The sequence below is a fragment of the Apodemus sylvaticus genome, chromosome 3, assembly GCF_947179515.1.
Source record: "Apodemus sylvaticus chromosome 3, mApoSyl1.1, whole genome shotgun sequence".
In the NCBI taxonomy this organism is placed as follows: Eukaryota; Metazoa; Chordata; class Mammalia; order Rodentia; family Muridae; genus Apodemus; species Apodemus sylvaticus.
In genome coordinates this window covers 164,933,701-165,003,887 of record NC_067474.1, presented here as the reverse complement: position 1 = coordinate 165,003,887, position 70,187 = coordinate 164,933,701, and the positions used below count along the sequence as shown (strand labels likewise).

At 48.8% G+C, this 70,187-nt stretch overlaps 2 protein-coding genes and 1 long non-coding RNA gene across 9 annotated transcripts in view; all 3 read left to right on the top strand.

The window, feature by feature from the left end:
* The first annotated feature begins 16,975 nt into the window (after positions 1 to 16,975).
* On the top strand, positions 16,976 to 19,688 carry LOC127681692 (uncharacterized). Of its 3 annotated transcripts, none has more exons than XR_007977149.1 (3): positions 16,976 to 17,167; positions 17,268 to 17,457; positions 17,997 to 19,688. It is a non-coding gene; the product is annotated as an uncharacterized LOC127681692 (long non-coding RNA). The 3 variants fall into 3 exon arrangements; XR_007977147.1 differs by having other exon boundaries at positions 17,268 to 18,109; positions 18,980 to 19,688; XR_007977148.1 differs by having other exon boundaries at positions 17,268 to 19,114; positions 19,345 to 19,688.
* Positions 19,689 to 35,618: 15,930 nt separating this feature from the next.
* On the top strand, positions 35,619 to 61,051 carry Slc25a33 (solute carrier family 25 member 33). The gene is made up of 7 exons (XM_052178221.1): positions 35,619 to 35,896; positions 48,843 to 49,022; positions 53,109 to 53,186; positions 54,176 to 54,276; positions 55,643 to 55,709; positions 58,605 to 58,885; positions 60,581 to 61,051. Exons 1-7 carry the CDS (start codon positions 35,841 to 35,843, stop codon positions 60,778 to 60,780), a joined length of 963 nt encoding a protein of 320 aa, XP_052034181.1. The 5' UTR covers positions 35,619 to 35,840; the 3' UTR covers positions 60,781 to 61,051.
* Positions 61,052 to 67,216: 6,165 nt separating this feature from the next.
* Tmem201 (transmembrane protein 201) overlaps positions 67,217 to 70,187 on the top strand; it is a 21,990-nt gene continuing 19,019 nt past the window's right edge. For 4 of the 5 annotated variants that reach the window (XM_052178218.1, XM_052178217.1, XM_052178215.1 and 1 more), the window contains exon 1: positions 67,217 to 67,427. In XM_052178218.1, coding sequence (XP_052034178.1) covers positions 67,315 to 67,427 — 113 coding nt within the window. In that variant the 5' untranslated portion in view covers positions 67,217 to 67,314. The remainder of the gene's footprint in view (positions 67,428 to 70,187) is intronic. The other variant, XM_052178216.1, reaches the window with a different exon arrangement.

Genomic DNA, 70,187 nt, shown 5'->3' with positions numbered 1-70,187 from the left:
GGGCGGGGACATGTGCATGCTACAGTGCACATGCGTCGATCAGAGGATCGCAAGAGTCGATCGGTTCTCTCTTTCCACCATGTGGGTCCTGGGAATCAAAATTCTGGTCACAGCCTGTCTTAGTCAGGGTTTCTATTCCTGCACAAAACATCAAGACCAAGAAGCAAGTTGGGGGGGGGAGGGTTTATTCAACTTACACTGCTGTTCATCACCAACGGAAGTCAGCACTGGAAGCTGATGCAGAGATTTGTTTCTTAATGGCTTGCTTCCCCTGCCTTGCTCAGCCTGCTCTCTTATAGAACCCAGGACTACCAGCCCAGGGATGGCACCACCCACAAGGGGCCCTCCCCCCTTGATCACTAATTAAGAAAATGCCCCACAGCTGGATCTCATGGAGGCCCTTCGGCAACTGAAGCTCCTTTCTCTGTGATAACTCCAGCCTGTGTCAAGTTGACACACAAAACCAGCCAGTACACAGTCTTAACTGCAAATGCCTTTACCCAACGAACCATGTCACTGACCCAGTAATATGCTTTTGTTGAGAGCTTTTGGTGCCGCTTCTAGGAATTTGGCATTTGTCACTGGGCTCGGACAAGGAAGTAGGCTCAGCTAAGGACATCAGAAACATCGACCGACGAGGGGCTTTGTTTATACTTTACTGGTTACCTTGTGTGATCCTTTTGCTTACTACTTAATCACTGTCCTGTGTGAGCTCCTTCTTTACTGCCTGGCTTGATTGCTTTGTCTTTGATCTAAGAACAGACCGTGTGGTCTGGATGTGCCTAGACTGATCTAAAAGCAGGCTGCAGAGACATAGAGCTGCTCCAGCCTCAGTGCGGATGGGGTCCTGTTATCATTTTGTCTAACTGTTTTCCTCCTTTTCCAATCCTCCCTCCCTGTTGACTAACTGAGCTGGCTTGGTCATGCTTTTAATTTCAAATCCCACTTGTCTGATACCCGCATTAGGAAGGTAACGACTTTACCTACAAATGCTTGCAGGGAGCCAAACCTGACTTCCGAGGAGGGCCGCATGAAAGGACCAGGGGAACTTCACGTCTTTGACCTTACTAGGAACGGACTGGGCGAGGCCTGTAACCGGCTGCAGCCGTGCCTCAGAGGAGTCAAGGTTGCCCTGGCTGCTGGGAACCTAACTCTTCCCCCTGGGCGGTAGTCCTTAGGCAGCTGCGGCTGAGGCATCCTGTGTTCTCTTTGCCAAGACGTCTGACCTGTAGCTCTGCTGACCTTGGCCGGTTATATATAAATAGCATATAAGATGCTGTACTTTCTCATCGGCCTATGCGGGGCCTCCTGGCCCAGCCACAGCTCTTGTCTTCTCGGCTTCTCACCCTCGCACTCAGCACCTCATCCGGGACCCTGACAGTCCAGGTCAAAGGTCTGTCCTGTAGCCTTTCTATGCTCACCATAGTCAGTTTTTGGTTTTTGGTTTTTTGTTTGTGGTTTTTGTTTTTGTTTTTTTTTGTTTGTTTGTTTGTTTGTTTGTTTGGTTTGGTTTGGTTTGGTTTTTGTTTTTTTTGAAACAGAGTTTCTCTGTGTAGCCCTGGCTGTCCTGGAACTTACTCTGTAGACCAGGCTGACCTTGAACTCAGAAATCCGCCTGCCTCTGCCTCCCAGAGTGCTGGGATCAAAGGTGTGTGCCACCACTGCCCGGCGGAAGTTTCTTTTTCATCACTTATTTGCTGAGCGTTTTACCGCAAATGTATTTTATATTCTGCCATATGAGGTTTTGGTTTAGGGGTTGGGGGAGGTATTTTTGTGTTTGTTTGTTCTTTGGTTTTTAATTTGTGGGGGGGTTGTTGGGGGGTTATTTTGTTTTGCTTTGTCTTTTTCTTTCTTCAGTCTCTTCAAACAGTGGCCTTTACTAATTGGCTTTCTAATACTGAGCCAGCCTTACATTCCTAGTAAACCTCCCTCTTAGTTGTGGTGCTGAGTCCTACGGCAGGATGTGGGTCCCTTTGCTGACACTCCTAGACTATAATGACTTTCTAGCCTTGGGCTGAGCCTGTGACTGGGAGGATTGCCTTCCTCTCTCCACAGTCCTGCCTGTTTTCATGATTTCATTAAAGCCTGCGCTGCAATCCCAGCCTCGCCTCTGCTCTGCTGTCCCTGGGCCTTGTCCCTGAGTTCTGCCAGCTTGAAGCAGGGCAGGTCTAATCTTCCTACTGAATCCTTATCCCTGACACCATGCATTCTGGGTGCATTCTGGGCTCCGTAGCAGAGCCCCCACCCTCTACCCACCCTCACCCCCTACCCACCCCCACTCCCACCCCCTACCCATCCCGACTCCCACCCCCTACCCACCCCCAAGGCCTTCTCAGAGCTTCTTTTTTGTTTTTGTTTTATGATACATTGTAGCTGCCTTCAGACTCGCCAGTAGAGGGCATCCAACGCAGATGGTTGTGAGCCACCTTGTGGTTGCCAGGAAGGGAACTCAGGACCTTTAGAAAATGTGGTATATTTACACAATGGAATACTACTCAGCAATTAGAAACAATGAATTCACAAAATTTTTAGGCAAATAGTTTGATCTGGAAAATATCATCCTAAGTGAGGTAACCCAGTCACAAAAGAATACACATGGAATGCAATCTCTGATAACTGGATATTAATTAGCTCAGAAGCCCTGAATACCCAAGGCACAAATCGCATAACAAATGACTCCCATGAAGAAGTATGGAGAGGGTCCTGATCCTGGAAAGGATTGATCTAGCACTGGAGGGGAATATAAGGACAGAGAAAAAAAGGAAGGAGGTGATTGGAGAATGGATGGAGAGAAGAAGGTTTATGGGACATATGGGGAGGGGGGATCCGGGAAAGGGGAAATCATTTGGAATGTAAACAAAGAATATAGAAAATAAAAATATTTAAAAAATAAAAGAAGAAGAAGAAGAGCAGTCGGTGACCTTGACCACTAAGCCATCTCTCCAGCTCTCTTACAGCTTCTCACCTCGCTCTAACTCTTAGCTCTATGACTTCTGCCACATCCCATAATGCAGCAAGCAGCCTCCACACTGCAGACAGTGCCTGGGAGACGGGGCGGCACAGAAGAGTAAACTAGATCCAGCCAGCCACTGTCCTCAGGACCCTGCAGTGTGGCAAAGAGCTGTGAATGAGTCGGGGGGGGGGGGGGGTGAGGGGGGGGGATGTGTGTGTGTGTGTCAGGGTCAGAACAGAGAGGAAGGAAAAAAAAAGAACAGAAGTCAATCCCAGCATCCCTTTGCAGCCATCGCATCCTATGAGGCCAGCCAGGATCCTGCTTGCAGCCTCGATGGAATCTCCCTGGCTCCCGCTCCGGCGCCATCCTGAGAGCTTTCCCGCGTTCCTTTCCTTTCCACTGTAAACAGGTCGATGGATCAGTCTTCGGTTTAAAAGCCCCCTGAGAGACCGTGGAACCGGCTCCGTCAATACAGTGCCTGCGGCCCAAGCATGAAGATTTGAGTTTGGACGACCTGTGTCCCTGTGAAAACACAGGGTGATCACATCTAGAGTCCCAGAACCGCTAGGGGTCTGGTACCCAGGGGTTTCTGGAACTCACTGGAGAACCAGCCTAACAAAGTTACTGAACTCCCATGAGAGAGTCTGTCTCTAAATATGAAGACTGATTGAGAAAAACATTTACACTTGACTTCCAGCTTACACACACACACACACACACACACACACACGCATGCACGCACACGCACACGCCCCTCTGGGGCCAAGGAAAGACAGCTGCACCAGGCCCAACCAGCTCAGAGCTGAGAAGTCAAAAGTCTAACACTTTTTGGATCCCCTCCCCACCACACACACACACACAAAGTTAATTCCTAGGCTGGAGAGAGACTCCGCAGTTATGGACACACTCCTGTTTACCTGTTTGGGTCCCACCACCCATTGGAATGACTCATGACCACCAGTAATGTCAGCTCCACGAATTCTGCCCTCTTCCGGCCTCTAAGGGTACCTGCACTTTTGCGTGCGTGTGTCCGTGCGTCCGTGCGTGCATGCGTGCGTGAGTGGGTGGGTGCCCACAAGTGCGTGCGTGCCCCCCACCCCATGCACTCAAAATTTAAAAAATAATACATATTTTAAAAAGTTTCAATTCTGCTATAAAGTCTGACTGGGTGGTCTTTATGAAAAATAGTTACTGTTTTCTTTGGTGGAGGAACTGGATCTAGAAATGGGAAAATCCTGGCACCATCTAGAGGTTGTGCTGGAAGGCGCTTTCTCTGAGGACCTCCTTCTAACCAGTAAATAAAGAACAAAGCTCCGTTCTGCCCCTGTCTAAAGAAGGACATAGGGTCAGATGCTTTAAGGGTCACCCCACCACCACTACCCTGAGCCCAGGCTCTCTACCCATGGTCAGTATATTTATCCCAAGAGAAAGGTGGGGGGAAGTCAGGCCTTGAACTCGGGCGGTAGGCAAATGGTGACCCATTGATTTGACCTGGGATTTGTTCCGGTGTGTATTCTCACTGCGGGGTGGGTGGTGTGGAGAGAAAAATCACAGCATGAGACAAACAAGTCCCTACCCACGCTCCAGGAAGCCAGAGCCATTAACAAGTAAACCTGTTGCCCAGAGCGCAGACTGCATCTGCACCCACCGCATCACCACCACCACCAGGGTTCCGTGCCTTCCCCGCCCCCAATGGGCTGGCGGCTCCCGGGCCAGCTTTTAGTCTGCAATGCTGGGAGCGGAGGGAAGCAGCCCCACGTGACTTTCCCGGGAGCCTGTTTGTTTATTCTGGTGAGACAGGCAGACCCAGCCTGGGAACTGTCACAAAGCTACAATTACTTGCCAGGAATCTCATGTCCCTCCGACCCCGAACTCCAGGACCTGCGTCTCTTCCGTTGTCGTTTGCTATTGTTGCTGTTGGCTTTTTGAGACGCGATCTCTCAGGCTAGCCTCTAACCGGCAGCAATCCTCCTGTCTCAGCCTCCCCAGCGCTGAGCTTGCAGTGGTGTGCTACTATACCCAGATACCAGATGTTTTTTGACAATCCGGCAGCTTCTCTCTGGGGTAGGAGGTTGGTTCTCTGCACCCACGTCAGGTAGCTCACAAGAACACTTGACTCTAGCTCCCGGGGCTCGTATGCCCTCTTCTGGGCTCCGTGAGTAACTGCATGCAGGTGGCATACACTCAGTGATTGACACGTAAATTACAATTAAAAGCAAACAAACCAACAATCCAGGTGCAGTGACACACTCCTTAATCACAGCCTCTATTGAGAGTCCCCAGGTCGGAAGGAGCATGTGAGAGAAGAAGAGACAGCCGCCTAGAGTGTAGGGAGGAGACGATCTTGCCACCTCCCAACATTACCACACAGAGGACCACCTTCCAGCCTTTGAGGGGCACGCTCATGTCAGGGACTAGTTAACAGGTGAGTTACTAAATCCAGTTCTTTCCAGGCCCACTGGTGACAGTGAGAAGAAGATACCAGGGACCATGCCATGTCTCCCTGTGGAGGCGGCACTCCCTCAGGGCTCTGTGGCACTTCCCTCAGACTGGCTCTGACGCTGCCAGCCTGGCTGCTTGGATGCTATTCCTAACTTTGTAGCTGCAGTAGTGTCTTCATCTGGCTGAGCCAGAGCCCTGCAGGTGGGTGGGGGGTCTGAGTGCTGTTGCTTGCAAAATTCTCTCTCTCTCTCTCTCTCTCTCTCTCTCTCTCTCTCTCTCTCTCTCTCTCTCCCTTTGTGTGTGTGTGTGTGTGTGTTAAGTGTCTTACTCTTACTCTCTGTCTTCTCCTTTGAACTTGGAACTTACCATTCATCTAGACAGCCTGGCCAGAGAGTCCTGGGATTGGCCTGTCTCTGGACCCCCTAACCCGCAACACCCTCCCCCCAACCCAATGCTAGGATTAGACACAGGGACCATCATGCTTGGCTTTTGCATAGTATTGGGCATCTAAGATCCTCATGCTTGCCCAGTGAAGATTCTACCCACTGAACCATTACCCTAACCTCTGCTTGGGTTGTTTATTTTAAACACACACATACACACACACACAAACAACACACACAGGGTTTTTCATTGGCCTGGAGCTTGCCAATCAGGCTAGGCATGGCTGGCCAGCAGTTCCAGTGACCCTATCTGTATCCCCATCACACTAGCTTTTAAACATGGGCTTGGGATGGAGCCCAAGTCCTCATGCTTGCAGTGAAGGCTAGCAGTTTACCAACTGGGCTCTCTTCCCAGCCCGTTGCTCCCTTCTTATTCCCATGCAGTCCCCTTCACCCCACAGTCTGAGACTTGAGGACACCCATGGCATGTCACTGAGGTTGGATGCACACCCCTGGGAAAGCTTTCAGTAGGCCCTGTACCGGCTGGCCGGAAGCACTCCACCCAAACTGCTTGTTCCTGAAAGGGACTCAGACTCTGACTGAAGTCCTGGGGGGATTTATGGAAACACCTCTCCTATGAATAACTCTAACCTAAATGAACATTTCCTGGTGCTGGGGTTTATAGCTCAGCAGTAGAGTTCATATCCAGCACGTACACCCTAGGTATGATCCCCAGCCTCCAAAATTAATTAATTAGTTAGTTAGTTAACTAATCAGAGGGTTTTCTTTGAGGTTGGGTTTTTGCTTAACAGTTTTATCGAGCTGTTATCCACGTGCCCTGCGATTCACCAGTTTCCTGTGCAGCATCCAATGTCATCAGTATCTTCATGGAGTTACACAAGCTCCACAATCCATTTTCAAACATTGCGTCACCCCTCAAACAAGCCGTATCCCTTAGCCATCAGCCCAGCATACCGTCCCCACCCCTGTCTAGCCTTTGGCACTAATCCACAGTCTGGATTTGCTCACTGGGGACATAAATCGAATCAGATATTATGTGGCTTTTAGCGTCTGCTTCTCTGGCTTAGCAGATACCTTCCAGGTTTCCCCCACCGTAGCAGTCTCCAGAACATCTTTCCCTTAAGCTGAGTCATGTTGCATCGGGTGGTAACAAACCGCATCTCATTTATCCATCTGTCCAGTTAATGGGCATTTGGGTTGCTTGGCTGTCTGGCATTTTAGGAAAACTGCTGCCTGAGCATTTCTTTTCTTTTTTTTTTTTTTTTTGGATTTTTGGATTTGGTTTTTTTTGAGACAGGGTTTCTCTGTATAGCCCTGGCTGACCTGAAACTCACTCTGTAGACCAGGCTGGCCTCAAAGTCAGAAATCCGCCTGCCTCTGCCTGCCTGAGCATTTCTATAGGCAAGTTTTTAAAATACTGCCTCTCCTTTGCAATCACCAGTCAGGAATGTACCAAGGTCCTCAAGAGACTCTTGTGTTTCACCTGGTCAGCAGCTCAGGGCTATAAACTCCCCCAAAGACTTCACAGAGGGATGGGGGCAGCTTAAAACTCCAGGGTCCAAAGCCAGGCAGTGGTGGCACATGCCTGTAATCCCAGCACTCTGGGAGGCAGAGGCAAGTAGATTTCTGAGTTGAGGCCAGCCTGGTCTACAGAGTGAGTTCCAGGACAGCCAGGGCTATACAGAGAAACCCTGTCTCAAAAAAAAAAAAAAAAAATCCAAAGAAACAAAAAAAAAAAAAACAAAAACAAACAAACAAAACAAAACAAAAAAAACAAAAAAGACTCCAGGGTCTGATGTACTTGCAAGCATGGGAACTGTGAGGAGTGCAGAGCTGCCCCTGCCTGTCCTCACTGCCCCTCTACCTCAAGCCCTCCTGTCAGGGGGACTGTGAAGGTACCAGGCACTGTCGATTTGGGGATCTGCTGTGTGGACAACTTATGTCTGGTGGTATATGGTTACGTAATTCATGGCCAGGTCTGTGTGTCACTGTAACAAAGGTTTCTCAGAAGCACCTCCAAATGCTGCCTTGCTGAGAGGCGGGACAGTAGGCAAGTACAATATCACTAGCTGGAACTTGATGCTCCTGTCTCCACCTCCTGAGTGCTGGGGTTAAAGGTGGTGTGTGCCACTACTTGTCTTAGTCAGGCTCCTCTGGAGTCACAGAACATATGGGCAGTCTCTATATAGTAAGGGGAGTTGTTGATGACTTGGAGTCTGTAGTCCAACTCCCCAAAAACAGTCAGCAGCAGCTGTGGATGGAAGTCCAAGGATCTAACAGCTGCTCAGTCCCACAAGACAAGCAGGCAGGAGGAGGGGGGGGTGAGGAGTAAATCTTCCTTCCTCGAATGTCCTTATGTAGCTCTCCCTGTGTTAGTTAATCTTCTAGAATTCAAGGCCACTGTGCCTCAAGATCTCCCTGCCAAGATCCAGGTCAGAAACTTGTATCCCTCAGCCTCCAGATTAGGATCACAGGGGAGCTTCCTGATTCTGGATTGTAGTTCATTCCAGATATAGTCAAGTTGACAACCAGGAATGGCCGCTACACTCTTGGTATATGCCTTGCTGGGGATTGAACCCAGGGCCTCCTGTACGCTAGGTAAGCACCCTACCACTTGAGTGACATCCCCAGGCCCCAAGAATCTTTTTTTTCTTTTAAAGATTTATTTATTTTATGTGTACCATTGCTCTCTTCAGACACCAGAAGAGGGCGTTGGATCCCATTACAGATGGTTGTGAGCCACCATGTGGTTGCTGGGATTTGAACTCAGGACCTCTGGAAGAGCAGTTGGTGCTCTTAACCACTGAGCCATCTCTCCAGCCTGTCCAAGAATCTTTTTTAAAGATTTTTAACTTTATGTGTACCAGTGTTTTGTCTGTGAACCATCAGCATGCAGTGCCCAAGGAAACTACCATCGCGTCAGAGCCTCTGGGACTGGAATTACAGACTAGCTGCCATTGGGTGCTGAGAACTGAACCCGGGTCCTCGGCAAGAGCACCCAGCGCTCTTAACTGCTGAGCCGTGTCTCCAGCCCCATTTTTAAACGAGAAAATAATCATGTATTTTAGCATGTTGGTGTTATACTGTTGCATAACAAAGGATTTCAGGATTTAGTAGACTAGGAGCTGGAGAGATGGCTCAGCAGCTAAGAGCACTGACTCTTCTTCCTGAGGTTCTGAGTTCAATTCCCAGCAACCACATGATGGCTCACAACCATCTGTAATGGGATCAGATGCCCTTTTCTGGTGTGTCTGAAGACAGCTACCATGTATTCATATGCATAAAATAAATAAATAAATCATCTTAAAGGGGGGCTGGATTTAGTAGACTATAAACAGCAGGTATTCTAGCAGATTACAGATCTACAAATTGGCATTTCTGCTGACTGGGCTGGCCTCTGCTGTTGTCCTGGGTTGGTGTGTCTATGTTAGCTGCTGCGTTGGGCTGAGCCATCCTGGTCTAGGATGTCTCACACTAATTTCTGGTAATAGAAGGGCAATTGTGGGGAGGGGTGGAGCATCCTAGACCACAGGTCTGATGTTCTCCAACGTGCTAGCCTGCTGCATAGACTTGTCTACTTGAAGGAATCTGGATTCGGGTTGAAAAGGTTCAGTTCTATCCATGATCACGTAGAGCCATGCACGAGAGCAGAACATTGTGACAGCTGGAGTCTGTGATAGAGAGGAGCTGTTTATGTCACAGCCAACAAAAGCAAAAGCAATTCGTACCCAGAGCTTAAAGACGTGAGCCACTACCACCTGGTGAAACTCAGTTTTTTCTTTTTTCTTTTTCTTTTTCTTTTTTTGTTTGTTTGTTGGGGTTGGGTTGGGTTTGTTTGTTTGTGAGACAGGGTTTCTTGGTGGCCATGGCAGTCCTGCAATGCCCTCTGTAGACCAGGCTGGCCTCGAACTCAGAGATCCACCTGCCTCCCAAGTGTCCAGATTAAAAGTGTCGCCACCACCACCCTCCTTGTGTTTGTATGTGCTTGTCTCACAAGTGTGCAGGAAATCTTGGAGTCAAATCCCAGCATAAGCCAAGCTTGGTAGTAGGGGAGGCTATCCTGGGGTACATAATGAGTTCAAGCCAGCCTAGACTACATAAGACCCTGTCGAGAAAAAAAAAAAAAAAAACAACAAAACAAAACAAAACTTCCATGGGCAGTGGTGGCACACATCTTTAGTCCCTGTACTTGGGAGGCAGAGGCAGGCAGATTTCTGAGTTCGAGGCCAGCCTGGTCTACAAAGTGAGTTCCAGGACAGCCAGAGCTACAAAGAGAAACCCTGTGTCAAAAAAAAAAAAAAAAAAAAAGAGTAAAGTTAAGCCGAGCAGTGATGGTGCAGGTCTTTAATTCCAGCACCCAGGAGGCAGAAGCAGATGGGTATCTGTGAGTATCTGCGAGTTAAAAGCCAGCCTGATCTACAGAGCAAGCTCCAGGACAGCCAGGGCCTCACAGAGCAAACCCTGCGTCGAAAAACAAACAAACAAAAAGTACAGTTACCTAAGGACATGGAGGCCCCCCATGTAGTCCTGGCATTGCCAATTAAAAACAAACAGTGATCAGTTCTTAAGTCGCTTTGGAAATGAGCGGAGACTGAGACTGGAGACGGGAAACTGTTGATTCACACAGTGCTGGCTGGTGACGGCACATTCCGTGGGGTCCAGATACAATCCAGAGTCCTGCAGAGGTGCGCTGGGATCAAATAACAACTGTGTAGACAATAGATGACCTGAGCAGGCTCTCCCTGGGTAAGCAGAGGGGGAGGGGAGGGCTGGCGAGATGGTTCGGCACACACGTGTCGCACGCAGTTAGGACCTGAGAACTGACACCTACCTCCTGCAAGCTGTCCTCTAACCTTCACAGCATGCTATTGGACACGGACACACACACAATTGAGCTGGAAAGGTGGAGGAGCACAGGCCTGACCCGGGAGGACCCCTCCACAGCATGGGAAGAACATTGACAGTGCTCCACAGATCCATGGCTGGATGCCAGGGGATCAGAGAACGGTTGGTTTTTCTCTTTGATGGCAAGCCCTCAGCATCATGCAAATTTAAAAAAAAAATTAAGTTGGCACCACGGTGCAAATCTGTAATCCCAGCACTTGGGATGCTGAGGCAGGAGGATCAAGAGCTCATGGTAGGTGTTCACAGCCTTCCCTGTGCCGCTCCCTAACACATCTCGCTTGCCGAGCCCCAGCCAAAGGAGAAGGGCCGTAAGTAAGGAGGTGCCCATGCTCTACAAAGCATACTGCCCGCAAAGCAAATCCACCTGTGGTAAAGCACCCAGGAAACAACTGGCTACAAAAGCCTCTTGCAAGAGTGCGCCCTCTACTGGATGGGTGAGGAAACCTCATCATTACAGGTCTGGTACGGTGGCACTCCTTGAAATCATTCGCCACCAGAAGTCCACCGAACTTCTGATTCGCAAGGTTCCCTTTCAGTGCCTGGTGGGAGAAATTGCTCAGGACTTCAAAACAGCTCTGCGCTTCCAGAGTGCAGCTGTTGGCGCTTTGCAGGAGGCGAGCGAGGCCTGTCTGGTCGGCCTTTGTGAAGATACCAACCGATGTGCTATCCATGCCAAACGTACAACAATTATGCCAAAAGATATCCAGCTAGCATGCTGCGTACGTGGAGAACATGCTTAAGAGACCACTGTGAAGCGGGTGGTGGTGGTGACGGCGGCAGCACACACCTATAATCCCAGCACTTGGAAGGCAGAGGCAGGCGGATTTCTGAGTTCGAGGCCAGCCTGGTCTACAGAGTGAATTCCAGGACAGCCAGGGCTACACAGAGAAACCCTATCTCGAGGAGAAAAAAAAAAAAGTCAACTGTGAGGGGAAACATTTCATTCTCAAAAACAATTTTTCCAAGCTGGGCAGTTGGTGGTGCACACCTTTAATCCCAGCACTTGGGAGGCAGAGGCAGGTAGATTCTAGACCAGCCTTGTCTACAGAGTGAGTTCCAGTACAGTCAGAGCTACATAGAGAAACCCTGTCTCAAAAAAAAACAAACAAACAAAAACAACAAACACTTTTTTCTCTTCTTCCTGTCATCAGTTCTGAAAGTCCATCCTCTTGTATACTTTTCTAACTGAGTTGTCCTGCATGCAAGCACGTTTTATTGTTTTCTCTGCTCTGTCCCTGTAAATTTGGTTTTAAAATACATTAAATTATATTTTAAAAAATTAGCTCACAGTAGCCTTTGCTACACAGCAAGTTAGAAGACACCTGGGTCACTTGAGAGCCTGTCTTGAAATGTCTCAAAAAGTTGACTGAGGAGTCAGGCAGTGGTGGCACATGCCTTTAAGCCTAGCACTTGGGAGGCAGAGGCAGGCTACACAGAGAAACCCTGTCTTAAAGAACACACACACACAAAGTAAAAAAAAAAAAAAAAAAAGTTTAACCAACTAGCATGTCACATTACAGCAGCAGCAGCCTCTGGCTACGTGGAACAAATGGTCTGTCTGTCTGGGCGTGGGAGAAGCCACGAGGTTCGCACAGTGCCAACATTGTGTTTCTTTGATTGTGTCCCCCTTAGTACGTGAAGAGTTTAGAGACCTTGTTTAAGGAAGTTGTTGAAGTTAAATGAGGTCATAAGGCGGCGGAAGAGACTCCAGCAGGGCACACATCAGAAGGAAGGTCATGGAAGGACACTGTAAGAAGGCCGCCAGGAAGAAACCCCTCAGCAGAATCCAGCCCTGCCTACCCTTGGTCTCATACATCCAGCCTCCGGCACTCTAAGGCACAAGGGTCAGCCACTGGAGCTCGGTTCTGGGAGACCCTGTTAGCGGGATGCATTATTATGTAACCTGCCGTTTCCAGCTCTGGGGACAGTGACAAGTTGACATTGTTAACAGTTGTGTTCCTCCGCCAAGCTGGCTCTGGAGCTGTGAATGCAGAAATCCAGAGGCAGTTCCTGAGTGTTCTGCAGCTCATCACTGTGACACAAGGGTCCGGTGTGAAACGCTCCGTGGAACCCCTTCCAGACATTGAGAAACAGCACGGTCTTACAGCTTCCCACGGGAAGCAGGCCACCCAGCAGTAATGTCTGCAGCTCAGGTGCAGGACACATGATGCTTAACTTGCGGGGGCAGGGGCTGGTTGGTCAGCCTTCGGTTGTTTCGATCCCTGGAGATAATTGCTGATATCAAATATGAATCGTAAAAATAAAAAACTCAAGTAGAAGGATCCCACCTCTGTCCCTCCTGGGAATTGATAACTAGATAACTTAATTATTGATAACTGATAACTAGATTGATAACCTGCTCACAGTCACTGCCCCCGATAGTCTTCATTGGGGCTTGTGACCAAACCTTTCATTCAGCAACAAAACACTTCTAAAGGTCTAAGCATGGGAGTGTGACCAGAGTAGGGGCGCCTGCAAGGGCGCAGATAGGAGCCAAGTCCCTGCCTTGTCTTTAACAACCAGGATAGAAATGCCAGCTTGGGGCTGGTGAGATGGCTCAGTGGTTAAGAGCACCAGTGACTGCTCTTTCGAAGGTCCTGAGTTCAAATCCCAGCAACCACATGGTGGCTCACAACCATCCGTACTGAGATCTGACGCCCTCTTCTGGCATGTCTAAAGACAGCGACAGTGTACTTACATATAATAACAAATAAATCTTTAAAAAATAAATAAATAAAAGAAATGCCAGCTTGGGTTCTCTATTCAAAAATTGGCTCATCCTGTGGTTGCCGGAACATCTTGGGCACAGCCTCTCCCGGAAGATTATCTGACCCCCCCATCCCCCTTCCATCCCCAGAGGGAAAGTTCTAGAGCAAAGGACTCTGAAGGAAGAAACACTTCCCGGGACAGCAAGTTCCCAGGACCGCTTGGGGCTCAGGCAGGACAAGCCAGTCTCTCAGAGAACAACAAAAGGGATGAAAGAAGGGAGGGGCACAAAGCATGTGCACAAAAATGAAGGGCGCAGCTGGACGGTGGCACACACCCTTAATCCCAGCACTCAGAGGCAGAGGCAAGCGGACCTCTGAGTTCAAGGCCAGCCTGGTCTATAGGTCTACAGAAGTAGTCCAGGACAGCCAGGGCTACACGGAAAAACCCTGTCTCGGAGAGAGAGAGACAGAGGCAGGCAGAGAGACAGAAGCAGGCAGAGAGACAGAGGCAGGCAGAGAGAGAGACAGGCAGAGAGAGAGAGAGAGAGAGAGAGAACAATGGAACGCTCTATTGGATGGATGGTGGGCCTGACGCATGTGTGTGGGAACATCCTATAACATCCTATTTTCAGAGGTAGAGACTCTGAGACCGTATCAGCCAGGGTTCTGCAGAGCAACGGAACACCAAAAGCGAAAGGACTCGTGGCCAGATATGGTGGCACGTGCTCACAGACCCAGAACCTGATACGGGGAGGGAAAGAGGAAGGATTTGATAGTTAGGAGCCAGCCTGGCCTGGGCTGCATAATGGGAGTGTCTTGGGTTTCTGTTGCTGCGATAAAGACCATAGCCAAAAGAGATCTGGGGACCAAGGGGTTTATTTGGCTTACATATCCTGGTCACAGTCCAACGAAGGAAGCCAAGGCGGGAACCTGGTGGCAGGAACTGAAGTAAACGCCGTAGACAAACTGTGCTCACTGCCTCACCCCCCATGGCTTGCTCAGCCCAGAATCGCCCACCCAGGGGTGGCACCACCCACAATGGGCTGAGCTCTCCCACATTAATCATAAATAAACAACAACAACAAAAACCCAGACTTGCCTACAGGCCAATCTGATGGAGGTATTTTCTCAAGTGAGGTTCCTCTTCCCAAATGTCTCTAGCTTGTATCAAGTTGACAATAAGCCAAGCAGCTCAGAGACCTGGTCTCAAGAAAACAAAAGAAGGAAAGAAGAGGAAGAGAGGAGAGGGTGACAAGAAGTCCGTTTACTTGTGTGACTATAGAGGCTGAGAAGTGGTGGTATCTGAAGGCTGGGTGTTATGATTATAAGAAGATAAAGAGATATAAGATACGGTCTATGGGCTGTGGTGAGGTGTGGGGAAGGCAGTGCCTCAGTGGGCCCATGCCGAGGCATCCCTTCCCCCTGAGGGACCAGCCACACAATGGTAGAGCATAGAATAGAGTTTATTCAGGGCATGGGGAGGGGAGTTAAGAGAGTAGTAGAGGCAGAGAAAGGCAGAGAGTAGAGAAGCAGAGGCCGGCCATGACCACGTGGAGAAAGGGGGGAGGGGAGGAGAGCCCAAGGGGGCAAGAGGCAAGAGAGAGAGGGTAAGGGAATAAGAGAGAGCGAGGAGGAGCGAGCAGCCCCTCTTATAGTGGGCCAGGCCTACCTGGCTGTTGCCAGGTAACTGTGGGGTGGAGCTTAGACAGAATCCTAACACTGGGGACCCAGAAAAACCAAAGCTATAATTTCAGTCCAAACCCAAGGGCTTGGAACCCAAGAGTTAGTGTTATGGGTTCTCAATTGAATCTTAAAGCCTCAAAACCAGGGACTCCATTGCCCAAGGGCAGGGAAAGGTGGATGGCCAGGTAGAGGGGAAAGTATCCTCCCTCATGTCTGCCATAGGGGCTACCTATGATGCGTGCTCGCATCAGCCAGGGTCACTTTTTGATTTTTCATTTTATGTATGGGTGTTTTGCCTGCATGGGTATGTGTGCACATTGTGTGCATTCCTGATGTCCTCAGAAGCCAGAGAAGGGTTTTGGATCCCTGGAACAGTCAATCAAACCTAGGTCCTCTACAAGAGCAGCAAGTGCCCTTGAGTACTGAGACATCTCTCCAACAGTGAGTGGCACCTGAAGACGAGATGGAGATGGAGATGGAGATGGAGAAAGAGAGAGAGACAGAGACAGAGACAGAGAGACAGAGACAAAACAGTCCCGCTCCCGCTTTTACCTGGCTGGCAGCTGTTGCTAGGTAACTGTTGGGCAGAGCCTAGAGGAAATGCTAACACCCGAGTCTATCTTTTTACTCAGGGTGCCTATTCAAATATTGATATCTTCCAGAAGCCCGGTAGTGTGCCCAGCGCATACTAGCTGGCAGGGCATCCTTTGACCCAGTCAAGTTGAAATTCAGTGTCACAGGAACCAAAGGGTAAAGAGCCTTGTCGGTCACACAGCACCCCCATCAGCAACCGGGCTGCTGGCCGGCTGATCCCAGCCTTGGAGTGCAAACCCCTCCTCCTTACTGACATCGACCCCCAGCTGCTTCTCCTCCCCTTAATAGGGGCAGCTGCTCTCTGTACCATCCCCCCAGCCTCCAAAGCCCGTCTCACCAGGCTTCAGCCACATCGACCTGCTTCTTTCTGCCCCTTACAGAACCCCAGCTCCCTTCCACCTCAGGGCCTTCACACTTCCTGTTCCCACTGGTCAGACAGTCTCTCCTACCAACGCAGTTTCTCTGCACCCTGTGTGTCTCAGCCTCATGCCAGCCCTGCGCTCTCCCCAAAGGGAGTTAGATGTTCGCAGTGCTTGCGAGGTTACTGCCTTCCTGCAGAGTTCGGGCGCGATTTAATGAACCTGTTAGCAGTTGATCTTCACCACTAGATTGAGCTCCATGAAGAAGGATAAGGAGTGTTTCTTTCTTTTTTGTTTTGTTTTGAGACAGCGTTTTTCTGTATAGCCCCTGGCTGTCCTGGACCTCACTCTGTAGCCCAGGCTGGCCTCGAACTCAGAAATCCGCCTGCCTCTGCCTTCCAAGTGCTGAGATTAAAAGCGTATGCCACCTCTGCCCGGCCATAAGGAGTGTTTCTTACTCACACCGGAATCCTGTGTCTGGCATTGAGGAAGAATTCAGGTAGAAGCAGCTGTGTGTATATGTATATGTATGTGGTGTGTGTGTGTGTGTGTGTGTGTGTACGTGCAAGTACATACACCTGAGTGCGTACATGTGTGCAAAGGGAGACGTAGGGTGCTCTGCTCCCCTTTTCCTTTGCCCAACTCCCACGAGACAGGGCCTCTCACTGAAGCCGGAGCTAGCCTGGCAGCCACCAAGTCCCAGCGATCCTCCTGCCTCCAACCTCCCTCAGCTTTACATGGCCCTGGAATCTAAACTCAGGTCCTCATGGTCCTTACCCACTGAGCCATCTCTCCAGCCCATTGCTCCCCTTCCCTTGCCCCTACCCCGAACTCTTTAGCAGGGCCAGGGAATGAAATGAAAGCCACGCAGAGCCTGGCGCATGCTCAGTGCATGCAGAGCTCCACCCCTGCCCTATGGCCTACTTTATTTAGCAAAACGAAACCACGGTTTGCCAGTGTCTTAAGGGCAGGCACTGGAGATAAGGTGCCCCTGTCCTGGTGGAACCCACAGGTCAGTGGGCGGGGCCTTGGGGCGGAGCCATGGAAGCTGCGAGGAAGGCGTGGGCAGAGTCCGGAGGGAACAGGAAGACCACTGCTAACCCTTAGGAGCCAAACCACGTAAGGCAGGTCCCTGGTGCCTCAGTGTCTTCCTTTGTAAATGGGGGGGGGGGACCCTGATAATGTGGCCTCTGCATTGTTTTATTGTGATTGAATCCAGGAGAACAGCATGAGACAGATATTCTCTGCGTGTGACCAGACGCTGCACCCGACAGGCCTGTCCCCTCCCCTTGCCTGTATCCAGGGCATCGGCCTGTTTCACATGGAAACCTCCTAACTCTGCCCTGCTTGCCCTGTGGCCTTGCCAAGGCTGCAACTGGAGCCAGCTCTTTGGAAGGACACAGACACGGGTCATTTCTACGAGCTAATGAATTCTTTAAATCCTTGGGACTTACTGGCCCTGGGCGGAGTGCTTTGATTGCTTCTTTCAGAGGAACTGGGCCTAGAAAGATAAATACCCGTGGAGGGCTAGGACCCTGCGGGGCTAGGGCCACAGAGAGCTAGGGATGTAGGTCGGGGAGAAGAGCGGCCACCTGGCAGGCAGGAAGCACTGGGTTCGATCCTAGCCCTGCACAAACGGGCCCAAGTCTGTCATTTGTATACTTGAGCTCCACCTGGACTACACAAGAGCCTTTCTTATTTATTTATTTATTTATTTATTTATTTATTTATTGGTTGGTTGGTTGGTTGGTTTTTCGAGACAGGGTTTCTCCGTATAGTTCTAGCTGTCCCGGAATTCACTCTGTAGACCAGGCTGGCCTCGAACTCAAAAATCTGCCTGCCTCTGCCTCCCAAGTGCTGGGATTAAAGGCATGCGCCACCACTGCCCAACTCACAAGAGCTTTTTTTGTTTTTTGTTTTGTTTTTGTTTTTGTTTTGCTGTTTTCAGAGACGGGGGTTTCTCTGTATAGCCCTGGCTGTCCTGGAACTCACTCTGTAGACCAGGCTGGCCTCGAAATCAGAAAACCGCCCGGCTCTGCCTACCAAGTGCCCGGATTAAAGGTTTGTGCCACCACCGCCCAACCACAAGAGCCTTTCTTAAACAAACAAACAAACAAACAAATAATAATTGCTATGAAAAAGTGTCTTGGTGAGCCTGAGGCTGTTCTGTCGCACTTACAACACTGGGGCTTCTGTATGCGTCACTACGAGGGTCCTTGACTGGGACCTAGGGCTTTCTACTGTGAGTGCTTGGTGTCAGTTCCTGGTCTGCCAGGGGGAACTCTTAAAAAGCTGCCAAATACAAATGAGGCGAAGCCCTGCCCCCAGCAGACAGAGCCCTTCCTTCTCAACCACTTCAGCTTACCCACTTTACTTCAGCTTACCCAGCTTACTCCCTTTCCGGTTTGCCTCTAGGCGGATGCCTAGCAGAATAAGTGAGAACGCCTCACAAGGAAAGCCAGCTATCGCTGTTGCGGACTCTGAGCCTCTAGGTTGGCCACACTTTGAAAGTGTAACCCAGTCAGGCTTGGTTTGGGTTAAAAACCAAGAAACTTGAGTGTTGAGGTGAAACCCAAGCGGTGGCCTTTGACAACCTAGGCTCAACCATGATGCTCTTACAGAACGCCCCCTTTAACAACCTAGGCTCAAACCATGATGCTCTTACAGAACGCCCGGGTCAGAGCCGTCCCCAGCCCCTCCCTGCGGTCTCCAAGAACGGTGCCCTCCCGTTTGGTGTGGCTCCATTGAGCAGGCTCCTCACTGACTCCCATTAGCCATTGGTCTGCCACAGATGGCTTGGCCACTCCATCCTCAACTTGTCACTTGGAGTTTCCCCCCTCCCCCCGAAGTTACTTAACAGCCAGCCACGTCCCACCGTCTCAGGGCAGTGACCCTGGTCTCAGGGTCGCCCTTTCTTGTCTGCACCACCAGCCCTAATCTCAAGATCCCACCCAGCCTTATGCGAAGAGGTTCCTTGTCCACACAGCCTCCAAGATGGTCCATCTTGGTCATCCCACGGTCCTTCCAGAACTGTTGAGCAGTTTCCATTGCTCTTGGGATAGAATGGTAACCCCACGCTCTCTCTTCCTCTCCCTTCCCGCTACTCTCCAGCACCACAGGACTCATGGCTTGCCGGCCTTTCTCTCCAGGCTCCAGGCCTTGTCCCCGGATGCTCTCTACCCCTAGCACACTCTCCCAACCGTTGCTGATCAATCTTCGGGTACCCCCTCCTCAGAGAAAGCCCCCACTGTCTCCCCAGAGGAATTCAATGACTTGTTGCCTTCATCCCCTTTTAGGGTATTGTACTGGCTGGTTTTGTGTGTCAATTTGACACAGGCTGGAGTTGTCAGAGAGAAAGGAGTTTCCGTTGGGGAAGAGCCTCCACGAGATCCAGCTGTGAGGCATTTTCTCAATTACTGATCAAGGGGGGAGGGCCCCTTGTGGGTGGTGCCATCCCTGGGCTGGTAGTCCTGAGTTCTATAGGAAAGCAAGCTGAGCAAGCCAGGGGAAGCAAGCCAGTAAGGAACATCCCTCCATGGCCTCTGCATCAGCTCCTGCTTCCTGACCTGCTTGAGTTCCAGTCCTGACTTCCTTTGGTGATGAACAGCAGTGTGGAAGTGTAATCTGAATAAACCCTTTCCTCCCCAACTTGCTTCCTGGTCATGATGTTTGTGCAGGAATAGAAACCCTGACTAAGACAGGCATCTTTTTGCATCTTCTGAGGATCTCCATGAAGCTCGTGTTCCGGAGGCTGGTGTCATGGTCAGATTTGCAGCAGAGAAAGGGGCAGAGCAGCATTCATTGTGTGCAGACGTGAATAAATGAGTGAATGAGTGAATGAGATCCGTTCTGCTCCCCTGCTCCTCAGCATTGGATGCTGCTGTGAATCTAGGTCTCATTGTATCTCCAACATGAGACAGCCATATTAATGCCCTTGGTCCAGCATCCCACAGAACTAGTCAATGCTGGGTGTCAGGCTAGGGAGTGACAGGTCTTCTGTGGCGGTTTGAATAGGTTTGGCCCCTGTCTTAGTTAGGGCTTTACTGCTGTGATCAGACACCTTGACCAAGGCAACTCTTATAATAAGGACAACATTTAACTGGGGCTGGCTTACACATTCAGAGGTTCAGTCCATTATCATCAAGGCAGGAGCACGGCAGCATCCAGGCAGGCATGGTACAGGAGGAGCTGAGTTCTACATCTTCATCTGAAGACTGCTAGCAGAATACTGGCTTCCAGGCAGCTAGGATGACTCTTAAAGCCCATACCCACAATGATAAACCCACTCCAACAAGGCCATGCCTACTTCAACGGGGCCACACCTTCTAATAGTGCCACTCCCTGGGCTGAGCCTGTACAAACCATAACATTTCACTCTCTGGCCCTCATAGGCTTGTTCAAAACTTGGAGTCTGTGGGGCCCACACCTAAACATAGCATAATGCAAAATATATTTAGTCCAACTTCAAAGGTCCTCATAGTCACTAGCAGTCTCAACAATGTTAAAAGTCCAAAGTTCAAGGTCTCTTCTGAGATTTATCCAATCACTTAACTGTTCCCAAAGCAAGACAGGAAACCAGCTGGGCAAACTCCAAACTCTGCACCTCCATGTCTGATGTGAAAAAAGTCTTCAGATCTCCAACTTCTTTTTGATCTTTGCTGACTGTAACAAACTCCTTTCTCCTGGGCTGGTTCCACTCCCTGTCAGCAACTTTCCTCAGCAGATCGCCCACGGCTCTGGCATCTCAAACATCTCTGGGTCTCCAAGGCAACTTCAATGTTACAGCTTCTTGTTTCAGTGTCTGGGATCCACACATGATCTTCTGGGCTCCTCCAAAGAGCTGATGTCACTTCTCTAGCTCTGCCCTCAGTAGCTCAGGTTGATCCACTCCACTGCTGCTGCTGTTCTTGGTGATCATCCCATGGTACTGGCATCTCCAATACACTGGAGCCTTCCGCTGTAACTAGGCTTCACCAATAACCTCTCATAGGTTCTCTTCGTTGTGCCAAGCCTCAAATCCTTTGCATGACCCCTTTTGTCCTGGGCCATCAATTGCAGCTGCTCTTCATAATCCCTCTTCATGCCTTCAAACCAGGGAGTGGCACTATTAGGAGGTGTGGCCCTATTGGAGTGGGTGTGGCCTTATTGAAGGAAGCCAGTCACTGTGGGGGTGGACTTTGAGATCTCTATGCTCATTCTGCCCAGTGTGGGATTCCAGTTTCCTCCTGGCTGCCTTCAGATGGAGATGTAGAACTCCCAGAACAGATTCTCCTGCAGCATCATGTCTCCCTGCACGCTGCCGTGCTCCTCACCGGGATGATAATGAGCTAAACCTCTGAAACTGTAAGCCAGCATGATTAAATATTTGCCTTTATATAGTTACCTTGGAGCCGGACAGTGGTGGCACACGCTTGTAATCCCTGCACTCTGGGAGGCAGAGGCAGGCGGGTTTCTGAGTTCCAGGCCAGCCTGGTCTACAGAGTAAGTTCCAGGACAGCCAGGGCTATAAAGAGAAACCCTGTCTCAAAGAAACCAAATCCAAACAACAACAACAACAACAACAAAAGAGTTGCCTTGGGGGTCTGGAGAGATGGCTCGGTGGCTAAGAGCATTGACTGCTCTTCCAGATTTTCTGAGTTCAACTCCCAGCAACCACATGGTGGCTCACAACCATCTGTAATGGGTATTTGATGCCCTCTTCTGATGTATCTTTCTGGTGGGTCTGAAGACAGCAACATTGTACCCACATACATGAAATAAATAAGTAAATCTTTAAAAGAAAGAAAGAAAAAAAGAAAGAAAGGAAGGAAGGAAGGAAAATTAAAAAAAAAAAAGTTGCCTTGGTCATGGTATCTCTCCACAGCAATGAAAACCCTAAGACATCTCCCGTCAGAGCCACACTCTGTGGACAAGAGCCCACCATTCCTCTTGTGCTGAGGATCCTCAAAGGCCTGTCTGTCATTTGCTGGAGCATAAATCCATGCTGAGAGCCAAGGAGCCCAAAGGGGAGAATAATGTGGCTCCTATTAGCTGGGTGCTGCCTCTGGGTAATCCCAACAATCACTGATGGTTTGTGATACTGACTGTGCCCTAGGAAGTAGTGCTGTTAGGATCCATCTCGTTGTAGCTGGAGAAACCACTGCTGAGCGAGGCTCAGAGTCCTCGGGTGTGAGCCCATGTGACCTGACTCCCGAGGGGGTTGTTCACCTTCGACACCAGCTTAGCCTCTCTCTGCAGGCCCAGGCAGCTGAGTTCATTTCTGACTCTGGACAGGAAAATATACTTAAACTCACTCTCTCTCTCTCTCTCTTTCTTGTTCTTCTTCTCCTCCTCCTCCTCCTCCTTCTTCTTCTCTCTCCCTTTTTTCTCGCCCCTCTCTCTCTTGTATGTACATTTCTTTTTTTTTTAAATTAATTTATTTATTATATGTGAGTACACTGTAGCTGTCTTCAGACACTCCAGAAGAGGGCGTCAGATCTCATTACAGATGGTTGTGAGCCACCATGTGGTTGCTGGGATTTGAACTCAGGGCCTTCCCAAGAGCAGTCAGTGCTCTTAATTGCTGAGCCATCTCTCCAGCCCCGATAGGCATATTTCTTATATGCGTATGTTTGTGTGAGTATATTCGTGTGGGGAGGGATGTAGCATGTGCACATGTGTGCATAAGCCAGAGTTTAAAAATCAGGTGTCTTTGTCACCCTTGAAAAGACAAACAAACGCCGGGCAGTGGTGGTGGTATATGCCTTTAATCCCAGCACTTGGGAGGCAGAGGCAGGTGGATTTCTGAGTTCGAGGCTAGCCTGGTCTACAGAGTGAGTTCCAGGACAACCAGGGCTATACAGAGAAACCCTGTCTTGAAAAAAATAACAACAACAAAAAAGACAAACAAACAAACAACAGGGTCACTTACTGAACCTGGAGCTGATTGGTCCAGGCTGATCGGTTGATGAGCTCAAGGGCTCACTCTGTTTCCGCCCTGTTGGCACTGGCACTGAGGAAACACACATCATCATCAGCCTGGCTTTTCTGTGGATGCTGAAGATGCAGACTCAGGGCCTCAGCTTGTTCTGCAGGCACCTCAGTGCCATCTCCCAGCACCTAGCCCCTCTCCAGCTTGAGTGAAGAAGGATAATGAGCAGCAGTGGGTGGGTGGGAGGCTCGCGTAGCTAAGGTGTGTGAAGGGACAGGACTGAGGATCTAGCTCAGGGACAGAATGCTCACTTAGCATGTGTGTGAGATTCAAAGGAAGAGAGCGTTTTGGGGTGATGAGAAGGAACGTTTGCCCGGTGTGCCTGGCATTGAGAAGACACCCGCAGTGGGTGTCTGGCTGTCAGATGCAGTGAAACAGATCAAAAGTTCTCCCTCTGCAGTTGTAAAACCCCAAAGTCACAAAGGCGAGAGATTAACCCCATTGGCATCAGGAGGTGACCTGGCAAGACCCCATCTGGCAGCAGATCCTGACCTTTGCCGGTCACAGAGCTGCTTAAAGGGTGCTTATAAAGTCCCTGCATGTGACTATTCAAAACACTTCATAGCTGACAATGGAGTGCTGCCCAAAGTCAACACATCTGCTCTCCGCTTCTGGAAAATCATTACAATGCAGGCCTATAAAGAACGTCCAGGCTTCTGCTGTCAGCGCTTGCCCTGAGCTGTTCCCCTGACCAAAGCTCTATGTTTGTAACACCCATTGACCCATGGCTGGCATGCAATAGGATCTCTGTCTTTCTCTGTCTCTGTCTCTGTCTCTCTCTTTCTGGTTTTCCAAAATGGTTTCTGTCTGTAGCCCTTGAACTCAAGGTTCAAGCTGGCCTAGAACTCAGAGAAGCCTCTACCTCCAGAGTTCTGGGATTAAAGGCGTGCGCCACCACTGCTAGTCAGTCCTTTCTTCTTTTAAGACTATAACATTCTTAACATCTTTCTTCACAGCCCAGCCTAGTCTCTTGTGTTTGAAACAAAAGTTCTTTTTTAAAAAAGATTTGTGGGGCGGTGGTGGTGCACGCCTTTAATCCCAGCACTTGGAAGGCAGAGGTAGGAGGATCTCTGAGGTCAGCCTGGTCTACAGAGTGAGTTCCAGGACAGCCAGGACTACACAGAGAAACACTGTCTCAAAAACAAAACAAAACAAAACAAAACAAAAAAAAGCAGTGGCTGCTCTAAAAATAAAATTAAATTAAAAAGATTTATTTGTGCAAGCATATGTGTGTTGTGTGTGTGTGTGTGTGAGAGAGAGAGAGAGAGAGAGAGAGAGACAGAGAGAGAGAGAGAGAGAGAGAGAGAGAGAGAGAGAGAGAACATGTATGCTTGCATTAGCCTGTTAAGGCCAAACAAATTCTCTGGAACTGACAGTTGTGAGCCAGCTGACCTGAACCGGTTCCCGGCAAGAGCAACAATTGCTCTTAACTGCTGAGCCATTGCTCCACCCCCTAAGACAGTCATTATTAATCCTTTCTCTAAAGTATCAGCCAAAATAGCCTTGCCACCTGCCACAGCAGGTGGGGAAATAAAGGGACAGGTGACTCTTTGGTCACAGAGTCTTGTGCTCTACTGCCTCTCAGATGCTGAAGCCAAGACCATAGCTGGAGGGAGAAAGGAGACTTTTTCTGGCAGTACCTACCCACTGGCCAGTCTTCGGCCACAGAGGTGCCAGCCACTCCTTTGAGTGACCACTGAGTTTTCAGCGTCATTCAACAAAAAGAAAACACAAGTGCAGGCCTCTTAAACTTGACTTTATTCCAGAGGTGACTTCCTTCTAAGAAACAATCACAACAGGAACGAGAGAGTCGAAGAAAGCAGGTTCCAGCCTGACAGACAGAGGAGACTCTCAGGCCACCCTGGTCTTCCCTTGCCAAGGAAGGACAACGTTGGTCTTTCATTACCGAGAAAGCTTGACTTGTAGAATCTCATTAGGACCATGGCAGGGGAAACCTGGCTCAGGCGGGATCTGGTTCAGAGCCATGTGGCAGTGAAGGGGCCCAGCGCTTGTGCTTACCCCCCCCCCCACACACACACACCTCGGTGCTCCCCCCCCCCTTGCCCCTGGATAGAAACCAGTCTCACTGGCTTTCTATCAGGTGACTACACAGGAAGCTACCAGAAGCCTCCAGAGAAAGAAATGACCCCAAGCCCCGCCTCTGGTGCTCGCAAGGCAGCGATGCCTCACAACTCCCCAAAAGCAATGAAACCCCAAAGCCACTGTTGCTGTGGCAGCGGCGGCAGCAGCGAGTCGTTGCCTGCTCCAGTAGTTTCTGCAGGAAAACAAGAATTAGAGAATTAGAGGCTCGAGAGACAGCAGTAAGGGGAAGAAACAAGACAGGGCCTGTGTCGTCGGGTCATGGAAAGTGGCTGGTCTGGGAAACCTGGGTGGGGCAGGACACTTTTCTTCTTCCATCCATCAAGTCGGGGGACAGTGAACGGATGGATGGATGGCTAGCACATACTTAGCTCGGCATCTCTGAACTTGACAGGTGGTATTTTGTCCACTTTCTACTTATTTATGTTCGTGGCTGCACTCAGGCCTCGTGTGGTAGCAGCTGAGCCCAGGGCCTCGTGGACAGAAAAAGCATGTCTACCACGGAGCCACACCCCACTCCTGGGCTAGGGGCACATGTAGCTGTTCTTGCTTTTTTTTCTTTTTTTCCGAGACAGGGTTTCTCTGTGTAGCCTTGGCTGTCCTGGAACTCACTCTGTAGACCAGGCTGGCCTCGAACTCAGAAATCCGCCTGCCTCTGCCTCCCAAGTGCTGGGATTACAGGTGTGCGCCACCCTGCACGGCTTCTTGCTTTTTTTTTCTATCTAACCAACTTCACTGAGATGCAACAAACATAAATAAAATGTATCCATTGTAAAGGGGACTTACTTGGGTGGTGGCAGGACAGATTTCATATGGTCCAGAATAGCCTCAGAATTGGTAGGTAGTCAAGCATGACCTCGAACTCCTGATCCTCCTCTCCCACCTCTGCTTCCTGAGTGCTGAGATTATAGACATGATCCAGCATTCCTGGCAAATTCACACTTTTTCTTTGCTTCTTTTTGTTGTTGTTGTTATTTTGTTTTGTTTTGTTTTTCGAGACAGGATTTCTCTGCTGCATCCCTCTTGCTGTCCTAGAACTCACTCTGTAGACCATGCTGGCCCAGAACTCAGAAATCCACCTGCTTCTGCCTCCCAAATGCTGAGATTAAAGGCATGCACTACCACTGCCTGTCTGTTCTTTGGATATGGGGTCTTATGTATCCTAGGTTGGCCATGAACTCACTATACAGCAGAGGATAACTCTGAACTTCTGGTCAGCCTGCCCCCATCTCCCAAGTACTGAATTGAAAGCATGTGCCACCATGGCCAGCCTCAGAGTGGAACTTTCAATTAATTTTATTCTCATTAGGTTCCTATACTTATGTGTCAGAATATAGGACATCTCCTTGACTCTTGCAAGTTTCCTCCAGCTTCTAATTCGCTGGGTAGTTTTATGTTAACACACACCGGAGTCGTCTGAGAGGGAACCTCAGTCAGAAAATGGCTCTGTAGGATCAGACTGTAGAAGCTGAGGGGGTGGTGAAGCTCACCTTTAATCTCAACACTCCAGAGACAGAGGCAGGTGGATCTCTGTGAGTCCAAGGCCAGCTTGGTCTACAGAGCTAGTTGGACAGCCAAGGCCCTTCAGAGAAACCCTGTCTCAAAAAACAAAACAAAACGGATCCAGTTGCAGGCGAGCCTAGAGGGCATTTCCTTAACTAATGATAGATGTGGGAGGGTGTAGTCCATTGTGGGGGGTTTCACCCCTAGGCTGGTAGTCCAGGGTCTTATAAGAAAGGAGACTCAGCAAGCCTTGAGGAGCAAGCCAGTAAGCAGCACCCATCATGGCCTCTGCATCAGCTCCTGCCTCATAATTCCCGCTCTGTTTGGCTGCTTTCCCTGAGAACTGTTAGGTGAAAGTTTGAAGGGAACAAACCCTTTCCTCCCCTAGTTGTTTTTGGTCATGCTGTTTCATCACAGCAATAGCAACCCTAGGACATGTCGTCAGCCCTTTCCGCTCCCGCCCCATGCAGCCAGACACCCGTTTACCTAGTGGGAGTCCCCACCCTATCATGTTATAAATGGAACCACAGGTTCTTTATGCTTGTTTATTCCTCACTTTCCAGATCTTTCTTCTCTCTCTCAATGCTATTACAAAAAAGGGTTTTAAAAAATTACATTTGTTTTCATGTGCGTGAGCATTGGTGTGGTGTGGCACAGGTTTGGAGGTGAGAGGACTGTGCAGAGCTGTCTTCCCACAGTGTGTGGGCTCTGGAGTCTGAACTCAGGTCATCAGACTTGGTGGCCAGTGCCTTTTCCTGCTGAGTCAACTTGTTGGCCCTTCACAGAATTTCTTAAAGCCTCATAAGCCAATTATCTGCAAAAGGAAGTTCCTTTTATATGTTGTCTTTACTCCCTGTGACCTTGCTGAATTTACCAGGTCGTTCTGAGTTGTCATAGAAATTCCCTGGGTCAAGGCCAGCCTGGTCTACAGAGTGAGTTCCAGGGCAGCCAGGGCTACACAGAGAAACCCTGGGGGGGGGGGGCGGGATGGAAGAAATTCCCTGGGATTTCATAATAATTACATCATGGGTGACTGAAGAGACTTTTACTTCTCCCTTTGAAACAAACATGAGCAAACTCAGGCCTATTATATAGAAAGTCAATATCCAAGGGACCAATGGGGAAGAGATAGCAGAGCCCTCTGGGGTTGCTACATACCTGGACCAGCATCTCCAGACTGCCTTTCAACCTTTTGAAAGGAAGAGAGGTTTGCATGAGGACTGAGGACCGGGTTAGGAGCTGCCTGCAGAAGCAAGTTCCCTAAGAACGTCAGTCAGTAGACTGGTGTTTTGACACCTACTCTCCTGGCACTCCCATAAATACATGTGTGCATGTGTGTGTGTGTTTATATGTGTGTACATATCTGCATAGTGAGATGTGATCATATCTGCCCCCATTTCCCTGCTCCCATGTTCCTCCAATATGTTCCTTTCCAATCCCCTGCTTCTCTCTCTCTCTCTCTCTCTCTCTCTCTCTCTCTCTCTCTCTCTCTCTCTTTCTCTCTCTCTCTCTCATGCAGTCAGTGCCACTTAATTTGTGCACGGGTGTGAGGCCATCCTCTGGAGCATGGAAAACCTACCAGTGGCCACATCCTTAGAAGTGAATGATTCTTCCTACCCTGGCAGCTACCCACTGCCAGTAGCTCCTCAGGAAAGAAGGGGCGGAGCCTGGAGATCATCTACGCTGTCTGTGCCAGGGTGTTGGCCAGGTGCGACCTACTGTGCAGGTGGGTAACCACAGGTGCCATGAGCTGACTGCGTGTTCACATCCCATCCAGAAAACAGCGTTCCACTTCTCCAGCATCCTCTTCCCCGAGCCCCGGTGGTGGTGGAGCTAATAGAGACATGCCATCCTGAGTTCTTACTCTGCAGAACAAGAGACTGGGAATGCAGAGTGAGGAAGAGAATGGGGATAATGCAAGATGGAGTCCCGACAACAACCTAGCCTATAATCTTTGTGCCTTTCATTTATTTTCTTGCCTTATTGCGCAGTCTGGGACGGCTAATGCAGTGATGGAGAATGAGTTAAAGCTCACACCTTTGCTAATCATCTTGGGGGAATGAATGGGCAGCCACTGTTTATCATTAAGTATGATGTCAGCTGTACGATTGTTCCAGACAAAGTCTCAGGTAGCTCAGACTGGCTTTGAATTCCTGATCCTCTAGCCTCTGTCTCCTGAGTGCAGGACCATGGGTCAGACCGGCAGGTGTTGGTATTCTGTCTAAGCTCCACCCCACACTTACCTGGCAACAGCCAGGTATATGCCCTGCCCCATAGACCTGACCCACTATAAAAGGGGCTACTTGTGCCTCCTCTCTCTCTCTCTCTCTCTCTCTCTCTCTCTCTCTCTCTCTCTCTTTCTCTTTCTCTCCCCTCTCTCTTATCCTACTCTCACCTCTCTGCCCCTTGGGCTCTCCTCCCCTCACCCCTCTCTCCACGTGGTCATGGCCGGCCTCCACTACTCTCTCTCTCTCTCTCTCTCTCTCTCTCTCTCTCTCTCTCTCTCTCTCTGCTTTTCTCTACTTCCACTATACCACTAACTCCCAACCTCTACCCTGAATAAACTCTATTCTATACCATGCCTGTGTGCGTGTGGTCCCTCAGGGGGAAGAGGTGCTTGGACATGGGCCCGCCTGGGCACCCCCTTCCCCCACACCGCCGTGCCACACTCCCTTAACCCCCTTCTCTCTTCTTAAGCCCCCTTCATTGATGCATTGGCCTTTCAGTAGGAAAGTAGGAAGGGCAGCAATACTCTAGGTAGATTAATACACTTTCCTCTTAAACATTCAAGGTGGTCAGCTTCCTTGAAGATGAGGGTTTGCTGAGCGTTTTCCTGCCAGGGGAAACTTTTCAGTGGAGCTTTCAAAAGGGGGTGAGCTAGGTTGGTTTCCTATGCTGAGGACCAATGAGCTTCTCTTTCTTTATCTAGATTTCTTTATCTAGCCCCCTGCACTAGCCCAGACCAGTCAGTCCTGATGTAAAAGGGGAGCCAGCCCCCAAACATAAAAATGTTTGTCTCTGAGACAAACTCCAACACTACCTTAGGTTTCCTTCCCACATAAAGAAGCTGTCTCTTTATGTGCTTTGCTCTGTGTGTGTGTGTGTCTGTCTGTCTGTCTGGGTGCACATGTGCTTCCCTTCCGCTTTTAATAAAACTTGGCTGGGGAGCTGGAGAGATGGCTCACTGGTTAAGAGCACAAGCTGCTCTTGCAGAGGTCCTGAGTTCAATTCCCTGAACCTACATTGTGTCTCACAATCTTCTGCAATTCCAGTTCCAGGAAGCCCGATGCTCTTTTCTGTTCTCCCAGGCAGGGGATGGGTGGGGCACACGGGTGGTACCCAGATTTGCATGCAGGCAGAACACCCAAACACATAAAATAATTGTTTTTAATTGGCTGTTGCAAGACTTGGGTTTTCCGACTTTTTTATTCTTTACACAGACAGAGAAAAATAACAGGTTTCTGCCACCCTAGGTGAACCACGACGGCAAACAAGGCTAGGATTATAGGTGTGGACTGCCCCGCCAGGCTTAGATGGCGTTATCAGCAGGAAGATGGCTGAGCCCTTTCATCATGAACAGTGTGCACTTTTAACAAACACTTTCCCGTGTTTACTGACACTCTGGTTCCTTGTCCTAACCTGCCCTTCTTTCTGTTAACCTGCTAAAGTATATTATTGATATTGATATTCCAATGTTAAAACAGCTTCACATTTCTGGATTATAAGACATTTGCTGAATTTGATTGTGCATTTTTGTTACTTTTTTTGTTTTATTGTCTTTTTTCTTTGGATTTGGGGTTTCTTTTGGTTTTGTTGTTGTTGTTGTTGTTGTTTTTGTTTGTTTGGTTGGTTGGTTGGTTTTTCAAGACAGGGTTTCTCTGAATAGCCCTGCCTCTTGTCCTAGATGGAGCTCACTCTGTAGACCAGGCTGGCCTCAAACTTAGAAATTTACCTGCCTCTGCCTCCCAAGTGCTGGGATTAAAGGCATGCACCATCACTGCCCAGCTGAGAAAAAGTTTTATATAGCCTAGGCTGGCATAGAACTCACTGTGTAGCCAAAGATGACTGAAACCTTGTCATACTTCTGTCTCTGACTCTTTTGCTGGGATCACAAACACACACCATCAGGACTATATTTATCTATTTGTCTGTCTGTCTGTCTGTCTATTATTTTTATGCATATGTGTGTTTTGCCTGAACGTATGACTGTGTACCACTGTGTGCCTGGTGCCTTTGGAGGCCAGAAGAGGGCACTGGATCCCCCGGACATAAACTGTGCACGTGGACGTTGGCAATCCAACCCAGATTTCTGGAAGAGCAGTCAGCGCTCTTCACTGCGGAGCCATCTCTCCCACCCATGCACAATTTTTATGCCGTGCAGGATTCAGTGCATGCTGCTTTATGCAGGCACACTACCACTGACCCAAGGCAAAGGATTCATATCCATTTCCATCTCTGCTGTACCCCCCAGAGCCTGAAATACTGATTTAAACAGTAGATGGGTTAAACAACGTAAACTCTCCGTGTGGCATCGCTGAGCCAAATAACTTATTCACACTTGTCAACAGAAATTCCCAGTCTCCCCTCTGAAAATGGCTGTGTTCTTCCTTCCCAGCAAGAGATAACACCAGGGAGTAAATTCATGTAGTTCATAACCTCCTGCTACACAGGCGCTGCAGTCAAATCCTCTCAGGGAACAGGAGCCAAGAGGGACTAAAGAGAAGTTTCACAAGGAGGCCGATGTCTGAGCTGGCTTTAACACTTAGTCCAAGGAGAAGGAAGGAGAAGTGTTGTAGGTCCGGCAGGAACCTGCGCAGTAGAGGAAGGCCGACATCCCAGACTCAGAAACAGCTCATTCAAAAACACAGAGGCCTGACAGGGCATTGCATCAGCCACCAATTTAGCTGTCGACCTTGAGTGGATGTGTCCTACTTGTTCACGAGAGGGAACAAAACAGCGGGGCTGCCAACAACATGGGTTTGCAGTGATAATGGATGTGAAAGACCTTGGGAATGCTCTCCCGGGAAAGCCGCGTTACTGACGAGCAGAGTGGACTCTCAGCTGTGTGTCCAGCTCAGCGCTGCCCTGCCAGGCCCTAGGAGAAGAGGCCAGGAGACTGGCTCTGTTGAAGGGTTAGAGCCAGGGCCCCAGCCTCAGGCAGCAGCCAAGGAAAGGGCTGGGTTCCCAGGACAGCACCTCCTCTGGTTGAAAATCCAGCCTAGGATGGGGCCTGGTGGTTCTTGGGAGGCTGAGGCAGGCAGGCAGGCAGGCAGGCAGGCAGGCAGGCGGCCTGAATTCTGTAAGTTCAGTCTTAGCTTTGTCCACACAGAGAGTTCCAGGCAAGCTACATAATGAGACCTTTTCTCTGGACAGACAGTCAGACAAATAGACAAACAATCCCCCAAATCCTGCAGAGAGAGGGGACAACTCCCTTCTAGTTAACAGCCTGGAAGTACCCTGCTTAAGTTCCCCAGCTCTCCTCAAACCTCCTTTAACTGGGGCTGGAGAGATGGCTCAGCCGAGTCTTGGAGAGGACCTGAGTTCTGTTCCCACCACTGATAGGGCAATTCACAGCTTTCTGCAACCTAGTTCCAGCGGATCTGACTGCCTCTTCTGGCCACCCTGGATACTAGGTGTACACGTAGCATATTTATACACATAATTTTTTTATTAAAAGACTTAAAAATCTACTTCAGCTAAAGTAAGCTTTAACTTCCTGAGCAACTACAGAGAAGGAGTTGGTAGTTTCAGGGAAGATGAAGAATCTCACCTTTTTCTTTCCTGTGGCCAACACAGAGCGTAGCTGGCATGCACCCCTCCACATGGAGAGCTTGGCTCTGCCACTGGACTCTGTTCCCAGATTTGGAGCGCTGCTATGCCCAGCATTGCCCGGAAGCCATGGCTTTAATATAGAGCAATCACTGTGTTTGTAGATGGCTGAGCCTAGCTGTTGTTTCTAAGCAATGCCCGCTATCAAATACAGATTGGCAGTGTTTGCTCACAGCCCGCCTCCTACTCCAGTTTTCCTGTGTGTACACACAGGGCGTCTGGCAGCTCGAACTGTTCAAGGGGGTGCCTTTCATCAGGTGTGGGAGGCGGAAGACAAAGGGCTGGTGTGCTCTGCATCTGGGTGCTCTGGAGGGTGAAGGGGCAAAGGAGGGGCTTGTGGGAACGGCTAGCTTTTAGCTGCAGAGTCGGTGGGACATACACAGACCTGGAATCCCTAGCTGGGGAGAGGGAAGAAAGAAAGAAAGAAAGAAAGAAAGAAAGAAAGAAAGAAAGAGAGAGAGAGAGAGAGAGAGAGAGAGAGAGAGAGAGAGAGAGAGAGGGAGGGAGGGAGGGAGGGAGGGAGGGAGGGAGGGAGGGAGGGAGGGAGAGGGGCTGGTGAGATGGCTCATTGGTTAAGAGCACTGACTGCTCTTCTGAAGGTCCTGAGTTCAAATCCCAGCAACCACATGGTGACTCAGAGACATCTTTTATGGGATCTGACTCCCTCTTTTGGAGTGTCTGAAGACAGCTACAGTGTACTTTTTTGTTTGTTTGTTTTTTGTTTTTTGGATTTGGTTTTTTTGAGACAGGGTTTCTCTGTATAGCCCTGGCTGTCGTGGAACTCACTCTGTAGACCAGGCTGGCCTCAAACTCAGATATCCACCTGCCTCTGCCTCCCAGAGTGCTGGGATACAGTGTACTTACATATATTAAATAAATAAGTCTTTTAAAAAAAGAATGAAAGAAGGAAGGAAGAAGAAAGGAAAGAAAGAAAGGAGGAAAGAAAAAAGAAGGAAAGAAAGAAGGAAGGAAAGGAAGGAAGAAAGGAAGAAGGAAAGAAAGAAAAGAAGGGAGGAAGGAAAGGAAGGAAGGAAGGAAAGAAGGAAAGAAAAAAGAAGGAAAGAAAGAAGGAAGGAATGAAATGAAGGAAGAAAGAAGGAAAGAAAGAAAGAACGTAAGAAAGAAAGAAAGAAAGAAAGAAAGAAAGAAAGAAAGAAAGAAAGAAAGAGAGGGGGAGGGGGAGGGAGGGAGGAAAGAAAGAAAGAGAAAGAAAGAAAGAAAGAAAGAAAGAAAGAAAGAAAGGAAGGAAGGAAGGAAGGAAGGAAGAAGGAAAGAAAGAAAGGAAGGGAGGAAGAAAGGAAGGAAGGAAGGAAAGAAAGAAATGGGTTCCAAGGCTTGTAGGAGCTAGAAGTGTCAGAAGGAGAGGAAGGGAAAAAGTAAGAAAGAGGGGAGAGAGGAAGGGACAGAGGAAGAGGGCAAGCGCCTGAGTCACTTTACAAGCAGACATTTATGGCCTTAGTGCCTGTGCAGAATATAGAGTCACTACCAGGCTGGGGAAACAGGAGAGGCTGAGCAGGTTTGGGGGAGGAGTAGAATGATCAGTTCAATCTGGGACATTTGTTTATTAGTTCCTTGGGCAATACTAGGTGGCAGGTACCGTGACAGGAACAGTCTGTTAAGAACAATCGTGAAGTGTAAAAACAAGGCACTCCGTCTCATGAAGCTCACATTCCAGAATGGGACGAACAGTTTGAACAAAACAACGGAGAGAGTGCAGAAGCCCACATGAAGTCACCGAGGTCATGTGATCAGGGTGTTGCCAGGGCAACCAGGCAAGGCCAGCCAGAGCCAGACCAGGAGGTAAGAAGATGCCTGTCTCAGTGTGGCAGTGGTCCAGGATATTTAAGTGGAGGAACGGTCTGGGTATCTCAAGTCTGAGGATCAGAGCACACAGTACAAAATTCACACTGAAAATTACATACCAAATATGCTATTTATAGAAAGACCAAGAGCACACAACACACTAAGGGGATGCTGGAGGAGGGCGGGCTGTTTAGGTAAAGTAGTTTTTTTCCCACTTAAGCTCAGAGCTGTGAGATGTAATATGTAATGTGTATACATGTTTATATATGGAAATGTTGCAAAATGCCTTTTTTGTTTGTTTTGTTTTCGTTTTGTTTTGTTTTTTGAGACAGTGTTTCTCTGTGTAGCCCTAGAACTCACTTTGTAGACCAGGCTGGCCTCCAACTCAGAAATCTGCCTGCCTCTGCCTCCTAGAGTGCTGGGATTACAGGCATGTACCACCACCTCCCGGCTCATGCCTTTAATCCCAGCATTCAGGAGGCAGAAGCCAGTACATCTGTTAGTTTGAAGCCAGCCTGGTCTACACAGTAAGTTCCAGGACAGCTAGAGCCACACAGAGAAACCTTGTCTCAAAAGACAAATCAATTCCCAGGACCCACATAATGGATAGGCAAAGCTGACTCCTGCAAGCTGTGCTCTGGTCTTCACGATTGCAGAGTGGCATGAGTGAACCCATGGCATCCCCTAACACACACAATAAAAACCACAAAAAACAGCTGGGTATGGTAGTGCGTGCCTTTAATCTCAGCACTGGAGAGGCAGAGGCAAGAGGATCAATGTGACTTCGAGGTCATCTTGGTCTACATAGAAAGTTCCAAGCTATCCAGAGCTACATAGTGAACCTGTGTCTTAAAACACAGGCTAGGCCTGGTGGCACATATTTTTAATTCAAGCACTCAGGAGGCTGATCAAGTGTGAATTTGAGGCCAAGCTTGGTCTACATGGCAAGTTCCAGGCGATCCAGTACTATAAGACTGTCTCAAAACGCCAGGCGGTAGTGGCGCATGCCTTTAATCCCAGCACTTGGGAGGCAGAGGCAGGCGGATCTGTATATATATTTGTATATATATATATATATGTGTGTGTGTGTGTGTGTGTGTGTGTTTGCATTTTTTTTTAAAGAAGAGGCCTGAAACATGGTTACGTACATGTTTCCAGTCTTTGAGAAGGACCAAGCAGCCTCGACCGGTTTGCAGGCCATCTACTTAAGCTGACCAGTCCACCGCTGCTAGCCTCCCGGGCCTAGACCCGCCCCGCGTTGCACGCCCACCACGCCCACATCCACCTGCCGTCCAATAGGCGTACGGGATCCGGGCCCACACCTCCGCCGCACCGCGCCCCGTGACGTCACGGCCCGGCCTCCGCCACGTGACGGCCGGGAGCTGGGCTCTGACTAGTGGCTGGAGAGCGCCGCAGAGGCCGCTGACTGGCGGGCCGCGACGCCGCGGAGGGAGCCGGGCGCCTGGGCCTCCCGCGCGCATGGGAGCGTCGGCGGCTGCCTGAGGAGAGCAGCGAGGCCAGCGGAGATCGAGACCTCCCTCGCGCGTCCCACGAGCGGCTGCGGCGGGCCGCGGAGCCGGCGCGGCCATGGCGACGGGCACTCAGCAGAAGGAGAACACGCTGCTTCATCTTTTCGCCGGCGGGTGAGTCTCGGCCGCGCTCGCCTCAGCCCCGGCCTTCTCCCCCAGCGTGCCGTGGCCTTGGGGGTCCGCGTTTCCCGTCTGCCGTGGACTGGGGTGAAGCCAGGGCGGGTAGCCCTGGAGGGTCGGGGCTTCGGCGTCCCCACCGCGGGGTCAGCCGGCACCGCGGCTTTCCACCCGGCGCGCCCGCGTTCCCATCCCCCACCCACCGGCCGCCTCTCGCCGTATTCTCCTTTTGAACCATTCCCGGCTGGTGTGACTGTCACCAGGGGCGATCGCGCCGAGCCCCCGTGGCTCCAGCCTCCTGGTGTTTTCCTGACCACGCTGCGGTCACTCACCGCCTCAGAGGTGCGGATGCTGGAGGTCCCGGGGTAGCTAGCGCAGGAGTTACTGCGCAGGGTCAGAGAGCTGCGAGCAGGTGTCGCGGGGGGCTGCCCTGCGGAGTATGGGGGGGTGGGGGGGACGGATGCTGACTTGAGCCACGTGGGAGGGTCAATGGGGACCTCCGTAGGTTTCTCTGTGCGAATCGATCCTAAAGCACCTTTCAGTGATTTTTCAGTGGAGGAACGCATTATGGTAGGAGGATACTAGGAGATGCATTAACCTCGTAAAAAACAAACAAAGAAACAAAAATTAGCATTTTTTTTCCTTTTGTCATTGCTGTTTGTGACTTGGGACCCTTTTGGTGATAGTTTTCAAACTATCCATGGAGCTGTGCCTCCAGCCCTGGGGTCTTGAGCTCTTTGAGACTTAGCCCAACTGTTTAAGGGTAGGGTGTTTTACATAACATGCAGCGTTTTCCCTGAGTTATCATCTTCACCTGAGAACTATAGCCGTGGCCTGGACCTAAACAGTTCCTTACACTAGAAAGTAATGGTTGAAGAATTACTCAGGAAAGAACGGTGATGAAAGGGTTTCTGATTCCTTGTTACTTTTACCTGGCAGACAGGCAGTTTCTTTTCTCCAAGGTGGTGCTTAGGCAGGAGGAATTTCTTGTTCATTCGTTTCTGTCAGCCCCTCATTCCTCCCATCCATGTCTCAGAAGGCACCCTTAGAATAAACCACTTTATGTAAATGTGTCATCCCTGGGAATTTAAAACCCATTAGGCACATTTTTAAAGCCAAGAGAAATAAGTTTATATTCAATGGGTTGATTTGTTTGTTACACTTTTTTTTTTTAATTGAGTGGTCTCTTAACGTTGTATGTGTGCATGTTCTTAACTGGAAGAGTTTCAGAGTGTCCTGTGTTGAGGCTCACTATAGTTGATGGCCCTGTCTGGATCGATCTTTGTGCATATCCTTCACAGTGCCCTCTGGCTGCCAATTCCAGCCTCTACATTCTGAGAATACTGCAATGGGCAGTGAGGCTTCCGGGACTCATTAAGAGGCAGGGAGTTTATTAGTGTTGTGCCTGAAGCAGTGGTGTTTAACAAGTTCTAGTTCCTTCATTAGCCATCTAAGTTCTCTGTGCTTGCAGATGTGAAAAGAAATGAACCCTCAAAAAGAGGCTTTCAGAGTTACTAATTGGATTTTAGCCTAAAATACCTTTTAAGGTAGAGAATGAAAGGAGTTGGGCATAAAGAGGGCACAAACTATAGTTAGAAGTTGTCAGCCCCTGGGTCCTGGTAAGCGCTCTCCTCTGTGGTGTAGCTGGCATCTCTCCAGAGGGCTAAGTTCAATGCCTTTGAGAAATCTGAGATCTTGCTTTTAAAATCTGATGCATTTCCCTTGTTTATTGAATCGTCATTGAAGGCCATGTTCCCAAACAAATTTAACGATATCCCTAATTATAATAATATAAACAAATTTTGTTTTTTGGAGACAAGGTCTAGAACAGAGATCCTGTCTCTGCTCCTGCCTCCCAAATGCCACTCACTATTAAAGATGTATGAGCCGGGCGTGGTGGCATACTCCTGTAATCCCAGCACTTGGGAGGCAGAGGCAGGTGGGTTTCTGAGTTGAGGCCAGCCTGGTCTAAAGAGTGAGTTTCAGGACAGCCAGGGCTACACAGAGAAACCCTGTCTTGGGGGGGGGGGGGAAGAAAGTATGGTGGGCTAGAGATATGGCTCAGCAATTAAGAGCACTGATCCACTCTTCCAGAGGTCCTGAGTTCAATTCCCAGCAACCACATAGTGACTCACGACCATCTGTGATGAGATCTGACGCCCTCTTCTGGTGTGTCCAAAGACAGCTACAGTGTACTTACATATAATAAATAAATAAATAAATAAATAAATAAATAAGTCTTTTTAAAAAAAATGTGTGCTACCAGGTCCTAGTAATACACTTTTCTAGCTATCAGAGGCTTATAAATTAATATAACTAGTAAAAATTTATTTTAGATCCTGGAAAAAACAGACTGCACCAAAACAATTCATAGTCTTTAATTTTTTTTCTTGAAGAAACAAGCTTCTGGATTATTTCCAAAAATTATTTCCTATATTAACATATAATAGTCATATTTTCTTTTCTTTTTGTTAGTTTGTTTGTTTGTTTGGTTTTGGTTCTTGGTTCTTCGAGGCAGGGTTTCTCTGTGTAGCCCTGGCTGTCCTGGAACTCACTCTGTAGACCAGGCTGACCTCAAACTCAGAAATCCGCCTGCCTCTGCCTCCCAAGTGCTGGGATTAAAGGTTTGCACCACCACCGCCTGGCCTTAATGATGGTTCTTAAATGCTTTAATCTTCCTTGTAACCCACCGGAGGGAGTGGAAGAGAAAGGTCGGGAGTGGGGATGTCTTTAGAGCAACTCCTGGCTGTGTTGTCTGGAAATTGGCAGTTCATGTCACAGGTTCTCAGGCTCCATCTACTTGCAAACACCTCTTGGGTACACCAGCAGTCCAGTTCGGTAGAGTCAGGTTAGCAAACAGCGGTGACAGGACCTAGCAAAGACAGCCAAGCCTCAGCCTCAGCCTCAGCCTTGGCGGGCACAAGTGAGCAGGAGGGACCAGCAGGAACACCAGGAGGAGTTCTCAGCTGTGCCTCTCTCAGGGAAGGGATGATCAGTGAAGATGTGAGACCCCTAAACATTGCACAGCTAGCTGTACCAGCAAGCCAGGCTCTGCCTCCATCACTGTCCATCAAGTCCTATTTATACACCCCCAAACATCACCTGTCCTCCACATGCCTTTCTTCCGCACATGCATCCATCTGCCAGAATCTGCAGAAGCAGCTAGAAACTGCAGCACACCACCAGAAGGTTTTTGGTGCCTTTCCTTCTATGGAGTTTCCTTCCTGACAAATGCAGCTCAACTACGCAGTGTAAGGCGGACCAATACATGTGTGTCCTTAGCAAAGAATCCTTCATCATGTGTCCTTTAACATGCTCGCTTTAGCAGAACATCCTCTCTCCTGTGTCTGCTTCAGTGAAACGTTTCTTCACCAGTCTGCCTTAGCCTTTCATACCTGTGTCCACTTTGACTACACGTTTGCCCCAGCAAAACATCATCCAATCGACTTTCCAAAGAACCCTTAAGTTTCCTCTTCATAAAGACTATACCATTCCTTTCTGTGATTTAAACCATCCCATTAAAAAAAAAAAAAAAAAAAGACAGATCTGGTCTACAAAGCAAGTCCAGGACAGCCAGGGGTTCTGTTACACAGAGAAACCTCATCTGAGGGTGTTGCGGGGGAGACAGAGAGGGAGGGGGAAGAAGAGGAGTCCACTAGAATTTTCTCAAGTGGCCCTTCCTTTTGAACTGCTTTGCCTTCAAGGGCCTGGGGGCTTATGTTCTGGTAATAGTGACATCCTTTGCCTGCAGTGCTGCCAAAGAGCAGTGATAGATCTGCTCTGTTCTGGAGATGACTGGACAGCTGGACTAAGCTATGGTAGATTCAGAGATTGACGGTCTGCATTAGATGCCTTCAGTCTTATTGTTTATGGTGTGGCTGTGTGTGTGTGTGTGTGTGTGTGTGTATGTTTTATCATAATATACAGTTACAAGTTACATGACCTTTAAAATATTTTTTTAATAGGGGCCAGGACATAACTTTATTGGTAGATTGTGTGTTTATTATTACAGTGGCCCTGCACTCTTGGTTTAATCCCCAGCATGCTCCAAAAAAGTATTTTAATGGGAATATAATATATCTTTAAGGTCTGAAAATGAATAGCCCATAGATGTTTTCAAAATGTATCACCTTCCCACAGATCATTGGCAACAGCTGACAGGTGTTCCCTGGCACCGTGTTGCTACCAGTTTAATCCTGGTTACTTTGAAGCATTACAGAGATGACTGTTCCCTTGTCTAGGGAAAGTGTAGAGACCATTCAAACTTAGCTGAGGTCTGAGGATTTAGCTCGCTGTAAAGCACTGCTAGCATACACAAGTCCATGGTTATGTCCACTGAACTATATAAAACAAACAATAACACATGGTTACAGGAAATTTTATTAAACAAATATAATGGGCAATATTTTTATCAGGCTATTTATATACTATTATGAATACAATTGACTTCTTCATCTAGTATATTTGTATAGATGAAAAGTTTTTTTTTTTTAATTTGGTTGGGAAATGCCCAGTAGAATGGAAATTTCTTTCTTCTTCCTCTTCTTCTTTTTCTTCTCCTCCTTCTCTTTGTACAAGATCAATGTATTTTTATTTTATGTATATGAGTGTTTTGCTTGCCTACGTGTATATGCACTGTGTGTGTGCCTGGTGCCTGCTGAGGCCAGAAGAAGATACTGTATTCCCTGGAACAGGAGTTATAGAAACCCTTATGAGCCACCACGTGGGAGCTGGAAACTGAGCCTGGGCCCTGCACAAGAGCAAGCAAGTCCTCTTTCACCACTGAGCCATCTCTCCATCCTTAGGCGCATTACTTAGAGTTTTCTTTCCAAATGAAATGGAACAGAGCACCTACCATCTAAAGGAGAACCATCTACTTCCAGCTGTTTTGCCTTAATGAAATGAATATACAATTTGTTAATTGACATCTCAGGATTCTGATGTCAGATATTTAAATAAACTTACCAGAATATTGTAGTGTATGCCAAAAGTAACTAATGCTCTTCAAGTAGTGATTACAGAAGTATCAGAGGAGAAAGAATTATTGAATTCCCAAAGAGTGGAGGGGTGCAGAGTACCCGTTGGAACTGTTTGTTGGTAGAGCCCATGTACCTACGTATAGAACATGGACATGGAAATCAGTTACTACTAATTGGGTAGTGATTTTTATTATAGGCAGAACATTGGGACCTGAGTGTTAGCTCACTAGGCTTCCTGCTAAGTCCAACAACTTGAGTTCAAACCTGGAGACCCACATGGCAGGAGAGAACTGTTAGTTGTCCCTCTGACATCCACACATGCACAGCAACATGGCCACCCACCCCCACATTAAATAAGTAAATGTAATGCAAGTTTATGGGCCAGCAAAATGGTTCTGCTGACAAAGACACTTGACCCAAACCTGACAATCTGTTCATTATCTGGGACCCACATGGTGGAAGGAGAGAACTGACCAATTGCCTTATAAGCAACACACACACACGCACATAGGCACACAAGCACACACGCACGTGCAATGAATGAAATATTTTTAAAATAATAAACCTTTTTTAAAAGTAAAAAGCACTTTGGCCCTGATTTTAGTGCCTAAGGTGAGTGTATATATGCTCAGGAAACAGCATTTTTTCCTGAAAATATGTATGTAAATTTTTCTGATTATTTGAAATTCTGAGGTGAAAGGTAATTTATGTACATAATTTAAAATTTTTATGTAACTTTGTGATTCCCATAAACATAGCAGAAAGATCCCATGTATATTTTGTAGTAGTTGTTCTGCCCTAAGTCGGAGGAGAGATACCTAAGCCATAGGGGAAATTAAGCAAGGGCCATGTGGATATGAAAAGATAAATGTTAAATATACCTTTGTGTAATAAATGCTACTTCAGCTCTACAAGGGGGAATGAGGAGGAAGTAGAGGAATGCCCAGGAAGATATTTGTAAAGAAATTAGACAAATAGACTTCAAGCCAAGCTCATATGTCTCTTTGTAGACATTTAATCTCTCTTCAAATCCTTTCATGTTTGCTCCGAGTACAACAGTCCAGAGAATCCTACTGGACTTCGACATTGGTAACCCATGCAAACATACCCTGTAAAAGAAATCCAGGAGGTTTCCACATAGCCATGGAAATGTAACCTCCTACACCGGAGTGCTGACTGCCCATTGAACACTGTCTGCAGTAGTAAACTTCCTGTGAGCTTTCTTGAAAAGTTTAGATGTAGATTTGGACTTAAGCAAGAGGAAATGCACTCTCCACTGGTTTCCCTTTTGGAGCAAGCTCTCCTCACTGTGGCGCCCTGACACCTCTCCTCCCAGTTACCCGTGTGGTCTCCGTGCCTGCATGCAGTTCCTCTGTCTCCAGCACTGAGTGGTCTTGAGTCTCAGTTGTGGGACCAGCTTGAGGACACACTCATCTCTAAATCAGTCATTGCTCTAAGGGAATTTATGATGAGTGTCTTGGGCCAAATCACATGCTCTCCTCTGCACGGCAGTGTGGTAGAGTATACAGTATCATGTTAATGGGTTTCATTGAGTCAGAGTTAAAAGTAGAAATGGCCGTGATCCCACTCATACTGTATGGCTTAAGAGGCTGATCTGGTTGGGACAGAAGGGCCACATGCTGGGAGGTGTCAGCGCCAGCAGTGCCACCACAGTTTACACTGCCTTCAAGATGAGCTTGTTCTCTTAACAGCCTAGAATGGAGATTTCTAGCACACACTAGATTGTTCTCCTCTGTGCATCTTAGGATGTTTAGCAGCCTACCAGTTATTACATCACTTCAATAACCAAAAATGTCTTGAGATGTGGCCAGAATTGGAGGTGGTGGCAGAATTGCCAAGGCTAGGAACCAAGGAACCAAGTCTAAAATTGTGGCCTCAGATTTTGGTCACATGGCCCTAAGATTACGATGTTCTTGCATTCCTCCATATGTTGGTGTGTATGTGTATAAAGGTCAACTTTTTTTGTTTAAAGATGGAGTCTCTCTGTCTTAGTTAGGGTTTTACTGCTGTGAACAGACACCATGACCAAGGCAAGTCTTATAAGGACAACATTTAATTGGGGCTGGCTTACAGGTTCAGAGGTTCAGTCCAGTATCATCATGGCAGTAACATGGCAGCATCCAGGCAGGCATGGTAGAGGAGGAGTTGAGAGTTCTGCAGTTTTATCTGAAGGCTGCTAGCAGAATACTGCCCTCCAGGCAGCTAGGAAGGGGGTCTTAAACCCACACCCACAGTGACACACCTATTCCAACAGGGCCACACCTTCTAATGGTGCCATTCTCTGGGCCAAGCATATACAAACCATGACACTCTCATAGAACCTAGAGCTCAACAATTTGGCTACATTGGCTGGCCAGTGAGCTTTGTAGTTCCACCTGTCCCTTCTTCTCCATTGCTATGGTTATTTGTAAGGCAAGCAGTTTACACATGGGGCCATCTCCATGTATAGTTTTAGTACCCTCTTTATTTTACACATATAAGATATATATATATATATATATATATATATATATATATATGTATGTAAAAAAATTTTAAGTTGTAAAAATTTAAGTAAAATTTCTTTCCATATTTTTATTTATTTATTTAATCTATATGAGTATACTGTCATGGCATCAGATTCCATTATAGATGGTTGTGAGCCACCATGTGGTTGTGGGAATTGAACTTGGGACCTTTGGATGAGCAGTCAGTGATCTCAATCACTTGAGCCATCTCTCCAGCCCTCTCTCCATATTTTCCTTTTAAAATTTTTATTTGTCAGTCAGGTGGTGGTAGCACAGCCATCTCTTTAATCCCACTTGGGATGTAGAGGCAGGTAGATCTCTGAATTTGAGGCCAGCCTGGTCAATATAGTGAGTTCTAGGACAGCCAGTGCTACACTCAAAAAAAACCTTTATTTTGTGAGTGTGAGAGTGTGTGTGTGGGGGGGGGGGTACACGTGGAAACCTGAAAAGGGTATCAGATCCTCTGGAGCTGAAGTTACAGCAGTTACAAGCTGCTGGATAGTGGGTGCTGGTAGCCAAAGTTTGATTTTTACAGTAAAAAAGTTACAGTTATGAAGTAGCAACAAAGTAATTTTATGGTTGTGAGTCACACAATATGAGGAACTATATTAGATGTATTAAAGGGTTGTAGCATCAGGAAGGTTAAGAACCACTGACTTGGTCTGGAGAGATGCCTCAGTGGTAAAGAGCACTGGGTGCTTGTTCTTCCAGAGGTCCTGGGTTCAGTTCCCATCAACCCAGGGTGGCTCACAACCATCTGTAATGGGATCTGATGCCCTGTTCTGGTGTGTCTGAAAACAGCTACAGTGTACTCATATAAATGAAATAAAGAAAGAAAAGAAAAGAAAAGAACTTAGGAGATCAGTGGTTTAAATTCCTATCCAGCCAGATAGTTGATCCTCCATCCCTGATGCTGACACTGCCATCGAGTTGAATATGACTTCCTGATCTCTGAACATTGTCTTCTGATGCTGTGAAGAGAAAGACTCTTACCAGTCTTGGGCCCTGTAGAGGAGGGACATCTTCCTGTTATTCTCCCTGCCCTGTCTCCAGCCCCTCGTAGGTCTGGATTGCAGATTGAAGGGTAGTTGGTTCCATGTGCTTCCTAAAGTAGGGACTGTATCTGCACCCAGACCAACAAGATGAGAGGAGGCTAGAGAAGGACATAGGTGACTTCCTACCACAGTACAGTCTGGTTGGCTTCTGGGGACATAGAAGGAGACTCTCTGGGCGTCATTGGCTTTAGTGCCCAGGGGTATGTAGACTAGAGAAAGAACTACTCGATGTGGGCACAGAGTTTCCAGCCAAGTGTTAGATTTTTTTGTTGCTGTGATAGTCAGCAGAAACACCTTAGAGAGGGAAGGGGTGACCTGGGTTTGTGTTTCTGCAGCTTCAAGGCGGCAGGAGGTAGAGAGAGAAAGGGACACCCTTTCGTTCCATGTAGCCCTCATCTCTATGATGCTCTGACCCACTTTGGGGACAGGTTTTCACCCCTGGTTAATCCTCAGATACACCCAGATGTTTGTTCATTTATTTACATAACTAAAAATAAAATAAGCAAGCCTTGAAAAGAGTGACTCCGCTGCTTTCTGTCTTGCCCCCTTCAGTTCTCACAGCAAGCACCCCAGTTGCCTTTGTGGTTGCTGGGCTCTGGCCTCCCTCGGCAGCACTAGAGTGAGGGCTCTCCTAGTGGGTACTGGCTCACTTGTGATGATGCCAACACAGCACTGTGTTCAGCTCTAGTTTCTGGATTCTGTTTTGTGAGACGAGGCCTTGCTTTGAAGCCCTAATTGGCCTGGAACTCATGATAATGTTCATGCTTTAGCCTCCCAAATGCTGGGATTGCAACATGCCTCAGACAAGCCCAGGCTGCCCCTTCCTGTTCTCCTGTCTCCCTCTGTCCTCCCCTTCCCTTCGTCTCTGCTTCTTTGTCTCAATCCTTCCTTCTCTTTTGGTAGTAGATAACAGCTCGTTTTATTTTATTTTTTATGATGTGATTATAATTTTAACACAGGTTTGCCTAAATAGCTGAATAAAGCTGTTTTTTTTCCTCTTCCCTCACCCATAGAAGTTTCTGTTTTGTAGCATTCAAGTCCCTTCTGGTAAATTGGGCCAATATATTCCCACATCATAAATAGATTGTTGGAGGACTAAATGCTTGTCACAAAACAGTACTTTTATTTCCTTCTTTCTTCTCCTTCCTTCCTTCCTTCCTTCCTTCCTTCCTTCCTTCCTTCCTTCCTTCCTTCCTTCCTTCCTTCTTCCTTCCTCTCTCTTCCTTAGACAGGGTCTTGCTATGTAGTCCAGGAGCCTCAATCTCCCCATCTCCCCGTCTAGTCTGCAGAGCACAGGATTACCCATGTGAACCACATAGTATTCAGCAAAAGCAATCTTTTAACTAATGGCGTAGTCCAGTGTGCTAGTTAGCAGGACACAGCTCCCTCTGTGTAACCTTAGCCCTGGGGTGGTAAGTGCAGGCGCACCTGTGCTGCTGGCACATGTCTGGCAAAGGACGGCTCGTCTACCATTGCTTCTCTTCTCCCACTTTCCTTTTAAGATTTATTTATTTATTTATTTTGTGTGCATAGTGTTTTGCCTGCATGTCTGTATGACATTGTGTGTATGTCTTGTGCCATGGAAGGGAGAATCGGGTGCAGAGAATCCTGGAACTGGACATAAGGAAAGTTTTAAGCTGCTTTATGGTCCTGGGAACTGAACTCAGGTCTTCTGGAAAAGCAGCAAGTCCTCCTGACCTCTGAGCCATCTTTCCAGTCCTTCCCACTTTGTTTGAGGCTGGGGTCTCTCTTGTTATTTTTCCCACTGCCCTTTGTATGTGAGCTTCTGGCTAATTTCTCCTTTGTCTGTCACCCATCCCACTGTAGATGCTGGGGCTGGAGTTACAGATGCAAACCACTCCAACCAGCTTTAGAAAAAAAATACATTCTAGGAATTAAATTCAAGCCATCAGGGTTGGGAGAAGCACTTTACCCACTGCCGAGCCATCTTGCCAGCTGGAGGTCTGTAATTTAGGTCCTACCTGGAGATGTAGCTTTATTCACTTTGGGGATATATATTAAGTGCTGTGTTACTCTCTAGATTTGCAACATTTAGATTCAGTGCTAACTGAATTTAATGGAAAAGCTAATGTAACATTCTGTGTGTGCTAGGTGTTGTCAGTGCAAGAGGACAGTGGGTAAAAGGTAGTGTGAGACGTAAGGCCATGCCAGGAACTTTGGTAAGGTAGAGACCAGGTGGGCACACACCTGAGGCTTAGGCGACTCCCAGCTCTCTGCCAGACTCCTGCCATGCTTCTCACGTAAAAGAAACTTGTCCTGTGGTCAAGTAGGCCCAAAACAGTTCTCCATTGCATGCTGCAATCCCAGCATTTGGGAGACTAAATGAAGTACCTAGAGGCCCAGAGAGTTTAGCCAATAAGCTTCCCTTCTCACACATTCCTCCCTGCAGAAGGTATTTAATCTCAGGACTACCCTGAAAAGTGGGGATGGTACTTTATACATCCATTTCCCACAATGAACAAACAATAAACTGTTTAGAACCATGGACTATCTCTTTCATCAAGATCCAATGGTGCCGGGCGGTGGTGGCGCACGCCCTTAATCCCAGCACTTGGGAGGCAGAGGCAGGTGGATTTCTGAGTTCGAGGCCAGCCTGGTCTACAGAGTAAGTTCCAGGACAGGACAGCCAGGGCTACACAGAGAAACCCTGTCTCAAAAAAACAAAATCAACAACAACAACAAAAAAAAAGATCCACTGGTGAGGTACTTGGGGAAGGCCTTTGTCTCCAGAGCTGTAGCTTAATTTTGTAGAAGGCCTTTCTGCACTCCCAGCTACTACTGCCACCAAGCCTGCCTCTGCCAAGGTAAGGACAGTCATTCATGGGACAAACCGGAGCTCTGCCCCTGCTCCCCCCCAGCTAGACACTGTCCCCCCACTCCCTTCTCTGCTGTTCCTCGACTCCCAGTGGCACCTGGGTGTCCAAGAGTCTGAGAACCCCACAGCAGTCCCAGGGACCTCCCCTACCACCAGCTCTGACTTTCCCACATCTCAGCAGTGCTATCCCACCATGGAGCCAGGTCTTGGAGCTGCCCTACAGCCCGGCCCCTGCCCCTGCCCCACAGTCACACTCCCCTCGATCAGCCTCCTGAAGAGGCTGTGCCCAGTAGGGGAAGACTCAGACAGGTAGAGGAAATACTCCCCCAAATATTTACACCTTAAAAAGGTACTGAATCCATCGGGCAGTGGTGGAGCACGCCTGTAATCCCAGCACTCTGGGAGGCAGAGGCAGGTGGATTTCTGAGTTCGAGGCCAGCCTGGTCTACAGAGTGAGTTCCAGGACAGCCAGGGCTATACAGAGAAACCCTGTCTCAAAAAACAAACAACAACAAAAAAAAAAACCCAAATCCAAAAAGTACTGTCCCTCGGTGGACACCAGTACCTGCTGCCAAGGCTAATGACCTGAGTTCAGCCCCTAGATCCATGTGGAAGCAGATAACCCACCCCTAAAAGTTATCCTCTGACCTCCTTACAGGTGCTGTGGCATACTCCACCCCCCATACTTGTAATTTAAATGAATGAATGAATGAATGAATGAATGAATGAATGACTTTCTCTGTGACTTATCAACTGAATAGTCCTTGTCTGAGCAGCTACCATTTGTGAACTTGTTTGGTCCTGATGCCACAGATGCAAAGGTGCTAAGAGCCTCGGACCCCAGGTGGCCTTGCTCTGCTGTAGGCCCTGTTTCCCAGGGAGGCAAGCCCCTGTTGTGTGGGTGGTGACTTTAGATGGTGCACAGCATTGTTTCTGTAGCCAGCCCAGCCAGCAGGGCTTGCAGTGGAAGAGAAGGGGGAAAGAGGTAGTGTAGGATAAACAAGGGCACTGCTTGAAGAAAGGCAGTTAAGCTTGGTGTAGTGGTGTACACCTGTGACTAGCTGCTCGGACGTTGAGGCAGAAGTGCAAGCTGGACAGTTTAGTGAGACCTTGTCTTGAAGTAAAATAAAAGGTCTGTGAGTATAGCCCAGAGCACCTGCCTAGCGCGAGCCTGAGTTCATTCCTGAACCAAGAAGAAACATGATTAGGAGTTCAGCGTGTTGTGAAGGGCAGAATTGAAGCGATCCTGTGTTTTCTAGACTGTTCCTGGCAAGTCTCATGGTAAGAGTGGATGAATGTCCAACGGTGGGAATTGGCTGCAGTACTATGTGGAGTTACAGAAGGGTGGCACCAAACTGTTGGCAAGTGGCCGTGTGGCATCTGAGCTGCCGGGCCATTGTGAAGTGGCTCTCTGTAAAGAGCCTCAGTCCTTGAGGTTGTCTGAAATGAACACCTCTGTTTTAAGGAGGAAAGGACTAGATGTGAGTCACATTTGCCGACAGATGTGTGCTGCCCTCTGATCCTGCTGTGGCCTCTCTCCTGCAGGTGCGGGGGCACAGTTGGTGCTATTTTCACGTGTCCACTAGAAGTCATTAAGACGAGACTGCAGTCTTCCAGACTAGCTCTTCGGACGGTGTATTATCCTCAGGTTCATCTGGGGACCATTAGTGGAGCTGGCATGGTGAGACCAACGTCTGTGACGCCGGGACTCTTACAGGTTCTGAAGTAAGTGCAGCCCGGTCATGCAGGGCCCCCCTCCACCCCACACACCCACCCCACACCCCTCCACCCACCCCACACCCCTCCACCCTCCCCACACACCCACCCCACCCCTCCCCTCCATCCACCACTTTGTCACTCACCTGTCCATCTTATACAGTTCGTTCAGATAGAAGAATTAGATGTCTCACTTACTTCTTGAGGAATGGGCTGACATGCCACAGCACACGGGCTCTGCAGATCAGGCTCAGGTCATCAGACTTGGTGACAGTCATCCTTACTGTGCCGCTGTGCTGCTTTTTTATTTTTTTATTAATTAATTCTTTAAATGTGCATTGGTGTTTTGCCTGCACTTGTCTGTGTGAAGGTGTTAAATCCCCTAGAACAGGAGTTACAAACAGCTGTGAGCTGCCATGTGGATGCTGGGAATTAAACCGAGGCCCTGTGAAAGAACTGCCCGTGTTCCAAAACCAGAACAGCTCAGCTCACGGCTGAGCTGCGGCTTCCTTCGGGTCCTGTGTGGAGATGTAGCTGGTGCTAGCCCAGAGATGCTAAGAGCAGGGCCTCAGCTCTTTTCATTGGCTGATGCTTTCTTAGCTATGGCTGTTGTTATACCACCTCACCTCTTCCTGCTGCGGCACACGGTCCCAGGGCTCCCTCAGTGACAGCTGTCCCCCTGTGGTCTCAGTCACCTGTGAGGGATGGGGGCTGCCTATATGGATGGCATGAATGTTTCCAACTCATGTCCAGCCAAACATGTGCCGGCCAGAGCTCTTGCCCTACTGGGCCCTGGGCCTACTTGGTTAAAAGAAGCTTTATCCTTATAGCTACAGTTCTGGGGCCCTGGAGTCACTCTGGAGACTTCTCTCCACCCACAGTAAATCCTGTCAACTCTGCTTTCAAAGATAGAAGAAGCTAGTGCTGTCCTGATGAAGGCTGCGTGGTCATGCCTGTGCTGCAGTGCTAGCGCCCTCTGCCCAGCCTGAGATGTGGCCGTCCATCGTCCTCGCTCTGCTCCGCTCAGCAGAGCAGCCAAGCCTCTGCTCCCTTCTCTCCTCCGAGCAGCAGCCGTCCCTGGGCCTGCGGGCTCTTCACTCAGCAGCCCTGTGACTGTACTGTTCCCCTCCAGCCTCCTTGTGCCTTTAAAGGCACAGGTGGGCAAGGTGGCGCACACCTTTAATCTCAGCACTTAGGAGGTAGAGGCAGGTGAGTCTGTGAGTTTGAGGCCAGCCTGGTCTGCATAGAGAGTTCCGGGACAGCCAGGGCTACACAGTGGGACCCTGTCTCAAGAATAAATTATAAAGCACAGGAACATAGCTAGCGCAAGTTTCTGGAGCCAGGCATTGTCTCTGGCTTTGACACCTTCGCAGGGATCTGGTTATTTAACCTGAGCTCCCCCACCCACCCCGCCTTCCTCCTCTACCCAGAGCTCCTCCCTCCATCCTCCACAGCACAGGTTATTTATTACATGTTCTTTGTCTCCTTACTCTCACCCTACCCTGGAAGGTAGAAGGTGTTTTGTTTTGATTGATAAAGTGTCCTCAGGCTCCTTAGAATGTTGCGTGTGACTGGAGAAGCACTCAGTACCAACCAAATGATTTTTAGAAGTTGGGCAGGTCAGTAAGGGTCATGGCAATGGCTTACTGGCCTCCCTCAGTGTAGACGCATTTGTGTTGCTGCTGTTAGTGAGTGTTTTCCTGCGCTCTTTAAGGCAAGGTTTGCAACAGGATTTCTCTGTATAGTGAGTCCTGATTCCATCTGAAGAGAGCGTGTCCTTAGGCTGTGTGGATATTCTTGTGGGTAAGTTCCCAAATAGTGAACAGTGCCCTCCCTGGGGGTGAGGTCAGAGGGCAGCGGCTTCGAACTCAGCCAGCAGGGCTCTGAAAGCCAGGCAAAGCCATGCCCACGCCTCATCTGCACACCTGGGTTCAGGTCTGGTTGGTGTCTTCTTTTTTGAAAAAATGTTTTTTAGGTGAAGATTTTAATTACCTTATTTTATATTTTAAGGTCTTTTTAAACGTTTTAATATTTTATATAAAATGTGTGCCTGCGTGTGGATGTATACTACACATGCACGTAGGTGACCAGAAAAAGGTGTCGAATCTCCTGAAGCTGGAGATTGACAGGCTGTTATGAAGTGAGCTACCAGACAGAGTTGCTGGGAACCAGTAAGAGCAAGTGACTGTAACCCTTGAGCCTTCTCTCCAGCTTCCTTTTTCAGTCTGAAAATTAATGTCCATATCTTTCAAAACTGCCTTGTTCTGCTAGATACTTGGATGAGGTACTTGTCTCTGCCATGTATCCGGGTCTAACCTGGAGGGAGTGTCTACTCCATCAAGACTGCTTTCTTTTTACATGCTTGTCCAACATGAAAGGTGCCGTCCTGTGGGAGAATGAGCCTGGATCCCGCACTGGTCTCAGAACTGTGTGCTCTGCACAGTGGGAACTCGATTGTTCCAGGGGAGTTTATAAACACCCAGCGAGGGCAGAAGGTTGGCTTATATAACAGGTTTAACTTGTTGCCACTGTTAAATGCGTAACTATGGAGACTGTCTTCAGCTCTTAAGAGGCACAAGTCACTTGAGGACACGCTCCTTGCTGCATTGCGGATGAGGCTCCTAGCTTCCAGAGCCAGAGGCTCCCTCAACCGTCTTAAATAGCGCCTGCTGCACAGGGCTCACTGCTGGAGACACAGTGAGACCTACACAGCGTCAGGTAGTGCAGCCTTGGAATCTCTAGTATGTGCTGTGCCATGGGCATAGGTCACCCCAGTGTGCTACCAGAGACTTGTTCAAGGAACTTGACCTTTTGGAAACAGTCCTTTCTTCGAGGAAGATAATAAAAATAAAGTGTTTTAATTGAAAACATTAAGTTGTGCCTGATAGGAGCCAGGAGGCTTATTTTTGGCTTTGTGACTCCAGTGAAACTCCCACGAGTTTCATTTTGAAGCACTGTGTTCATAGAGGCCTAAGAACTGTTTGCTCTGCCCAGCAGTGGTGGTGCATGCCTTTAATCCCAGCACTTGGGAGGCAGAGGCAGGCGGATTTCTGAGTTCGAGGCCAGCCTGGTCTACAGAATGAGTTCCAGGACAGCCAGGACTACAAAGAGAAACCCTGTCTCTAAAAACAAACAAAACAAAACAAAAAGAAATTTTTGGTAGGCAGTAATGGGCGCATGCCTTTAATCCCAGCCAGCACTCAGGAGGAAGAGACAGGTGAGTCTCTGAGTTTGAGGCCAACCTGGTCTACAGAACAAGTTCTAGGACTACACAGAGAAATCCTGTCTCAAAAAAACAAAAAAGGGAAGAAAGAAATGTTAACACCTCTGTTCAATCTGAGGTGTTACACACATGTAATCCTAGCACTTAGAAAGCTGAAGCAGGGGCATAGCAAGTTAGAACCGGCCTGGACTACATAGTGAGACTGTTTCCAGAAATAATAAAATCATAATAATATAGTGGGGCCCCCCAGGTTGCACAACTGAGACCTGAACCTGGAGTCTCCCACATGCAAGGTGTAAGCGTGAGTATGTATTTTAAGCCAGGGGCTTGCTGCCCTGAACTCACTGTGTAGTCTAGGCAGACCTTGAACTAGTGATCTTTCTGTCTCAGCCTCCTGAGAAAGTGAGACTTCACACTGAAGTAAGCATGACTGAGAAACAGGATTAGAGATTTCCTAGGACAGTCTTTCTTTTGGATTATCCTGTGTAGCATTCCTGTGTGATTCTACAACCTTCTGGTGTTACATTCTACAGAGGGAAGGAAGAGTCAAAGGGCTCCTAATCATTTTATTCCTTCACGGTGACACTGTGGAGGTTGACTTCTTTGCCAAGATAGGCCTTACTCAGAGCTCTTGGTTTGTTTTGAGACTGTCTCATGTGGCCCCGCTGGCCTCAGAGCCTTTGTAGCCAAGGATGACTCTGAACTCCTCATCTTCCTGCGCCTACCTCCCAAGGGCTCTGATTACAGATCTATGCCACTGCACCTGTTTGTTCTGGGATCGCTGGGGCTTCACATTCTTAAACACCCACCTAACCTGCCACTTCTGCAGCTATAGAACTCAGATTCTAAAGCTATGTCTCTCTCTTACTCAGATCGATCCTGGAAAAGGAGGGACCAAAGTCACTCTTTAGAGGCTTGGGTCCAAATTTGGTTGGAGTTGCACCATCAAGGTAAGCACGTAACCGCTGAGCGAGCTCCCAGTTAGGCAGCGTGGATCTTTTCTTATCTGAGAGGGGCACTGTTGAATGGCCGTTTCCCCATCCAGTAAAATTGCCTAAGTGTGGCTGACATGGAGAAGCAGCAGTGACCGTGGGTTCCAATCTCTCTAAGGCAGAGTTTCTTAACCTGCGTGTGTGCACGCATTCAGTCCCTGGGTGTAGAAATGCCCAAGGTTACAGTGCACACAGATCTGTGTCGTCTGCTTTCTTAGTGACTATCCAGGGGAGGGGACGCGTAGGAATGTGAGTCGGGAGGAGTTCAGAGGCTCCAGGCTTTACGTTCTATAACATCACATCTTTGGGGGCTTTATTTTATTTTTTAAGGTTTGTTTGTTTGTTTAATGTATGTATATACACTGTCTATCTTCAGACACACCAGAAGACGTCATCGGATCCTATTACAGATGGTTGTGAGCCACCATGTGGTTGCTGGGAATTGAACTCAGGACCTCTGGAAGAACAGCCAGTACTCTTAACCACTGGGCCATCTCTCCAGCCCCTTGTCCTTGTTTTTTTATTCTTTTTAAAGGCTTTGTAGAATTGCACTATCCCAGCATGCTAAGCTGTTGTCTCCATTCACCTTTTTGATGAGAATTCTGGCCACTTTCTAAGTGCACATTATCCACTCTAGCCAGTGTCTGTATAAAGTTATGGGCAGTGCTAATAGATGGGGACTGTGTGTGTAAAGGGACAAGTCATAGTGTTGTCACAGGTCAAAGTCCTCTAACGATGGACTTTAAAGGTTTTTTATCCTGGCCATGGCTGTCACCACTTAATTTCTGGAAGGCATGAACATCCAGGTGCGGTGGCAGGCCTGGGTGTGAGTCCAGCCTCTTGTTCACTCTCTCCTGTGGCCTCCTATTTGTGACAGATGTTGCAGAGGGACCTGTATACTTTAAAGTGCAGTAATGATTTCTTCATGGTGTTCTTTGTCCTAACAGGGCTTTGTACTTTGCATGTTACTCCAAAGCCAAAGAGCAGTTCAGTGACATCTTCGTGCCTAATAGCAATACTGTGCACATTTTCTCAGCTGGCTCTGCAGGTATGTTCCCCTAGCGAGTCGAGCGAGGCCTGTCCCTAAGCACAGGTTGGTTTGTTTTGCTTTCTTTCTTTCCAGGAGTTAGATGGTAATTCCCTGCCTCTTTTGACCGTAAAACCGTCACCAAAAGCTTTGTATTAGAGTCTGTAGAACATGACTCTTGGAAGTTTATAAGCAGATTTCATTTTTCTCTGACCACTCTAGCTTCTTATTCTCCCTCCAGGAGCCCACACACTTCCTCCACTGGTCAAATGTGCCCTTCGTCTTCCCGATTTCCCTATTGAGTTGTAATGTAGAGTGGAAGCTGCTTTCTTTCTGACTCCCCAAGGTACCTAGGGTGCACCTGCCCTTAACAGCTGCCTTGCACAACAAGAAGCAGGGTTTTGTGTGTTGTGTGTTACTTGAGGCTGAATGGTCTGTTCTCTTCTGAGCAAGTCCTCACTGCAGAGCTCAGGGCCGAGCTTGCCTCAGGGAGTGTCTGAGAAAGCACTGGCTCCTAAATTGCTAGGAGAAGCCTCTGCCCTTCTACACAGAGGCTTCTGTCCATTTTAATCTAACAGAATTTTTAGAGAATTTAGATTAGCATTTTAGAATGTCTTCCTTTTGCTAACAGCCTGTATTGTGTCCATACCAATTTCCTCTGTTATTCTCAATAAAATTACTAACCCAGGTTATGATCTTTAGAAAAAGCAATATTAAGCAAACTTCTTCACACAAGAGCAGTGATTTCCCTCACTGCTGAGCCCTGAGAAGGACAGTGCACCATTCCATCTAGGGTGATCCATGGTGAGTCAGCTGGAGTCCAGACACTGTTAATCTGCTTTGTAATGCTTGTAGAATTAACCCAGCAGAACCCTGGGGAAAGCAAGCAGGCCGTGAGGGAGCTTCCAAGCCAGTGCCCTCAGTGACTTCACTAATCCACTTACTCAGGGCTGTAGAGGACACGAGCTGTGAGCAGGGAGCTGGGCACTGGCAGTCAGGGCTAAAATGCTGCCAAAGGCTTACCAAAATAATAATACCAAAATAATGGCTTTTGTAATGTTTGTTTCCTTCAGTTTCCAAGTTTGAACTCAGGTAACTGAAGAGTGAGCATCCTTATCCAGAGTCAGCTCTAAGCAGAGATCAGCAAGTTTGAAAACAAATTAGTTCTGCATCTGAAGCTTCTAAATTGGAATTTTTAGTAAGATTTTGCCCTAGGATTGAAGTGAACAGAAATGATAGCAGCACCACCTAGAGGCCGGAAGCCGCTGCAGTGTGGACGGGTAGATAGCAATGAGCCCTCTGCTTCTGCGCCAGGCTGCACAGGCCCCTGCGTCGGCCAGCGCTGGCACAGCTGGCTGTATCAGTGATGACTGTTTTTTCCCTCCAGCTTTTGTCACAAATACCTTAATGAATCCTATTTGGATGGTTAAAACGAGGATGCAGCTAGAACGAAAGTAAGTCAACAGTTCCTTCCAAATCCAACTCTCCCTGCTGTGCTGGTCCCTCTCCCAGCACCAACCGTGGGCGGGAAGTAGGGGCCCTGAGCTGTCCCCCTCCCTGGATTTCTCTCTAAGCATAAGTACAAATGTCTTTTGAGATCTATCCTGACAGTATTGTGGGGGGAGGGAACCCCAGAGAGCAAGAGAAGATGGACAGAAGGGCCTCTCCATGGTCCCAGCTTCCTTCCTGATGTTCCTCTTTGGGGTTCTTTGTGGAGGGTCTTACAGGAGGGGTGCTGTAAACTCGGCAGAGCCTGGCTATCTAGCCAAGACACCAGCGAGGGCACTGTGGACATAGCCCCCGATGTCCTTGTGTCTGTCCTGAACCTGACCTGGAGTTTCCCTGAGTGTTCCCTGAGTATTCGGGTGGAACCTACGAAATGTTTGGAGTTTGTTTTTTGTTGAGACAGGGTCTTGCCATGCAGTCAGACCGCTTCAGATTGGAAATCCTGTCTCGAGCCTCCCAGGCCCAGGCCTATTACCCTTGGCTAGAGCCAAGGTTTTAAAGAAATAGAAACCAGTTGAAATGAATTCATCAGCATTTTTAAAATTTGTGAAACAGTAATAATGTTTCTCTTATATGTAAATCAGATTTCTCAGCAGGCCAGCAACACCTGTGAATTTTCAAAGAACCAAGTATACCAAACAATGCTTTTTAACTTTATGACGAAAGTGGTAGGGAAATGTTTCTATCTGTGCAAAACCACAGCTGCTGTTTCTGTGGGCTGTCACCCACACTCATACTTCTTGAAGAAATGCTGATTTCTAGCAGAAATTTGGGCTCTTCCAGGCTAAGATCAAGGAACTGCTTGTGTTCTAAGAATGTTGGTGCTGTGCAACCCAGACATGCGAGCCCTGGAAACACGAGCAGGCCCATCTTCTCTCCAGCTTCCTCTAAGGGGGAGGGAGAGCCTGAGATGTACCTGCAGGGCGAAAGAGGAACCTGTCTGGTTGTCATCCTCTATGACCACTCATGCCCTGAGGAGGGCTTCCCGTCACCACAGTCCATTCTGCCTTCTCATGTGCTTGCTAGAATCCCAGAACAAGGGTCAGTTGCTTCAAGGGTAACTCTACATCCTGGACCAAGCATTGAGACAGTCCTTTGTAGTTTCCAAAAATGCTATGTGTGTCCCACATGTCCATGTCCCTGAGTGTCCCTCGCCCCTCCTGACTATTATGCTTCAAGCTCCTGGCCAGCCTTGTCTCCTGAAGCCTCTGGTATCACCTCAGAGCCACGTGTTCACAGTGTCCTGATAACACCTGTGGTTAGCAACAGATAAATGCATCTATTGGCTGAGGCCCTTTCTAGTGCTTAGAACGTTCTAGACCCTTATTTAGGTGAGAACTATAAACACCTGTGAGTATATATTGTTCCAGCGGTTGCCAGGGAAATTGGTCATGCCTTCCATCTTATAGCAGTACAGCCAGTCAGCAAATAGGACTATAGTCTGGTGGGACAGGGGTGTGAGCTGTCCAGCACTCTGGAGGTCCACAGTACAAGCCTGGTTGGGTGGTGTCGGGAGAGCATAGGAGAGCTCACTGAGGAGGCGGCAGCCCCACCCTCTTGAAAGAGCCCGCTGCAGGGGTTGGGGACACACAAAAAGATTTGAGCAAGAAAACAGTTAATTCAAGTACAGAGGTTTAGTGGTTTAGCTTATATCTCTTTTTTATGAGACAGGGTCACTCCATGTGGGTCACAGGCAGAGCCTCCTGTGTGCACTCTTGGCTCTAGTATCTGACCACTTTATTCTTCAGCAACTCTCAAGCAGAGGACTCTGTTTTATCAACAAAAGGAATGTGTATAAAAGAAGCATCACAAAGTAGATGATTTCTGTTAATTTCCTTATAAAGTGAGCACAGAGACATAGCATACTTATAAACAGAGAGCTTCAGCTCACTCTGGGTTACTGTTTTTTGTTTGTTTTTAAAGATTAAGGCAGGGGTTCTGACTAACCTTAGAAATAATAGAATAAAAATACAGCATCGTGGGCTGGAGAGCCGTGTGAGCAGCTAAGAGTGCTCGGTACTCAGTCCCAGCACCACACCAGCCTGTAGTGCAGTTCCAGGGGAACTATGTCTGCTGCACACGCACACACACACACACACACATAAAATAAATATACATGGAGACATAAAAGTAAACGAATGAGTTAAGTATCAGGAAGTGTACCTGGATTAAAAATTCCATATGACAAATCTAAGAAGACATGCATATGTATATATAAATATGTGTGTGTACGTAGTATGTTTTGATGTTGTTTTTCCATGCAGGAGGCTCTGAGTTCAGGCCTTAGCGTGCACACAAATCACACTCAGAGAGCAGTAGGAAGAGGGAGCCATTGGCCTGACAGACAGCTCTGTGGGAAGCACTTGCATACTGCACACAAAGCCCTGCGTCTAATCCCAGCACACCAAAAAGACTGCACCGCCCTTTCCCTCGGCGTTCTCTCGTGTCATGGTGTTTGACCGTGTATATACTTTTGTCTGCTTTCCACTTAGCTTCTTCGTGTCTTCCTGCGGCCACAACCATCCTCATCTTGTGTGTGTACCACCCTTTACTTACTAGTCCTGCTCTTAGACATATGCGTGGTTCCAAATGTCAACTTCCATTACCATTTTCTGGAATTGGGTCAGAGGCTATAAGCCTGCTTCAGGAACTGCAGATTCAGGTGCCATCTGTTATATGACCTGTCAGGTTTCTCAGCTAATTGAACTGGCCTCACAGTGGGCCAGAGCTCAGGTGGCCTCAGAACAGGTTTCTTCCCCTGTGTCATTTCTGTGTCATAGGCGATCTGTGTTATGACGTGGGCCTGGTATGTCTCTCAGTGCCTGTTGTTGATCCCCTGACAGGGTGAGAGGCTGCAAGCAGATGAACACACTCCAGTGTGCTCGGCATGTGTACCAGACGGAGGGCTTCCGGGGCTTCTATAGAGGGCTGACTGCCTCATACGCTGGGATCTCAGAGACAATCATCTGCTTCGCTATTTATGAGAGGTTAAAGAAGTGTTTGAAAGAAGCCCCGACGGTCTCCTCCTCAGACGGAACTGAGAAAAGCTCCTCCAGTTTCTTCGGACTCATGGCGGCTGCTGCCGTTTCCAAGGGCTGTGCCTCCTGCATTGCATACCCACACGGTACGGTTTGCCCTTCTCTTCTGGAGCAGTGAAACAGTCGTTGGCTTTGTCACTTGTCGCTGTGTAGACTGAAATGCAAACATAGATTGGGTGTCCCTTGCCTGAAATATATGTGACATGGATGATTGAGTCCAGAGGTTTCCATCTTGGAGCGTGGGTAAGCATGGGTAACCTGGCCAGGGTGACACTCTACACTTCTGAATAGGAGATGCTCACTCTGTCCCTGCAGGGCAGAGTGATAGCATCATTGACTGCCCAGACACAGGTCATGTGAGTAGTGACCTACTCCACCTTGTTCAGCTATCTCAGTGTGGCAAAAGCTGGCTGGGACAAAATGTGGGTCACTGAGCCTGTTTTCCAAAGAAGCCCAAACCAGACTTTACTTAATATTCCTTGGCTCAAAAAGTTCTATGGGAGCCAAATGAAGAATTCCTCAGCTTCTTCTTTGAGTAGGTGCTATATAAATCTACTCTTTGGGCCTTTTCGCTTCTTTGGGAGTTCTTGTTGTTTTGTGGGATTTGTTTGTTAGTGTTGTTGAGACAGCTTTTTCTATAGCTAGCTGTCCTGGAACTCACTCTGTAAGTCAAGTTGGCCTTGAACTCAGAGATCCACCTGTTTCTGCCTCCCAAGCCAGGAACTTTTCCTGTTGGGATTGAACATAAGGCCTTGTGAATGTTTGTTTGTTTGGTTGGTTGGTTGGTTGGTTGGTTGGTTGGTTTGGGTTTTTTGTTTGTTTGTTGTTTTTTGGATTTGGTTTTTTACGAGACACGGTTTCAGGGTTTCTCTCTAGATCAGGCTGGCCTCGAACTCAGAAATCCACCTGCCTCTGCCTCCCAGAGTGCTGGGATTACAGGCGTGCCCCATCACTGCCCGGCGAACGTGTGCCCTGCCAGTGAGGTACACCCTTATCCAAGATGCAGGGATGACATAACTACTGACCCAATGACCTGCTTTAAAAACACTCCATTATGACTTTTAAACAAGTTGTTTTCGGGCTAGTGAGATAGCTCAGCAGTTAAGAGCTCTGACTGCACTTCCAAAGGTCCTGAGTTCAAATCCCAGCAAACACATGGTGGCTCACAACCATCCGTAATGAGATCTGACACCCACTTCTGGTGTGTCTGAAGACAGCTACAGTGTACTTACATATAATAATAAATAAATCTTTAAAAAAAAAAAACAAGTTGTTTTCAAAAGCCCCCTGCACAGCAGTGACAGATGCACCATGTCTCAGGCACAAGGGTTAGGTCCCATTTTGTGCTGGAGCACCACCAAGACACTAGGCAGGAGGATGGACGGACCAGCAGTGCCTCCCCGGCTCTGAGGCCACTCAGCAGGCAGGGCTGACCAGCCTGGGCCACAGTGCGAGGAGGGAGCACAGGTGGCTTCAGCTAGACCGCAGGGAGAGCCAAGGGAATCTTGGGAGCAGGACGCAGTCTAAACATTTACTTTTCTTTTGACTTTTTCAAGCCAGGTCTCACTATGTAGCCCTGCCTGTTCTGGAAACTCCCTCTGTAGACCAGGCTGGCTTCAAACTCACAGAGATCTGCCTCCTGGGAGTGAAGGCATGTGCCACTGTGCCCTACTAGAACCTTATGTTCCATTGTCCCTCTTGCGCATGACTGCGCTGTCAGTTAGAACCAAGACACTGGGTAGACCCGGGAACCCTGACCTCTGCCCGCTGTCTCCCCACAGAGGTCATCAGGACGCGGCTCCGGGAGGAAGGCAGCAAGTACAAGTCATTCATGCAGACGGCGCGCCTCGTGTTCCGGGAGGAAGGCTACCTCGCCTTCTACCGCGGACTTTTCGCTCAGCTCATCCGGCAGATCCCCAATACGGCCATCGTCCTGTCCACCTACGAGTTCATCGTGTACCTGCTGGGAGAGTGCGCTTAGTGACAGGGCCACACGGCTCTGCTCTAGAAGAATAAAACTGAGAACCCTAGAGATTTTCTTTTCCGTTGATGTTTAGTGTTCAAAACTGAAACAGCGAAGGCCATAGAATACCTGGCTCGTGTCACCTGTTGGACATTTCCTTTTGGATTCATGTTTCTGGAAGGTTTAAATTCATTAACGTTAATAGTTAATTATAACTTTCTTTTTTAACTTAAGAGGATTGAGGATTAAGGAGCAAGTAAATTAAATCATGCTATTTAATTTAAGTCTGTGCCGGGTTTGTGGTCTCTTTTGTGCTTACTGTCCCATAGCCAGCCCTGGGTTCTGGCTGCTCGTGGAGAAGAGACGTGAGAGCTTGACTTGTTTTCTTTTTTTTTTTTTTAATTGGTTTTGTTGAGACAGGGTTTCTCTGTGTAGCCCTGGCTGTCCTGGAACTCACTCTGTAGACCAGGCTGGCCTCGAACTCAGAAATCCGCCTGCCTCTGCCTCCCAGAGTGCTGGGATTACAGGCGTGCGCCACCACCGCCTGGCTATGACTTGTTTTCTAAGCAGCTGTGGGGACCAAGTGGTGGACAGGGAAGAGCAATCACGCTTGGTGACAACTGGGCAAATGTTCCACAATTTTTCCTTTGTACATCTTTATTTCCCCACGTAGGTTTATCCATAATCTAAGTTTCCAGACACATAAATGGGGGGGGGGGACATCCTTAACTACCACCACCCCCACCCTTTCTGAGTCAGAATCTTGGTGCTACAGCCCAGGTTGATCTCCAACTTTAATTCTCCTGCCTCAGCCTCCCAAGGACTGAAAATGCGGATGTGCGCCACTGGGCCTGACCTAGCTTGACAATAAATCCTGCTTTTAGCTACATTACAAATATTTTTCTGCATTTATCCTTTTTCTCACATTTGAACCCAAGGCAGTTATAAAAAATTGCTTATCAGTTGCTTGCCTCCTGCTAGTATTTCCAGAAGTGAAGCCTATTTGAGCCCTGGCACACTCTCAAGTGTGGCATGTTATAGTATGCAGTGCTGGCCTCACACACAGCATGTTAAGCAGTGCCTACTCTATTGCTGAGGGATGCTGGGAGATCAAGGGGCCATTGCCAGCCTAGTGCAGACATGTATTCTTGTAGGGGTGGGGGCTGGTGGTGTTTAGATACCTTCTTTTAAAAAATTTTTTGTTTGAGGTTTTGTTTGGTTTTAGTTTTTTTTTTTGTTGGTGTTGGTTTTGTTTTTGTTTTTGTTTTTCGAGACAGGGTTTCTCTGTAGACCAGGCTGGCCTGGAACTCAGAAATCCGCCTGCCTCTGCCTCCAAGTGCTGGGATTAAAGGTGTGCACCTCCACTGCCCAACTTAGTTTTGTTTTTGAGACAGGGTTTTCTCTGTGTAGTCCAGGCTGTCCTGGAACTCATTCTGTAGACCAGGCCTGCATCTGGCCTCCGGGTTCTGGGATTAAAGGTGTGCACTACCACGCCCAGCAAATCCTGCTCCTCTTGTTCCTCACTCCCTGATTGTTGGAATCACTAAGATGTGCCTTTGTGCTTGCTGGAGTAGCACTCTTCTCAGTGAGCCACGGCCTCATCTGTTCCCTGTTTCTAAAGGAATGTAAGCAGAATCAGAAAGACCACATAAGGCTAAGGCAGGGGTCTAACTACGTCAGGGCCAGCCTGCTGGGCTCCATGTAAGGTCCTGCTTTGGGGAGACGTCAGGCAGGAAAACGTCAGCACTCGGCTCTCCTTCACTTTCACTGTAGAGCTCGATGGTGAATTCTGCACGGAGGTGATGTCTCAGTCTGAACATCAGAAGACCGGCAGCTGCGGCGTCACGGTTCAGATTCAGCTGCAGATGCCCGGGAGAGGTTGAGAGGAGGAGATTTTCAAGTCCTCTGGCATTCCCATCTGTTGCCTTTACTGTGGGAGGCCAGTGGTGTGTCCCCTAGCTGCCCTTGGCCCTTGGTTTCTCTAAGTGTTCTAGAAGTCAAAGTTAGTGACTTTCTCTCCATGTTCCTGAAGTGCATAGCAAGAGAGATCTCCATTCCAGACAATCTCACCAGGACTGGCAGTGGCTCGAGGCATCAGCCTCCTGTTTTTAAGATTTACTTATGCCCGGGCAGTGGTGGTGCACGCCTGTAATCCCAGCCCTCTGGGAGGCAGAGGCAGGCAGATTTCTGAGTTTGAGGCCAGCCTGGTCTACAGAGTGAGCTCCAGGACAGCCAAGGCTACACAGGGAAACCCTGTCTCAAAAAAAACAAAGTCAAAAAAAAAAAAGAGATTTACTTACTATTTTATGTATGTGAGTACACTGTCACTGTCTTCAGACACACCCCATTACAGATGGTTGTGAGCCATCATGTAGTTGCTGGGAATTAACTCTGGAAGAGCAGCAGTCAATACTCTTAACCTCTGAACCATCTCTCCAGCCCCAGATTCCTAGGAGTTTTGAGGTTTTTTTTTTTTTTTTTTTTTTTTTTTTGGTTTGGTTTGGTTTGGTTTGGTTTGGTTTGGTTTGGTTTGGTTGCACACCCCCCACCAGCCAGATTCCTGTTTTTAATACTCTTAGTAAAGCCTGAATAATTTTATCTATCAGGATGTTTAAAAAATTAGATTTCTTCATTTCTTTTGGTTTTTACTTTATGTGTCTTAATGGTTTGCTCAACAGTATGTCTTTGTACATATGTGAGTATCTGGTGTGCCCTGGGGTTTAGGAGAAGGTGTGGGGTCTCCTGGGAATCAAACCCTGGTCCTCGGCAAGAATAAGTGCCCTTGAGACAAGATGTAGTCTAGGCTGGCCTCAAAGTCCTTATGTAGCTGAGGATGACATTGAACTGGTTGGTCCTCTTGATTTTGCCTTTCCCAGCTGCTAGGATTACAGGTGTGTACGACCACCCTTGTCTAGACTGCTTTGTTTTCATTTGTGGTTTTGGATAAATACATATGGTTTTATTTCTGGTTTTATTTTTTTGTTCTGTTCTTATTTGAGTATTTATAATTACTTCTAAGATCAGTCATTATGCAATGCTGTTTTGGAACCCAAGGCCTTGTGCGTGCTAGGCAAATACTAATTCAACTACATTACCACCTACTTTTACCTTTAAAGCATCAACATAGAGACCCCATCTGTATTGCTTACATCTGGGAACTTCTTGGGCTTCCCGCCTGATCAGACTAGCTCCTCCCATGCCTGTCACTTTCCCCCATATGCCTCCCTGACTTAAAGAAAAAAAGAAGAAGAGGAAAAACAAGAAAAAATCCACTTCCTGTTATCCATATACTGACTGGAGCATGGTTAAATTGTTAGTTGTCAGCTCCCAAAGCGGATGTGTTTCTTCTGCACCCAGGCCAGAAGCCTTCAACTTAGGAGATCCTTGCACAGCTGGAGAGGGGTGGGACCAGCTCCCAGCACCCATGTCACCACCGTTGCTATCATGTGGGTGGCCGGATGATCTACAGACATCCACATAGCCCCTGGGTGAATCAGGACCGGCGACCCATTCAGGGCCTAAACGTGGCCTTAGATGGCTGCTCATGCCACCCACGTCTGCCCACATCCCCACAACCCCGCAGCAAAGCTGGAGGACCTCAGCTGCACGGACTGCCTATATCCATACAGGTCTCAGGCTTCATCGCAGCCTAGGGCAGCAGCACGAACCACAGACACCAATGTGGCGTCCAGTGGCATCACAGACTACCGCGGTCCTTGGAGCAACGACGCATAGTCACCGCCGGCTACCACCATCACGTCTCCAGTTCTGCCTCTCTCCACAGCCTGTGCACCTCTCCATTTTTCCATCTTCCCTACCTTCCCCATCACATGTTTGTCCAACCTAGGAGCGCCTGCCACCCACTCACCCACTCCTCGCCACAAGGTTAGGAGTGACCTAAGTGTCTTCCCAATAAATACATTTTATATGAGCCAGTGTAAGTAAAGTTCCTGCTTCCCCTGAACCAGGGCATTAAGATAACGTTTCCTCATCCCCTTCCCCATACACACACACACACACACCAAGACAGGGTTTCTCTGAGTAGCCCTGGCTATCCTAGAACTCACTCAGAGATCTGCCTGCCTCTGCCTCCCAAGTGCTGGGATTAAAGGCGTGTGCCAGTACCACCAGGGTCACCAAGGTAATGTAAGACAGAAACTTCAACACCCAAAATGAAAAGGGAGTGGGCTGGAAAGGAGGCTGATGGGTTAGGAATGTTTTTAATTTATTTATTTTATGCATAGGAGTACACCTCCATTGCTCTGACATGAGACACACCAGAAGAGGGCACCAGATCACATTACAGATGGTTGTGAGCCACCATGTTGTTGCTGGGAATTGTACTCAGGACCTCTGGAAGAGTACTCAGTGCTCTTAACCACTGAGCCATCTCTCCAGCCCCGTTACAGTTTAGAAAGCTGTAAGCTATCAAGCAGTAACTGGGCTTTGAACCTAGGACCTTGGAAGAGCGGTAAGCGCACTTTTAATGGCTGAGCCATCGCCCCAGGCCTGAGGCTGCTGGATTTGAAGGAGAAAAGATCACCTCAACTGTGGGGAAAGAAATCCTATCATTTCTTTCTTCCCAAGTTCAGGAGAAAAAAAATTTTTTTAAACAGGAACTAATTGTCCTGACTGACTTCTTTTTTGTTTGTTTGTTTGTTTGTTTTGAGAAAGGGTTTCTCTGTGTAGCCCTGGCTGTCCTGGGACTCACTCTGTAGACCAGGTTGGCCTCGAACTCAGAAATCTGCCTGCCTCTGCCTCCCAAGTGCTGGGATTACAGGCGTGCACCACCACCGCCTAGAGGTTTTAAAGTTCCTGCCTGTGTCGCCTTCCTGGAGCTTCGCCAGCTGATCGCCAAAACATTAGCACATGGGGCTTGGAGGAGATCTGAGTCTGAATTTTGGGTCTGAGATCATTTTTCCTTCCCTTTTCCTATGACAGAGAAACCAATAGTCGAGCAATGCCTAAGATGGTGTGGGTGACGTTCAGGAAGCTCTCAGACGACAGTTCTCTACAGACTGGACACCTCCCCTGGGACTCGGCACCAGAGCCGGAAAGCTAATGATGTTTAAGCACGGCCACGTGTGATGTGATCCGGTGCACTCTAGGCACACTCGGAGCTAGTGGAGATCGAAAGGGAGATGGGAAAGGCCTTCTCTCTGATGTGCAAGAGACACCTTCCAACCCTGACCCAGATATCCCTGTGATTTTGCATTGACTCCCTGCACTCAACCTGTTCCTTCCATCCTGACTGGTGACAAAAGCAAGAGATTATCATGACCCTCAAGCCACCATTGCCTGCAGAGAACTTGGTCTTAAAGACACTCAAAAAATTGGGTGTGTGCTGGGGGGTATTCTGCAGAATCACAGTATGTAATTAGATAGAAACATTATTTTAAATTTTTTTGTTTTTGTTTTTGTTTTGCTTGTTTTCCTTTTGCTTTCCAAAACACAGTTTTTCTGTGTAATAGAGCCCTGGCTGTCATGGAACTTGCTCTGAAGATCAGGCTGGCCTTGAATTCACAGAGATCTACCTTCCTCTGCCTCCCAAGTGCTGAGATTAAAGTCATGCACCTCCATGCCTCATAATTTTCAATTTCTTAAGAAATCAAAGGCTTGTGCCACTACGCCTGCCCAACCTGCTGTAAATATTTCTTGCTAGAGTTTTTGGGTTTTTTTGTTTGTTTGTTTTTGTTTTTTAGGACAGGGCCTCACTACTAGCCCATGGATTGCCTGATGACCTGGAACTCACTGTGTAGACCAGTCTGATCTCAAATTTGCAGAATTCCGCCTACCTCTGCTGGGATAAAAGCTGTGCATCACCAAGCCTCAGTGAGTTTTTCTTGATCCGTGATTTAGAACACATAAATGCCGAAACACTCCTATAAGTGCCTCTTCCCTTGATCCCACTCGCCGAGGTAATCTATTTGAAGTGCACAGGCTTCATCAAACTTGGCAACTATGAAAATTATCTACATTCCACATTCAACTAAAAAAATAACTAAATAAATAACCCCTTCAGGGCCAATCCCTCCTCCTCAGCCATTAATTCTAATGGCTGCATTATGTTCCGAAACATGCCTATTCTGTGATTATTTAACCTCGTTTCCGTCTTTAGACGTTTGTGTCGTGCAAGCTAATTTTCAACCACTGAGGCTTCTGGAGAGGCACAGGACGGCTTTGACCCGACGCCAGGAAAGCAGGACTAAGTGGAGAAAGCATTGGCAAGGGTAGCAGCACTAGGACCTGCAAACTCACGCATGCGCAGGCAGCAGGCGCAGGAGGGACTCCCTCCAGCTCTAGAGAGTGGCTTTCCAACTGCGGTCGCTGGGGGGCGCGTCCGAGCCAGCGCCGAGCGCTTCCGTCGGCGCCCCGCCCACCCGGGCTCGCCCCGCGCCGCGATTGGCTGCGCGGCGGGAGCGCGCCGAGTCAAGGGGCGGGCCCGCGCCGGCTACAAAGCGGCGAAGGTCACGGCACGAGCCGGAGCGCGCGGGCCGCCGGGAGTCCCTTTTGCGGCCCGCGCCCCTAGCCCACCGACTCCGCCCGGAAGCCATGGAGGGAGTGAGCGCGCTGCTGGCCAGCTGCCCCACCGCCGGCCTGGCGGGCGGCCTGGGGGTCACGGCGTGCGCTGCCGCCGGCGTGGTGCTCTACCGGATTGCGCGGAGGTGAGTGCGCGCCCCGCTGCACGCGGCCCCGGCCGCCGCCCCGCCCCCGCGAGGCTACGGCGGAGTCCCACGGGCCGACCAGGCCTGCTCGCGGCTGCGACACGCTTTCCCCGCCTCCACCTTTGCCCTCACCCCCTAAAAACCTCGTCGGGGAGCAGCCTCCGACCGTGGCTGGGGGGGAGGGGGCTGCTGCTTGCTCCTCCCTTCGAGGCCCGCGATCCTGGCTGTACTGCCCTGCTGGGCCTCTGCAGCCCATCGGTTAGGATGATGAGAGCTGGCGTTTGATGGTCTGCATGCGATAGCAATAACATTCCTCACGGAAGCTCTCCCCCGGAGAAGCCTTGGAGCGGAGTACTTAGAAGAGGCACGTGCGAACAGTAGCAGTCTGAGGCAGGAGCCTGCACTCCACACATTTAAGGAACCTGTCCACTCAGAGGTGTACGCTCTGCCCCCTGGACACCTGTCTGGGATGGGCTTTGGGGCTAATACTCTGTCCTGCCGTGGCTCAGAGATCATGCAGATCCCAGTACTCAAAGCTGGCTTTGGACAGTCCCCTGCATGGTTAAACCCCAAAATGGGATAGTTTCTTCAGCAGGGTGAGGGAATAGCTCACCTGATCACATTTCCTGAGGATAGGAACATATACGCATTTGTGGGAGCCTCTTTGGGACAGCCAGGGATGTGCAAAGCTCAGGACTTGCCCTGAGTCGCTGGGCGACAAGAAGCTATGATTTGAACTGACAACCTGGGTTATGGGTCGCCTTCCTTAACCCTGCATTTCTCCTGCAGGAGAGGGCAGGCAAAAGTTGTTAGAGATAGGTGAGTCACGGGGGAGGGGGGACATCCCAGGGGGGCTGAGAGGGTGCCTGACTCTAGGGATCTCAACCCAAGCTTTCTGTCTTGTTCCCACCCAGTTTTTAGAAGTCAGAGGGACCTCTTAATATCAGCTAACCCAAAGCAGTCTCTTTTTACCTGGACCTAGGGGAGCCTGGGCAGTCTGTTCATGTGCCAAGCAGAATTTGTCTCAAAGCCCAGACACCTCCTAGGTGCGTCTGCCAGCTCAGGATAGGGCATGTGACCAGAAGAGCAGGGTGGGACTGGTTGTGTCCTGGGTCACTGCCTGTCACCCCTTCCTGCCCTGCCAATGAGGACCTTGCCTCTGCTAGAGACAGGAATCTGAGGCCTTGGTGAGGTGTGTGGGGAACATATATATTCTTACAGGAGCAGCCAAAACTCCCTTCATGTTACTGGCACCAGACTGTCAAGGTACCATGCTTGGACCACTGCTGCTGATTGGTCAGAGCACGGCGCTTTGTGCGCATGGGTCCTTATGAAGTCTGGGCTTCATCTGGTGGTGAATTGGCCTCTCGCGATTCTGAGCCTCGCTTAGCAGGAGGCTGCAGCTTTCCGCTTCCATGGAGGGGAAGCTGTGGGAGACAGGAATCAGCTGTGGTGGAGAACGGCCGTTGACTATGCCAGAGGAGGGGCTGCAGGAACTTGATTTTGGAAGGTCTTTAGTGGAGTGGGTGTTTTCAAGCTAATCACAGAGGCCAGACTGGCCCAGAGGAGCCCCGTGAGTGTCCCTGTTCAGGTCAGCCTTCCTGGGTTTTAAAACTGGCCAAAGTGGTTGCAGAGAAGTTATCTAGAGTCCAAAGTCAGCCAAGCACCCTGCTACCTCACCCATGGCGTTTCCCTGTCCCAGTTACTGTAGTAATGACAGCAGCTGCCCCTCCTGTACAGGTGATGCGCACAAGCACCTGTCATTCAGGAGCTGCTCTAGTGAGGTAGGCACTGCCATCCTGGACCTTTTCAGAGCTGGGAAATGAAGCCTGGGGTATGCCCACATCACCGTGAGCTGTAGGCCGAGGAGCCCTGCTTCACACGGAGCGGTTCCCCGGACCTGGGGTGCTGGGGCGCTGGGGTGCTGGGGTGGAGGTCAGCCCACTCCCTGTGCCTCCCCCGCTCTTCTTGCTGCCGCTCGGGTGTGTCTTGTCCCTTTGCACTTTTTTGGGTTTGCCCCTGGGAGCTCGGTTTAGCAGCCATCACTGTCCTGTCAGCACGGCATCTGCCTGTGTTCATCGAGATCATAGTTTCTGCGTCTGGATACGAAGCTATATGTGGCTAGCCTCGACTCAAGTATACCTCAGAGCCTGCCCTAGTACTCAGAGGCTCTCTGACAGTTACTCCTGTGTCTAAGTTGCCTCAACACTCACTGTTCAGAGCTGCCCGCCCCAGCTGGGGGCCACTTTATTTTACATTTTATTTGACCCTCTCCTGTCTTCTGCCCTGCTACTGAGGGCACCTGTTTCTGGGTGATAGCATATGCCCTGCCTGTTGGTGGCCATCCTATAGCATCTGTTCCCTGCCACTCTGGTGGTTCGTGTGTCACGGTCAGGCCATGCATTCTGCTCAGATGTCATCTCTGAAAGCCATGATGGTTCTTGATGGACTGAGTGTGTAATGTGTCCGTCCAGGCCTGGCTCCGTCCCCCGAAGGATCAGTTTGGGGGGTTCTCTGCTGTGCTGGATAGCATTGCTGCTGAGATTAGGCTGGAGGTGGGATCTCCTTGGGCCAGGCTGTGCAGAGCTGCACGCCGCCATTGGAGCCTAGGGTGTACCTCCTAGAACCCGTCCTCCTTGATGAGCTCACACTTGGACGAGCAGAGACGGGGCATCCTGTACAGCTGCGCTTTCCCTGGACCCGGGGGAACTAAGCCTGGTTCTCACAGGCATCCTTAGGAAGGTCAGGCTCCTTAGGAAG

Excerpts from the sequence above, each read along its gene's own strand:
- Slc25a33 (XM_052178221.1), top strand. The coding sequence starts at position 35,841 with ATGGCGACGGGCACTCAGCAGAAGGAGAACACGCTGCTTCATCTTTTC. Across the intron at positions 49,023-53,108 it reads GGACTCTTACAGGTTCTGAA|ATCGATCCTGGAAAAGGAGG; the intron begins GTAAGTGCAGCC and ends TCTCTTACTCAG. Across the intron at positions 55,710-58,604 it reads AGGATGCAGCTAGAACGAAA|GGTGAGAGGCTGCAAGCAGA; the intron begins GTAAGTCAACAG and ends ATCCCCTGACAG.